At 48.8% G+C, this 71593-nt stretch overlaps 2 protein-coding genes and 1 long non-coding RNA gene across 5 annotated transcripts; all 3 read right to left on the minus strand.

Annotated features, from left to right (window-relative positions):
• Positions 1-27619: 27619 nt before the first annotated feature.
• On the minus strand, positions 27620-29095 carry LOC136527117 (uncharacterized). The gene is made up of 2 exons (XM_066519735.1): positions 28620-29095; positions 27620-27877 (listed from the first exon to the last, which is right to left on the minus strand). The coding sequence occupies exons 1-2, from the start codon at positions 29093-29095 to the stop codon at positions 27856-27858; spliced, it is 498 nt and encodes a 165-aa protein (XP_066375832.1). The 3' UTR covers positions 27620-27855.
• A 1599-nt stretch (positions 29096-30694) lies between these two features.
• LOC136529475 (uncharacterized) lies at positions 30695-34643 on the minus strand. 3 transcript variants are annotated; one of them, XR_010777332.1, is made up of 4 exons: positions 34333-34643; positions 34050-34169; positions 33704-33759; positions 30695-30956 (listed from the first exon to the last, which is right to left on the minus strand). It is a non-coding gene; the product is annotated as an uncharacterized lncRNA (long non-coding RNA). The 3 variants fall into 3 exon arrangements; XR_010777331.1 differs by having other exon boundaries at positions 30697-30956; positions 34336-34641; XR_010777333.1 differs by lacking the exon at positions 30695-30956 and adding an exon at positions 30964-31770 and having other exon boundaries at positions 34336-34643.
• Positions 34644-41242: 6599 nt separating this feature from the next.
• Positions 41243-43707, minus strand: LOC136525203 (uncharacterized). The gene is made up of 3 exons (XM_066518194.1): positions 43616-43707; positions 42226-43520; positions 41243-41483 (listed from the first exon to the last, which is right to left on the minus strand). Exons 2-3 carry the CDS (start codon positions 43512-43514, stop codon positions 41462-41464), a joined length of 1311 nt encoding a protein of 436 aa, XP_066374291.1. The 5' UTR covers positions 43515-43520; positions 43616-43707; the 3' UTR covers positions 41243-41461.
• Positions 43708-71593: the final 27886 nt, after the last annotated feature.

Genomic DNA, 71593 nt, shown 5'->3' on the forward strand with positions numbered 1-71593 from the left:
ATATACCCCCTGCCGAGGCCTTCCCTGGAGAGCCTCGGGCGAGACGGAGACGGCGCCCCCTGCCGAGGCCTTCCCTGGGGAGCCTCGCGTGAGGCGGAGTTTGTTCCAGGATGCCGAGACCTCCGGCTCGAGGCTCGAGGCGAGGTGGAGGAGGGCCCAGTGGGCTCGGTCGTGGCAGGTAAGGGGCCCACGGCTTACCTTCTAGCTTTATTTTTTAGATGGGATTTCAGCGACCCATTTGATGTTTGCTTGGGGTACCCCGTTCTAAGGTACCCGACAGTAGCCCCCGAGCCTCGGGGTGAGTGCGTGCACTTTCCCTGAGGGTTTGTCGAGGCTGGGTTTATGCCTGCTCCGTAGGAATTGGTTTGTTTTTTGAGGTTCCGGTGGGTGCGCGCGAGCGCACCCGCCAGGGTGTAGCCCTCGAGCCCCTGGAGGAGTGAAGTTACTCCTCCAGGGGCTTTCTCCATTTTCGCGTTTGAGCGAGTAGTTCTTACTGCATTTGCCGAGCCCATAAGCGCAAGTTCGGGTTGCGGGGGTCCCGGCGAGGCTGCAGGAAAACACCCTCTAGCCTCCGCACGAAGCGAGAGGTTCGTTAGGGGCCCCCCTGACTTTGGGTACGACCCTCACGCTTCCTTTCGCTCAGAAGGAGGGGTGGAATGTGCCAGGCTACCCTCGATGGGCGCGAGCGTGGACACTTCCGGTGAGCTGTTATCGGGTAGTCCGAGTGGAGGCCCGAGCCCCATTCGCTAAGGGGACGGCTAGCGGTCCAGAGACGCACTCCAAAAGTACCAGAGGATTTCTCTAGTGGGTGCCGAGGCCGTTCGCTGGGCCTCGGTGGCTCGGTGCCTCCCTACGGTGGGATCCCATTCGGATACTTTCCTGCCGGTCTCGGACACGACTTAGGGCGCCCCGAGCGACTGTTCGCTCGGGCCTAGGCCATTCGTAGGCTCGCCCCGAAGTCGTCCCTGACCTCTGTTGCCCTGGGGCAGGCTGTCGAAACCTCTTGGAGGCCCAGCCTTCGAACCCCTGGACCGTAACGGGCTCGGTGCCCTTTATCGTGTTTTGTAATGAAATCTCTTAGCCTTTTTCATCCTGCCCCTCACACATCCTTTTCGTTCGGACGGAGGGTTTGTTTGCCGAGCTCATTCTGGTCTCGGCAAGGTTGCAGGAAGAGCCCCTAGCCTCTGCGCAGAGCGAGAGGGCCGTCGGGAGTTCCCCTGACTTTTTATACGCCCCTCGCGCGTGAGGGTTTGTTTGCCGAGGCCCCTTTTGGGCATGGGCCCGAGTTATGGGGTCTCGGCGTATTTGCAGGAAGAGCCCCCTAGCCTCTGCACAGGGTGAGAGGGCCGTCAGGGACTCCCCTGTCTTTTTGTACGACCCTCACGCTTCCTTTTCGCTCGGAAGGAGGGTTTGTTTTGCCGAGCCCCTTTGAGTGCGAGCTGGGGTCGCTGGGTCTCGGCAAGGTTGCAGGAAAGAGCCCCCTAGCCTCTGCATAAAGCGAGAAGGCCGTCGGGGGTTCCCCTGACTTTTTGTGCGACCCTCGCGCTTCCTTTTCACTCGGAAGGAGGGGTGGAATGTGCCTCGCTACCCTCGATGGGCACGAGCGGTGTCACTTCCGGTGAGCTGTTATCGGGTAGTCCGAGTGGAGGCCCGTACCCCGTTCGCTAGGGGACGGCTAGCGGTCTAGAGACACACTCCAAGAGTACCAGAGGATGTCTCTAGTGGGTGCCGAGGCCGTTCGCTAGGCCTCGGTGGCTCGGTGCCTCCCTACGGTGGGATCCCATTCGGAGACTTTCCTCCGGTCTTGGACACAACTTTGGGCGTCCCAAGCGTTTCGCTTGCTTGGGCCTCGGCCCCGTATGGGCTCACCCATAGTCGTCCCTGACTCTGTTATCCTGGGGTGGCTGTCGAAACCCTTTGAGGGCCCAGCCTTCGAACCCCTGGATCGTAATAGGTTCAGAGCCCGGTTCCTTCATACGAAAGGAATAGGCCGCAGGGAATATCTTCCCTATTGGCTCGGTACGGGCGGCGCGCCTTTTGAGGCAGTTTCATTGGGAGTCGAAACGACACCTGCTGCCGTAGTGGCCGAGCGTGGCGTGGTGGATGGGACGTAACCGTCCTCGCATTTAATGCGGGAGACGTGGGCGCGTGGGCCGGCGAAATCGGACTCGTGGTTAACCGCGCCGGATTGGGGGGAAACTTCCCCGATTTCATCGCCTGCTCGTTTCGCCTCCTCCCTGCATAAATACCCAGGGGATTTTTGCCCCCTCGTCTTACCTTGCCTGCATTAGCGCCGTCCCCCGTCGAGCCAGTCGCTAGAGCAGCGAGTGCCGAGAAGAAGAAGAGGAAGAGCGAGCCTAAGGAGAAAGCGAGAAAAAAGCGAGAGCGTGGGAGGGAGAGAAAAGACTCACCGCCGCACCTGATTCCTCCATCGCACCCATGGCCGGTGACATCGTTGTTGTCGAGGCGGACCCCTGGGATCCGTCGGACGTCACCGAGGAGATGCTCCAGTCGCTTGTCGACGGTGGGCTCCTCCGCCCGGTGACCGACTCCACTAGGCCGGAGTGGATTGCTCCGTACGGCGAGCCGGAGCCGAGGCCTCACGACGGCTACGTCGTAAGCTTCGTCTCCTTCCACGAGCGCGGCCTCGGCAGTCCCGGCGGACCGGTTCATGCGGGCGCTCACGCACTACTACGGCGTGGAGCTCCACAATTTTAATCCCAACTCCATCGCTCAGGCGGCTATCTTTGTTGCCGTCTGCGAGGGGTATTTAGGGATCGCTCCCCATTGGGAGTTGTGGCTCCATCTGTTCTGGGCGGGGCATACTACAAAGCCGACGGGCACAGTCGGGTAAGAGGAAGGCGGCGAGGGCCGGAGGCTGCACTCTCCAAGTGCGTCAGGACCGCCTGCACCTCTACATCCCGGCCCAACTCGCGTCCTCCAACCGCCGGTGGTACACGAGTTGGTTTTACCTTCGTAACGACGACGGAGGGCTTCCCCCCTACACCGGGCGGATTGTGGGGAGTTGCCCGGAGAAGTGGAAGTGGGGCGTCCCGAAGGTCGACCAGCCCAAGCTGGAGCCGCTCCTAGAGGGGCTGGCGAGGCTGCGGGGCCATGGCCTCACCGTGGCTATGGTTGTGGCCGCGTTCCACCACCGGAGGGTGCTGCCGCTGATGGCTCGGCGGCGGCGGCTGTTCGAGATGAAGCCAGGGTGAGCCCATTGAGGGCACCCGGATGTCCTCCTCCGCCCTTTCCGAGGAGGAGATTCTTCGTCCGGTGGGGGAGACGGTAGAGGCGAAGCTGAGGGGCGGCAACTTGACCCCTATCGCGATGCGGCCGTCGCGGGGGATTCCTTTCGCTGGTAAGTCAGTGCGCCGCTGTAGCCTCTTGAACCTCCTCAGTCTCCCCTTACCCCTTGTTCCCTCATGTGCGTTTGTCGTTCCTTTAGGGGATGAGGGACGTGCGCTCCTCTCCACCGCCTGTTCCCGAGGACGCGGGGCGGCAGGGCGGTCAACCGCGCTCATGCCGATGCACAGAAGAGGCAAAAGGACGCCAAGGCGGCGAAGCGCACGAAGCACATCCTCGCGCGCGAGGAGCTGGATAAGCACCGCCGTCAACAACGGAAGGATGGTCTTCCGCTGGAGGAATCCCCATCGACGTCGTTGTCGACGGAGGCCTCGGACGGGGACGACAAGGTCGAGGGAGGGCGAGGTCCCCTGGACCACCTTCCTGATGTCATGGAGGTGGCACCCGGGGTGTCGGCAAGCAGCCCGGCACCCCCGGGAAGGGGAGGAGAAGCGGCCCCGGGGCCGGCGGTTGCCCGCTCCGGGGCCGAGGCCGACACGCCCGAGGCGCAGGCGTTAGGCAAACGCGCCGTCAGCCCGATAGGCTTGGCGGCCATGGTGGAGCGGGTGGCGGCGGAGGCGACGCCACCGCCCCTGCAAAGGACCGACGGGGCACCGGGGTCCGCTGAAGACCGACCGGCGTCGATGGATACGGAGGCGACGCCTCTGCCGCCGCCTCCGCCGCTGCGGATGAGGTTTGCCGTGGCGAAGCGGGGGCCGCCCCGATCAAGGCAAGTGTATTCTTGGCAGGGTCATGGTATTTTTCAGTCGCTTTTTTAGTTTTGCGCTGACCCTGTAGGTTAATTTTCCTTAGTCAGAAGCGGCCTGCGGACGACCTCCCCTTGGCGCCCCTTAAGGCGCTTAAGGCGAGCCCCGGCTCCTCCGCGCACTGGGTGGCAGAGGCACAAGCCGCTATCCAACGCGGCGCGGTGTCGGCGAGGGATCGACCCAAAGGGGCCAGCCGCCCAAGGAGGGGCTGCTGAGGCGGCCCCTACACAGACGAGGGAGGGAGCGCTTCCGCCTCGTGGGGGCGAGGCTCACGAGTCGGATGGGGCCGGCGTGCCCTTTGTTGCTGAGGCCCCCGGGGTCTCTGAGGCTGAGGCAACGGAGGCTACGGCGCCTACGACCGCCGAGACCATGGTGGCCACGGCCGATGTCTCTGCGTCTGCCGAGGCCACGATGGTGGAGGCCAGAGCCCCCGAGACCGCCGAGGCCGTAATTGCAGAGGCCGGAGCCCCCGAGGTCACCAAGACCGTCGTGATGGCGGCGAGGCCGTCTGTGCAGGAGGCAGAGATGCAGGCGGCGGAGGCCTCGGTGGTGCCCTTGGTTTAGGGCCCGCCGTTGTTGTGAGAGAGCGCCCGGGAGGCGGAGGTCTGTCCGATCTCCTCCAACGATACTTCCCGGGCGCGGGAGGTGGTCGACGCCGAGGAGACTGATGCCATGGAGCAGCCAGCGCCGCTCTTGGACGAGGGAAGCTTGGCCCTCGTGCGGGTCTGGCCCGAGCCTCGCGGGTGGGATCACCCGCGGGTACTGTGGCGGAGCCGGGACGACCCTGAGGGGGAGCCTCTGTTCACCCTTGAGGATGCGGCCGAGGGCGGGCGCTGGAACACCTTCGAGCAGTACCGCCAGCTGGCGGAGCGGTCGCTACGGACGGCGCTGTCCGTGGTGGCCGACGAACTGCCCGGAGTCGCCCTGGTTCGTGTTTTCCTTGCGCGACGTTTACTTTCCTGATTTTGTTGCGACCAATGACCCTCGCTCTGCTTCCCTAGGAGCTCGAGACCCGATCACTTGGGAAGTCGGTCTTTCTCCGGCGGGAGAGGGGCATCTGGGACCAGCTTCACCGGCAGAAGGGCCTTCTTGCCGACGCTAACGAGCTTCTGTCGGCGCGAAGCGCGGAGGTGGAGGACCTCCGCCTTCGCTGTGCCGACGCGAAGGTCAAGGCGGCCACGGTCCAGGCGCAGCTCGCCCCTTTGGCGGCGCGGGTCAAGGAGCTGGAGGAGGAGCTTACCCGCGCGGTCAGCGATCGGGATGCCTTCAGGTCCCGGGCCGAAGAAGCGACGGCCTCGGGCAAGGCCCTCGCCGGGTAGCTGGGGGCAGAGGAGAGTGCACACTGGCTGACCAAAGGCGCTCTGAACGAGGCCCTTGCTGCAGTTGAGGCCTCGCAAATCGAGGCTGTGGTTTTGAAGGGGACAGTCGAGGGTGAGTTCCAGTCCCCTTGTTTTGTTTCCTTTTCCTTATGTTTGCTCCCTGACTTCCTTATATGACGCAGAGCTGGGAAGTGAAGCTTCCAGGGCGGTCGAGGCCTCTAGGTTCGAGGCCCAACGGTTAAAGGAGAAGGCCGAGGCCTGTCAAGCCGAGACCCGTCGCTGGGAGCAGAAGGCCAAGGGTGAGTTCCGTGGGCTTCCGTCCCTAACTTAGGTTGTCCTTTCTCTCGCTCGACTTCATTCCATTTTCCACGGTGCAGAGTCGGAGGCTGAAGATCATTCGGGCCGCCGAGGCTTCCAGCGCGGTGCAGACGGTGCTCGAGACCGAGATCGGGGAGCACGAGGTGCTAAAGCGTGCTACCCTTTCCGCCTGCGAGGCCTTGGAGGTCGAGGGGGTTCAATCAGGTAGCTCCCTTGGGAGCCTCTTGATTGCGCTGAGCAGCCAGATGCGCGAGCGGCTCTGAGGGGCACTGCACACGGGTGTCAAGCGGGCGTTGGCCGTCATCTCCTCTCACTACCTTGGCGTCGACCTCCCGGCCATCAGTGATGGCTATGTTCTACCTGATGATGACGAGGAGGCCGACGTGGTGGTGGCGAAGCTGATGGAGGCGGCGGAAGGCCCTGGCACGGCGCTGGCGACGCTCTTCGAAGAGGAGGTGGTTCCTCCCCTACCATCTGCCGGTGCTGAAGGCCCTGAGCCTTGATCTGGGCCCCGGGGGCTATGTAAAAATAGAATAGGGGTTATTTTTTGTATCGTAACGCTTGTGGCCGTCGAGGCCTTTACTTTTGAAGTACTTGTGTTTCCTAGTTGTTTTTCTCATGTTTCCGAGCCTCTGCCCTCTGTCGCCCCTGATCGGATTTCGTTTGCAAAACACCCCCTTGGGGCCTAAGCCGTCCCTTGAGCGAGAGGTAGTGAGGGAGTGCCGTAGCCCGGAGGCGTAGGCCGTCTCGCGACTCTACCGGCCTCTTGCCTAGGAAACAGACCTTGGTCCGAGGGGTTTTTACAACTAATTCGTCAGAGCCTGCTAGGGACTTGGCGTAGGATTTTTTGTGAAAAACAACTGAAGAATGGTGCATGGGACCTAGGGGACGCCTAGGGAGGGGTCCCCTATCTAGCCCCCGAGGGAGGCTTGGTTCTGCCGAGGCAGAACCGAGTTTCCCTTGCCGTGTTACTAGTATTGCCGAGGCCTACGATGGGCTCGGGGGGTTTCTTCGAAAAGTTAGACGAACTAAAGAACGCTTTTTAATTGTACTTCGAGAAACGATATATACAATGCTTGGAAATTTAGGGATAAAAGCGACGTAGCTGTTCTATGTTCCAAGCGTTGGTGAAGACTTCGCCCTTCTCGTTGGCCAGTTTGTAGGTCCTGGGCTTCAGCACTCGGGCAATGATGTACGGTCCTTCCCACTGGCAGGGTCAGCTTGTGGCGACTCTTGTTGCTCTGTGCTAGCCTCAACACCAGGTCTCCTACCTTCAAGTCTCGACCTCGGACGCGTCGGGCCTGATAGCGCTGCAGGCTCTGCTGGTATTTGGCCGAGTGTAGTAGCGCGACGTCTCGGGCTTCCTCCAGTTGATCAAGGGCGTCCTCTCGGGTGGTGCGGTTACTTTGTTCGTTATAGGCTTGCAGCCTCGGGGAACCATATTCCAAGTCGGTGGGGAGGATGGCCTCGGCCCCATAGACTAGGAAGAAAGGCGTGAATCCCGTGGCTCGGCTTGGAGTGTTCCTCAGGCTCCAGATGACCGACGGGAGCTCGGCGAGCCATTTCTTGCCAAACTTTTTCAATCGGTCGTGAATCCTTGGCTTGAGGCCTTGTAGGATCATGCCGTTGGCACGCTCTACTTGGCCGATGGTCCTTGGGTGTCCTACGGCCGACCAGGCCACACGGATGTGGTGGTCGTCGCAAAACGTCAGGAACCTTTTGCCGGTGAACTACGTCCCGTTGTCGGTGATGATGGTGTTGGGGACCCCAAACCTGTGGATGATGTCAGTGAAGAACAGCACCGCCTGCTTGGATTTGATTCGATTGATCGGACGAGCCTCGATCCATTTCGAGAACTTGTCGATTGATACCAATAGATGGGTGAAGCCCCCGGGGGCCTTTTGCAGAGGCCCGACCATGTCGAGCCCCCACACGGCGAATGGCCACGTGATGGGGATGGTTTGCAGGGCCAGGGCCGGGAGATGTGTTTGCCGGGCATAGTACTGGCATCCTTCGTAGGAGCGTACCAGCTTGGTAGCGTCAGCGACTGTCGTCGGCCAGTAGAACCCTTGGCGAAAAGCTGTTCCCTACGAGCGCCGAGGCGCCGCATGGTGCCCGCAGGCGCCCGCGTGTAAGTCCCAAAGCAGGGCTTGGCCCGCTTCGGAACTGATACACAGTTGGAGGACACCTGAGGGACTTCACCTGTACAATTCGCCGTTGTAGAGGGCGTAGGTCTTGGCTCGCCGCGCAAGCCATCGTGCTTTGGTTCTGTCATCAGGAAGCTCCCCCCGATCGAGCCAATCGAGGAACGGGACTCGCCAGTCCACGTCCTAATCAATCCGTGGAGGCTCGGCATTGACTTCCATGACCTCAGGCTTGGTTGAGGGGGTCTCGGCAGCAGAGGGGGCGTCGAGCTTCGTCGCGGGTTCCATAGGTGGGCCCTCCTCTGTTGCTGAGGTGTATCCAATGGAAGGTTTGTGGAGGTCTCTGGCGAAGACGTTCGGGGGGACCGGGACCCGTGCTGAGGCCATCTTTGCTAGCTCGTCGGCGGCCTCGTTGTACTTCCGTGCGACGTGATTTAGCTCGAGACCGTCGAACTTGTCTTCTAGGCGTCATACTAGCTTGCAGTAAGCCTCCATTTTGGGGTCGAGGCAGTTTGACTCCTTCATCACTTGATCTATGACGAGCCACGAGTCGCCTCAGACGTTGAGGCGCCGTGCCCCAAGTTCGATGGCAACTTGTAGGCCGTTGACGAGGGCCTCGTATTTGGCCACGTTGTTGGAGGCGGCGAAGTGGAGCCGCACCATGTAGCGCATGTGTACTCCGAGGGGCGAAATGAAGAGCAGACCCACGCCTGCCCCGGTCTTCATCAGGGATCCGTCGAAGTACAGGGTCCAGCACTCTGTCTGAATTTGAGCGGGTGGCAGTTGGGTATCTGTCCATTCAGCCACGAAATCGGCCAAGACCTGAGACTTGATCGCTTTTCGAGGCGTAAAGGTCAAGGTTTCCCCCATAAGCTCGACGGCCCATTTGGCTATCCTGCCCGAGGCCTCCCGTTTATGAACTATTTCGCCCAGGGGGAAAGATGATACCACCGTCACTGGGTGCGATTCAAAGTAGTGGCGCAGTTTGCGCCGAGCCAGGACCACGACGTAGACTAGCTTCTAGATGTGGGGGTAGCGTGCTTTGGTCTCGGAGAGCACCTCGCTGATGAAATAAACAGGTCGTTGGGTGGGCAGGGCGTGCCCCTCTTCCTGCCTCTCTACCACTACGGCGGCGCTAACCACTTGGGTCATTGCGGCGACATAGAGCAAGAGGGTCTCATCCCTGGCCGGGGGTATTAGGACGGGAGGATTTGTAAGCAGTGCTTTGAGTCTATCGAGGGCTTCTTTGGCCTTGGGAGTCCAAGAAAAATGCTCGGATTTTCTCAAGAGTCGGTACAGAGGCAAACCTTTTTCGCCGTGGCGCGAGATGAAGCGGCTCAGGGCTGCAAGGCATCCCATGACCCTCTATACTCCCTTGAGGTCCCTGATTGGTCCCATGCCGATTATGGCCGAGACCTTCTCTGGGTTGGCTTCGATGCCACGTTCCGAGACTATGAATCCCAAGAGCATGCCTCGGGGAACCCCGAACACACACTTCTCGGGATTGAGCTTGATGCCCTTCTCTCTAAGGCATTTGAAGGTTATTGTCAAGTCATCGACGAGACCCTCGGCCTTTCTGGTCTTGACCATGATGTCATCTATGTAGGCCTCGACGGTCCGCCCAATGTTGTCGCCAAAGACCTGGGTCATGCACCGCTGGTACGTGGCACCGGCATTTCTGAGGCCGAAGGGCATCGTCACGTAGCAGTACATGCCGAATGGTGTGATGAAAGAAGTTGCGAGCTGGTCGGACTCTTTCATCTTGTTTTGATGGTAACCAGAATATGCATCAAGGACAGACAGGGTTTCGCATCCCGCAGTGGAGTCAATGATCTGATCGATTTGGGGAAATGGGAAGGGGACTTTTGGACAAGCTTTGTTCAAACCGGTATAGTCTACACACATCCTCCATTTCCCACTTTTCTTCCTAACTAACACGGGGTTAGCCAACCACTCCGGGTGGGATACTTCCTTGATGAACCCGGCCGCCAGTAGTTTCTGCACCTCCTCATCGATGGCCCTACGCTTTTCCTCGTCGAAGCGGCGCAGGCGTTGCCTCACCGGTCTAGAGCCAGCTCGGACGTCCAAGGCATGCTCGGCGACTTCCCTCGGTATGCCCAGCATGTCCGAGGGACTCCATGCAAATATGTCGGCATTCGCACGGAGGAAGTCGACGAGCATGGCTTCCTATTTGATGTCGAGGGTGGCGCTGATCCTCAGCGCCCGGTCGTCGGGGCAGGCGGGGTCGACCGGGATGAGTTTGATGGTTTCCGCAGGCTCGAATGCCCCCACGCGACGCTTGGAGTTAGGCACCTCGCCACTGAGTTGGTCGAGGTGGGCGATGAGGGTCTCGGCCTCCGCGAGAGCCTCGGCATACTTGATGCATTCAACGTCGCAGTCGTATGCATATTCGTACGTGGACTCAATCGTGATGACACCGCGAGGGCCTGGCATCTTGAGCTTGAGGTAGGTATAGTTGGGCACTGCCATGAACTTAGCGTAGCACGGCCGCCCCAGAATGGCATGGTAGGCTCCCCCAAACCCGACTACCTCGAAGGTGAGGACTTCCTTGCGGTAGTTGGAGGGGGTGCCGAAGCAGATAGGAAGGTCGATGCGCCCGAGGGGTCGCGTGCGCTTCCCTGGCACGATGCCGTGGAAGGGTGCGACGTTGCCTCGGAGCCTCGACCGGTCGATCTCCAAGAGCTCCAGGGTGTTGGCATAGAGGATGTTGAGGCCGCTGCCTCCGTCCATCAACACCTTGGAGAGTCGGGTGTTGCCGATGATTGGGTCGACAACCAGTGGGTACTGCCCGGGATTCGGAACATGGTCAGGGTGGTCATCTCGATTGAAGGTGATCGCCTCTCGAGACTAGTCGAGGTACTGGGGGGTGGCCACCTTGACCGAGAAGACTTCTCGGCGTTCCCTCTTGCGCTGCCGCACCGTAAGGCATGCCGAGGGCCCACTGAAGATCATGAAGGCATTGCGTACCTCGGGGAACCCGTCGCCCTTGTCCTCGTCCCGGTCGCCGACGCCCTTTTGCTTGGCATCGTCGTCGGGGAGCCCGAGCCTGGCGTAGTAATGTCGCAGCATGGAGCAATCCTCGAGGGCGTGCTTGACCGGGCCTTGGTGATAAGGGCATGGTTTCTTGAGCATGTCATCGAAAGGCCTAGGGCCTTTGGGGCCTCGGGGATTCTTGCGTTCTACGGCCCCGACCAGATCAGCCTCCATGACCTCCTGCTTCCCTAGACGCCCCTTTTTCTTTCTCTTAGGGAGGTGGGAGGCCGAGGCATCGGGGGCCTCGTCCCTCCGTTTTCCCTTGGCATCGCTGTCGGGGAAGATGGCACCGACGGCCTCCTCGCCCGAGGCGAAGTTGGTGGCGATGTCGAGGAGCGCAACAGCGGTGCGTGGCACGTTCCAACCTAGCTCCCGCACCAGGTCTCGGCAGGTGGTGCCGGAGAGGAAAGCCTAGACGATCTCCGAGTCGCCGACACTGGGCAACTCGGTGCACTGCTTGGAGAAGCGCCGGATGAAATCTCAGAGAGACTCGCCTGGTTTCTGGCGGCAACTCTTAAGGTCCCAGGAGTTTTTGGGACATACGTATGTGCCCTGGAAATTCCCAACAAAGACCCTAACCAAGTCGCGCCAGTCGTGGATTTGTGAGGGAGGGAGGTGCTCGAGCCAGGCTCGCGCCGAGTCTGACAAGAGCAAGGGGAGGTTACGGATGATGAGCAGGTCATCATCCACGCCACCTAGCTAGCAGGCCAGGCGGTAGTCGGCAAGCCAGAGTTCGGGGTTGGTCTCACCGCTGTATTTCGCGAGGTTGGCTGGTTGCCAAAAATGGGCCGGGAACTGGGTGACACGGATGGCTCTGCTAAAGACTCGAGGGCCAGGTGGCTCAGGAGAAGGACTGCGGTCTTCCTCGCTGTCGTAGCGGCCACCTCGGTGCACATGGTAGCCTTGGGCGGGCCCCTCACCGTCGTGGCGTCGTCGTCGGCCGACCACCTCATGGTCTCCCTGCACCTCGTGTCGATTGTCGAGGCGATCAAGAAGCACGGGGACCCGGTGGGCTATCGGTGCTCGAGCAGGTTCGGGATGAGCCGAGGCTTCCCTGTCCTGCCGAGGCGGTGCCGTGGGCAGGTTCGAGACGCCCCCATGCCGTCGGGAGGCGGAACTCTCGGCCTGCTGAACCGCGGCGGTCTCTAGGAGATCTCGGAGCTCGCCGCGGACCCGCCGCCCCTCCATGGTAGAAGGCTCGGGCATTGCGCGAACCAGCATTGCCGCAGCCGTGACGTTCTGGCTAGCGCGATTGAAGACCGGGGGTTGCTCACTCCCCTTGTCGTTATGGATGCGGTGATGCACGTCGAGGGCCCTCCGTCGGGCTCCCCCGCCTTCGCCGCGACCTCGCTGTTCCTGTTCGAGAGAGTCTCGAAGTTGCTGCAGAAGGAGTTGGTCTTGCTCGACCTTGGCCTGGAGCTCACGGAGCTGTTCTAGGTCTGGGCGCTAAGGTCGCGCAAGAGCGACGTTCTTATTTCGTGCGGCCGGCAGGACGGCGCGTGGAGGTGTAGCGACGCTCGCACCGGGGCAGAGCGGGGAACGGCTACCTGCCCCCTCGTCCTCTTCGCCCGCCCTCGGCATCCCGAGCCCGACGTGAAAACACTCGTGAGTGGGGTCGTAGGTGCCCTCGTCGTCGGAGTCGGAGTAGCCGAAACAGTAGTCGCTTGCGGCCAAGAAATGGCGCAAAGCCCTAGGGTTGTGGAGTCCGGAGAAATCCACCCCGGGCCATGCCTCGTCCTCGTCCGAGGAGTCAGAGTGGGTGCTCAGGTCGAGAATGAAGCGCTGGTGGCGTTCCGAGGGATGCTTGTGAGCGGCAGTGTAAGCGTAGGCGTAAGAGGCGGCGGCATTTCTCAACCCAAAGGGGTATGGGGACGGTGCCATCGCCAGATTCTGCCCTGCCGGGGTCGGCTCTTTAGGGAGTGGTGGAGCGGAGCTTGACGACTGGGCATCGCCGTGTGCCACAGGCAACTTTCCTTTGTCCAAGCTCAGGCTAGACAGGTCCCCAGCCAGGGACCCTGTGCCAACAGCTGGTCGTAGGATTTCGGCGGGGGGTGGCGTGTCGCCCCGGATTCGCGTAGCGTCGGGGTGGCCTTGTTCGTGCCTTGCTTGGCGAGCGCGGCGAGAGCGGCCGCCCAGACGCCGCCTGCGCCTGGGCTGCCGGGGCGTAACTTCATCGTCGGACGGTGGGGCTCGAGGGGTGAGGAGCACCATGTCGTACTCATGCCCTAGAGACATGAACTCTAGGCTCCCGAACCAAACCACGGTGCCGAGACGCAATGGTCGTATGGGGTCTGCCATCCAGAACCTGCTGGGATGACGAAACCGACACGCAGCAGCTGTAACACCCCTGGTGTTACGAGCTTATTTAGCACCACGATTTAGGCCTAAGTAAAATTTTCATAACGAGTTTCTCGGAATTTTTAATTTAAAACGTATTCGACGCGATAAGCGAATCCTGTGCGACTTAGTTTCGTGGGCTCAAATCAACGCTCAAGTTAAATCATGCCGGGCGTAGAAATATTTAGGAATGTCAAACGGCAATTCGGGCCAATCGATAGCAAACGGGTCGTTCTATTAGATTAAGCATGAAAAGCAACGTTTATAAATAAAATAAAATCCATTAATAAATAGCACGATATATATATATATATATATATATATATATATATATATATATATATATATATATATATATATATCTTTTGAATCAAATTTAAATTCGAGGTTGCTAAAATTCCCCTGTGCCTAGACGTTGCAAATTGCCTAAAGTAGTAAACCGTTATATATATATATATATATATGTATATATGTATATATATATGTATGTATATATGTATATATATGTATGTATATATATATGTATGTATGTGTATATATAAATATAGATACACGTGACGACAAGCAACTCAGAGCCCCATACTCTAAGTAAACGCACGTAGCATCGGCAGCGGGCAGAGTACACGTACAGGCACCGCATACCACCAGAGCAAAGCTCCAGTTCGCGAGTTCCAACGTCCGTGTCTCCTGCTGCCCCGGTCCGTGTCTCTGTCTGCCGTGTCTCTATCTCGCTGTGTCACTGCTCCCTCTGCCAGGCATGCAGGCTGGGCATCCAAGCTTGCTGCTGCTGCCTTTAATTGTATGTCTCCTTATTATCTCTACACTGCCATTCGTATTGGAAGCTGGCCGAACGCGTGCTGCTTTCCTCTTGTTACTTTAGAACACCAGTAGCCAAGCTTCGCAGCGGCAATAGGCCCTTTTTCTTCCTCGCCTCCGACCGCTCGGCACCCCGGTGTCCATGCCACCGGTGCTTCCGGTTCCAGCTCGTCCTCCCAGCTCGCTATCACGATCTCTGCCTCTGTTTGCCCGAGCCACGCTGCGCCCTCGCTGCCTCTACGCGCCACAGCTCAACGGTGCCGCGCGCGTCTCCATCTCCATGCCGTGCTCCGAACTCCGAAGCGCCCGTGCCGCGGCGCTCGGCCGGACGTGCCCCGTCCACTATCTGCTGCACCGCCGTCTGCTCGGTGCCGGCCCTCCCCGCGCTAGACCGCTCCACCTCCGGCTCGCGCTCGCCGTCGGCCGAGCCCCGCAGCCGCAGTGCCTCGCCCCGCCCGCGCCGAGTGCGCTGCTCCTCCCTGGCGCCTTCGTCGTCGTCGTCGTGCCGCACCACCGCGTGGCCAGCCTCGCCGACGAGCCGCACCTTCCGCGCCTGGTGCGCCTTCCCCGCGCCTTCTTCCACCGATCCACTGACGACGGCCGCCTCGTCATCGACAATCTCTGTGAGTCACCCGTGTCCGTGCCTGCTAGCTAGCTACACCGGCCACCCGTGCTGTTGCTACTTGCTATATCTCCTTCCACATATACCTATCATCTAGATCTGAGAGCGATGCGGCCGTACGTGCTATATGCTTGCTGTTGGCGCATTGATGATCAAATTTTCATCAGGGCTAAGACGGAATCAGCTTTGATCTTGTTGGTGGCAACTGATGGTGACGTACGCTTAATAGTCGCAGGCAAGCAGAGCAAGCAGCCGGCCGTACTGGCTTGTGAGCTTTGGCTTGTTAGCTTGATGGTGTCACTCCGACATCATGCGTGATTTATGGCCGTTTTCCTTTAGAAAAAGAATTCTAGAAATACAATAGAAATACACCAATACTAACCTATTCACTCATGACTGGGTTTCACCGATGGACTGGGCCGGTTTGGTGGCGATCCCTTTTAATTTTCGAAAAGTACGTGTTAATTTAGTCTCGGAAGTAAACTTATAAAATTCGTAGAAAATCACAGAAAAATCATAAAAATGCCAAACTAGTTTTGTTAGTCTCCTAAAATCATGATCTACCTACTATTATGATTTGTTCACTTAGTGGATAATATTCTTAGGAAGCTATATAATTAATTAGAGATAATTAATATTACGAAAAGGTAAACTTGTAGGAATTGGTATGGTAAATTGGTAATATTGTTGAATCTGAAATTTATATAGTAGACTCCTAGCAGTAGTAGTTACTCACCGTAAATTTTGTAGCTCCAGAATAGTTGATTGCTAGATAGTTGACGATGCCCTATTTCGAATAATGGTTAAATCGATAGGATAAAATAAAGAAACACATTGGTTTATATAACTAAAAGAATTGTTGAGAAATAGTGCCTTGTTCGACAACATGAATACGTAGCTAAGTACGGTCGTCGTTAGAACTAGCCCGTTAACTTGAGAGGCGTAAAGCGTATTTATACGAGTTACGATTATAGTCAATTAATTATATCTTTGCATGGCATTACATTGCATATCATAATAGGGACGTCGGTGGATCACGGAGTTGTTGGGAGTTGCTGGAGGAATGGTGCTTTTGGAGATCATGTTGCCATGATGGAAAGCTAACTTCTGATTATATTTTTCCCAGGCAAGCCCCGGTGCATAACCCCTACTTTCTGCAGTTTAAATTATATTTGTGCATTAAGTTTCAAGGAGTTGAATGAAACCACTTGCATATATATCTTCATCCCATGAGTCTTACTAGTATGACAGGATCGTGTAGATTGCTATGCTATAGGACTCCGGTAGAAGTCGAGTGATTGCCTGTCACTCGCGAGAGATAGGAAATATATTATTGGATTACTATCATTTGGAAAATATAAAATGGTGGACAGGAAAATGGTGATCGGGCAGGGATATGGTTTGGGTATTGGTGGGTGTAAGAAGTTGTGTCGCCGCGGAGGCAGGTCATAGCTTGGTTACACCGTTTTTCCCTGTCTGGTCGGTTAAGGACCGATCGTTGCATATGACTCTAGGCAGGTCACAGACTTATTATCTCGAGCACATACTTGTGTATGGGCGCTTGGAAGACTTGTTGCTCTCTTGTCGCGGATCCAGCTCTTTCCAGACCGACTGTCAGGGTTTTATTTTGGTGGAGGAGGTCCTTGCACCGCACTGAGTCCGGGACTCAGGGGCGGGGGCTTGGAGTCCCAGTTTGGACGGGGACCTGGACACCCGGGACAGGAGAGTGATGGGTTGGTCCTGCTCGTGCCTGGGGTACAAGCGGGGCGTGTGTTTTCGGGGTACCCAGCTGGGGGCATTGATTCGCGAATCGCCGGGCTATCCGGTACGGCTTGTCTACGGTTTAGCATCGTAGTAAGAACTGAAAGATGAAAGATGGAAGATGGACAAAGGAAATCTGATTGCTTACCACTTGCTTGAAAGTAGCACAGGTGCTTACATAGAATGGTTAGTTAATGAACCAATGCGGCTATTAATAAAAATCAAATATAAGGACGCTCGCTTAGTAATGCTTTCTGCAAATGCAACCCACAAACCAGATAGCCTTGCATATCCTTGGAGTCTTTTCTTTTCTCCTATCGGGTAAGTCTTGCTGAGTACCATTGAGTACTCAGGGTTTTATTCCCCCTGTTGCAGGTGACAGGTGGACGCTTGAGCTGACCTTTGTGTGTGGATTCCTCCTGGTGGGCTCAGAGAGGATTTCCTTTACGCTACGATCGTAGTTTTTATTTACAACTCTCACCGAATGCTTTTATAAATGAAAGTTTCATAATCTGCTGTCGTAGTCTATATATCAATATTTCATCATGTCATTAATAGATGTTTATTTCCGCTGTAACTCTGTTCACATGTTTCTATTCCGCTGTTCAATCAAATTGTTTATAACTCTGATAATATGATTTTATTCCGCTGTTATATTAATAAATCTTATACTCTGATGATGTATTAAAAGTGATGTAAGAAATGGTTCAGAATGATGTAAGCTTTATTCTCTCATTTGTGATTCTGATGGCAAAAATGTGGATTTTCGGGTTCTCCCTTGGGGTGTGTCCGACGGAACCGAGTAATTTAGTGTTCTCCCTTGAGTGCTTAGTGTCTAATGGAAGACAAGCACTCCTATGAGGCATTAGATTAGGCGGTTCTGCCACAGCAGCCCCTACCTGGCGCGCCAACTGTTGGTGTTTCGGACCGCGGGGTCCTCAACCAACCAGTGAATTTGTTCTGCGTGCTCCCGATTCCGGATGGTGATGCAAAGAGACACAAGGTTTATACTGGTTCAGGCAATCGAGGCCCTATGTCCAGTCTGAGAGATCGATCTTGTATTCCTTGCACCGGGGTGCTCGTAGTAGGGGGTTACAAGCTAAAGGAGAGAGGGAGCTAGTCCCAGGTCTCGGCAGGGTGTCGTGCGGGCCGCTTGAGACGTTGCTCTCAGGCGGCAGGGATGTGCGTGTGTGTGTGTTCCCCCGATCTCCCCCTAAAACAGCCCAAGTCCTCTCCTTTTATAGCCTAAGGGAGGACTAGGACGGTACATGAGCTAACTATATGGCGCCGTGTGAACAGAGGCGGCGTGTCCGAGCCCTGTAGCCTGTTCCTGTGGCGGTGTGGCCGTCGGAGTGGCCCATCCTTGGAGCACTGGGGCGGCGTGGCTGTCCTATCAGATCCTGTGCATCGTGGGAGCCCCGGGACTGCCTCGGAGTGGGTGCGGCGGTGGACGTGCAAGCCACTGTGGACGGGCTACGCGCGAGGCCGAGACTTTGTCGGTGTCGAGGCTGCACCGTGGTGGAGGGGTCTCGGTAGGCACGAACCCCAAGATAGCCGAGACCTTGGTGTACAGTGCCAAGGCCTCAAGTGGGCGGCTGATCGTGGGTACAGTGTTAGGACACAGTGGCCGGTAATCCCCGCCGTACCCTGTCCCAGCCGGTATGGCGCCGATCGTGGACACAGCGTTAGGACATAGTGGTCGGTAGTCCCCGCCGTACCCTGTCCCAGCCGGTATGGCGCTGATCGTGGATACAGCGTTAGGACACAGTGCCCGATAATCCCCGCCGTGCCCTGTCCTGGCTGGTATGGCGCTGATGCGACCTCGGGTCGCGTCGGCCATTCTGTGGTGTTGAGCCGTCATCCGGCTGAGATTGCGGGAGTGGTTGAAGCATTAATGGGACATGACATGTTGTCTGGAGGGTTGGTCGAGGCGGGGGGTGATGGGCTGCGGGCGACCCAGCCTCGAGCGACACGGAGACGGAGGCCTCGCGCGAGACAGAGATCGGGGTCCTTGCCGAGGCCTTGCGCGAGACGCCTCGCGCGATACGGAGAATGTACCCCCTGCCGAGGCCTTCCCTGGAGAGCCTTGGGCGAGACGGAGACGGCGCCCCCTGCCGAGGCCTTCCCTGGGGAGCCTCGCGCGAGGCAGAGTTTGTTCCAGGATGCTGAGACCTCCTGCTCGAGGCTCGAGGCGAGGTGGAGGAGGGCCCAGTGGGCTCGGTCGTGGCAGGTAAGGGGCCCACGGCTTACCTTCTAGCTTTATTTTTTAGATGGGATTTTAGCGACCCATTTGATGTTTGCTTGGGGTACCCCGTTCTAAGGTACCCGACATTAGTTGTACCAAACACACCTCTGAATTGTAGCATTGTTATTAATCGATAACGCACCCATGTAATTCTTGATTGGTGGACTAAAGCGGTGGTGGACACCATGTCATTCTTCCAAACTGTCTGCAGACCCGGATGGGCAAGTGAATCTCGACCACATGGAAGAAAATAAGAGGGACGTCGCAGCGATACTCATGTGACTCGTCCCTAGTGATAGGACTTAGATAGTCCTGGAGCTCCGAAGAATCCCAAGGACACCAAAACACCTGAAATTTCGTAAATATGTTAGGTTGTGATATAGTGTACATCGAAGAAGACACTGCTACGATAGTATAAAGAGCGTAACCTGGTGCTGTGTCAGGATGTCAAGACCGTCCGTATACTCCCTGTACTTGCGCCATGCATTCCCTCTAACTAACTGTGCTTCCGTCCAGATATACAGAGCTGTAGGGAGTGTATCATGCCTGTTCCATTGCTGCATTGAATACGATAATGAATTAGGAACAAATAATCTCATCATATCTAACTGCCTGGAAGAATATAATGAACCAAAGTACTTATCGGTAAACCATTATTAAGGGGCCTCCCAACGGGCAATCGTTCCCAACACCAAACCTGGAGTAGGTAGGAGCAATCGCCAAGGTTCGCATGTCCCGAGGTGCGACAGCAGGCAACGCATAGCTGTCGATACGTCCATGCCAGGACTGCGCTGCCTCAGCTGTACCCTGCTATGTTCTCCCACGGCTAGCGAAGTATGTCAAGGAAGATCCAGCTGATGGTGTTGCCTGAGGCGTCTGGGAAGAGGAAAGCACTAAAAAAGTGCCAGAGCCATACTCGAGCGAACCTATCGATCTGTGCCTCCTCAGCTTGTGGGTCCAAGTACTCAAAGCGCTCTGTGATCCAGGACGACAAAACACCGGAACTTTTCCTGTAATTGATCAAAGAAAATGAGACCCGATGCCAGCTGTAAAGCAATGCAAGTATTAAATAGACTTGAATTTCTCACTTATTTTTCTTAGAGGCCTCGTCGTCCGGTGGAAGAAAACTAGTAAACTGAGCCACCAGCTCTCTCTAGTGATCGTTGTCAACTATCCCTGTCACTGGAAGTCCCCCAACCGAAGGCCTAAAATAGCCTTCACGTCCTGCAACGTCAAGGTCATCTCGCCACAAGGTAGGTGGAATGTGTGTGTCTCAGGCCTCCACCTGTCATAAGAATAGAACGACTGTTAGTAGTCCCAAATTTGTTAGAAGAAAGTTTATGTACAAAGAATACACTCGCACCTGTCTACAGCTGCAGTAAGTAGTGCTGGGTCAAGGGGCGGAAGACCGTGGTCGACAATACGGACAAGCTCGAGGAAGCTGGCACGCCGTATGTACGGCACGTAACGTTCGTCCCACTGATGCGCCCTGGTGTGCGTGCGGGGCCTCAAAGGAGGCAAGGACACCTCTGCGTCGTTGTCGCTCAAGATGTGTGCTCGGTGCTGGTCGTCGTACTCCACCTCAAGAATGGGGTACAACGGGTGCTGCGTTGGAGGGGCCATCCTGTTACAAATTGATAAACAAAACGTTAGAATATTCAAATTTACAAAATTTAAATTAACATTATGTAGCATTGTAAAATTTGAACTACTTGTAATGCAATATACAAGCACATGTACATATCGACACAAGGCTAGGATAAACAAGCGAGCAAAAGAGGTAAACCCCGATGGTCATGTGCTATGGACGTGAATAGGAGCTAGAGATCGTAAAATAAACACCAACCAAGAAGCGAGGGAGTGAGTTACGCTCAGCGTTACGGCCACGGTAGGATTAACCCACGATCGAAACGTTCGAATGAATTACGATCCCTCGACCGGCTCGCTACAATCCCTAACTAAATAACTAACTACAAACTAAATAATAAATACATAATCAATCACAAACTAAATATCCTAAAACAATAATAATCACAAACTAAATAATACTCCCTCCGTTTCTTAATATAAGCCATATAGATTTCTAAAGAAAATTCCAAAATATAGGTACGTATCAGCTCCCACGCCGATTAGTTTGGAAACCTTCCCACCGTACATAGCACATACCCCAACCAATCCCTTAGATTTAGAAAGCAATTTGATTGGGAGAGAGAAGATGGTCTGATTTTCCTTTTTTCCTCGGTCTCACATCCTTCCCCAAGCCGTGCGTTAATATTGGTGCTAAAAACTATATGGCTTATATTAAGGAACGGAGGGAGTAAATACCTAAAATCTAAAAACTATCTAAGTAAATCATAAACTAATTATCCTAATACAATAATAATCAAAATAACTTTAAATCAAGAGAGAGGTACCTTAGGAGCGGGCGGCCTTGACGCGCCGGCGTTCGTGGCGCGGCCGGCGAGGGTACTGCGAGGCGCGGGTGGCCGCGGCTGGCGGGAGTGGCCGGCGAGGGGCGCGGGCGGGCACGGCCGCGTGCGGGCGCTGGAGGCGTGCGCTGGGCAGCGGTAGGGCACGGCGACTGGCTGGCGGCGTGCGCGGGCGGGCAGAGTTGCGTGCGGGCGGAGGGCTCGCGCGCTATATTTATTTGGCCTGCCGCGCCATGTATCAGGGCGCGGCAGTGCCGCGCCAAGATCGGTGGCGTGGCAGAGCCCTGCCCCGTCAGCGGTCAGCGGACCGGGTCGCCGCCACGTCAGCCCTCTATCGCACCACCATACATGGCGCGACACAGGTTTTTGGCCGCGCCACGAAAATAGACGCGGCCAAAAGTGTTAGTTTAAAAAAAAATCCGACAGTGTTGGATTTAAAATTATATTAAAAAAACGGTTAAAATGAAAAAAAAATCCTCCCCGACGGCCCGACCCGCCCCACGTCGATTTGACGGGGTGTTTGTGTTTATCTCTCCCGCACCACTGCACCAGTACCACCACAGCACACACAAACAGTTGATGATGATGTGTGGCACGTAGCATCAGAATGGTGATATAGTGACCTCTACAGCAGTGCACCTGCGTGTACATGCACGGCTCCATGCTCCATGCATCATAGCACTGTAACATACATACTACTGTTGTAAGTAAAGCATTTCTCATTCTCATTCATCTGTGCTGTGCATATGTGCTCGTCGCAGTACAGCAAAATTAAAGTAATTAGCATGCATATAGCTAGTGTCATTAAGAGAGCCCTCCTGTTGATTTCTATGAATATTTTCTCGGCACACAAGTAACACAAGCTCCTTATTAAGCATCTTGGTGGGGTTAAATTTCCACGGTTTCTTTCTTTCTTTTTATACATAAAAAACTTCACTCAGATGACAGTTATACGATGATTTTGTTTTTATTTTTCTGGGAGTAGACTTGTAATACTGGTTCAAAGTGGCCGGTGGTAAATTAGCAATTGCCACCATAAAAAAGATCGTAATGCCTTATGTGCTCCTAGAAAAGTTCAGCGGTCTTCAGGGCCACTGCTCAAACTTTTTTGTGCCCTCCATGCCACTGCCGTTAGTTTGGGCTCTAACGCCGTCAAACTGCAGGTGTGAAAAGTCAAAAATACCCTTATGTCTAAATATGTCATTAATTTTTTTGAGCATCTTAACGACTTCAAATGAAAAAACTCAAAACTAGAAAGTTGTAGATCTCGTCGAGATCTATAATTTTCATATAAAAATTATTTTCATTTACTTACGAAAAAAAAGATATAATTTTCATATAAAAATTATTTTCATTTACTTACGCCAGATCTGAGACGCTCGGCAAAGAATTTTTTTTTAAAAAAAAAATTAAATCTTTGCCGAGTGCCAGATCTGGCGCACTCGGCAAAGAATTTTTTTTTAAAAAAAACAAATCTTTGCCGAGTGCCTAACAGCAGGCGCTCGGCAAAGAAGGCCGTGATCGAACGCTGTTTTGCGGGCAGCCTATGCCGAGTGTAGAAATTTTGCCGAGAGTCTGGCACTCGGCAAAGAAGTCCTTTGCCGAGTGTCCGTGTTTGCCGAGTGCCCGGCACTCGGCAAAGAACTCTTTGCCGAGTGCAATTCTTTGCCGAGTGCAGCACTCGGCAAAGAAGGTCTTTGCCGAATGCCCGATTTTTAACACTCGGCAAAGAATTTTGCACTCGGCAAAGTTTCAGCACTACTTTGCATCAAACACCTAACAAGCGATCGATCTGCATGAGGCCTTTAATATTATGTGGGATGCCTAAAGTTTCAGCAATATTTTGCGCTAACAACCTGACAATGACCATTGATATCCACCTCCTCCTCTGTAGATCATACTTAAATTGTTGTACTAATTAGCTTGCCTACCTACATAGTGTCACCAGGCTTTTACTATTACTACCACCATAAATCCATGAAACCTCTATTCTTAGTCAAAGTGCCGATCATCTCACATACAAAATGATACATTCTTGCTTTACACTGACCCCTTTTATTTTCTTCTATTAAAATCACAAGTTTGGCTTTGTGCTGTATGACAATGATGTGTATGACAGGTGATTTGTGGCAAACAGCTTATGTTTTCTACTTTGTATTTCGGTTAATTTACTGCATGAAACGATTTGTCATTAGTTTCCTTAATCATGTTACCTCTTTTCCATCTGGAGTCCTAACACTTACATGCAATTGAAGTGATATTTTAGAATATAATTTACCAAAGCCATAAAAGAGTGCAAAGTTGCATGATGTTATATTCCATATGAAAATGTCCACAATAACTCTTTGATGGCTTCCCGCTGCTTCATACTTCACTGTGATTTTTATGAATTTATTTACATATTTGGTTGCTGCAACCATCACATGTTGTTTAGCCTATGAAACATTTTATCACAGAATGATTTTTTCGCTGCACCTGAAATAGGTACAAAATAAATCTAGCGTGCTACGTGGTGATGGTATCCCATATGTATATACATAAATAAATGTCTTAACCATCGTTTGGCCATGCGTGTGTGCTATTCTTTTGCCTCATAGGAAGGCAAGGCACACGCTGTCTACTTCATGGTCTGCAAATAGAGACCACTCCAAAAAAAAAAAAGATTCGTTCTGTTTTCCTTTTGTCTGTTAGTCTGACCTATTCTAAATCTATCCTTTACATGAATGTTCTTTTTTTTTCTAACTATCACACTTCCCATTTGAATTCATGGTTGTCCTGCCGGTAGTCTCAATTTCTAATTACTCACCGAGTATAGAGCAACAAGGTTATATGGGGTGCCCTCCCTTTGTTACTTTTGCCTGTTCATCATCAGTATGCACCTCATTATTTATTTATGCAGATTTAGGTTCCACAGCGATTGGCAGTAGATCGTAGAAAAAATTGAGCAATGATATGGCAATATGAACGCTATACAAAGGGTGATATATTCTCCATGTCCATTTCGTGTTTCTTGCTCATTATGGTCAACATATTCATGTGTTGGCCTTTGCATGGCAACTGGCCAGTTCTGCAAAATATGGAACTGCATTCAGCAGCCTAATCCATCACCCTGCTCAATTTGCTTAGTTTTGGTAAATATAATCTTCATTTAGTGTGCTATGTCACATCATCGTGCAATTTTGTTGTTCAACCAACAGGCCCTGTTCGCTTCTCTTATAATCCGTCTTTTTCAGCTTGTTTTTTCAGTCGAAACAGTGTTTTTCTCTCACAACAAATCAGCCGAAACAGTGTTTCAGCTTGTTTTTTCAGCGAAGCGAACGGGGCCACGTAGCATTTGCCAGTAATAATTGTTTGCTCACGCTCAATACATCCTGGGCCACATTCCTTGCCGTGCTGTGCAGGAACCTAACACTTCACTTTTCACTCATTTATCTATACGTGACCTGAGAATATATTATTGTTTTGCGCACTTAAATCTGCTCTTTTTTCTTTACATAACAGGACTTTGCGTGATGGTGGCTGACCATGCCTTCAATATGTGTTCACATCTACTGTGTTCCCTCGGCTCATGCACCAAGATTGTTTCGCTTTTGATTTGTAAATCGTTGGCATCAGGCCGAGGCACAAGCTAAGCAATGAGCTAACAGATTATTTAGTTCTGTTTTCCTTAATACACAATTATATTCTTCATCAAACGATTTCAGCTTTTCAAGACTACTTGCTCCTCTTATATTTGTGCCGAAACGTTGAGTTTTGTATATTCTCTAACTTTCATTATTTCTCCGGTATATTTGTGTTTACATAGAATATACATTTAACATGAACCTTTTAATCTCTTTTCATCCTAATCGAGAACTAATGTACATAAGCATGTACTGATATACTACTCTTGCTCATGCCCGTGCAACCAAACAAGGATGACTAAAGTTTAGTCATTGGTTTTAGTAGCTAAATTTTAGACATGGAAAACCAAACAAGACCTTAGTTTGGTTAAACTACAGCTTGCTCGGCTGCAAATCCAAAATGTAAGTCGTTAAAAGCACCTAGGCGTGGTTAATAAGGTCACACCTTAACATACATATGGTACTACAATAACCAACAGTTCTAATAATTATAGAAAAGTAAATTTCACTGGCGGTCAAACTTGTCCATGGTTCTCATCTGCTAGGTTCTGGAATTTACAAATTGCACATTTAGGTTTCTAAACTTGTCCAAGTTTCCAATTTATCCCGATCTCTGTACGTTTAAGTTGTGCATCCAGAACTTGTCTCGAGTTCTTTTTCCGGTCCCGAGTAGCAGCTACTGTATATACCACACGCAAATACAATCGCCTCAAGGAAAAGAAAAAGAAAAACACTACATATGGAATAAATAAAAGTTGTTAGACAGAGAAAGTTTTTATTTATATTTATACCTCATGCATATTGGCAGGCAAATAAAAAATATCCATGGGGATGCTTGCATGCATATGTGCTTTGTTTTCCAGAAAAAACACATAGGAAGCTCAAGGTTTGGCAAGAGCTGCTTCAGGGCTACAAGAAAGCCAGCAAGGCAACCGTGTTAACCAGAAAGTGGTGTGACCGTTAACAAGTCGCGGGGGCAGACTATCCCTAACTTCAGGGTATACTTGCTGGAACCAGTGTTCTCGCATGATCAATTGTATATGGCGCTATCAAGAGCTACGGTAAGATCGAACATTAGAATCCTAGCCGTGCTGGCTGCTGAGAAGGACGTGAACAAGGGAAAAGAGAAAGGAAAAGGGAATGGGAAGAAGAAAACGACAAATGATATATTCACAAAGAATATTCTATATAAAGAGATTCTAACTCTATAAAAGAGGTAATGCATCGCACGTCCATACATATTTTTTTAGATATCAAATGGTACTTTAACTTTAAAAATTAACAAACAACTTATATGCAGGATACTTCTAACTACAGCTTCAGCCATCTGCATGCTTCAGCTGCAAGAAGTCAGACGCCGCATCTTGAACTAGAAAATCTTCTGGATCATCATTGATTGGTGACCAACTGCAGCTTGGTATTCGTGCAAAGCACGTTCTCTTAGTTGAACTATTTAGATCTTAGATTCTTAATTGTAGAATAGATTATAAAACATGTATTGTGAAACACAAACTTGTTATGATTATCTTTTCGTAGCACTTATTCCTAAAGAAGTGCAAGCTTATCTTTCGCGTATCGTAGGCATGAAGTGATGCGACAATTGAAGTTGATGTTTTAGTTTTGCATTCAAATTTAGAGTTATATTTTAACTATTTATCTTTCATGAAGACTTATGTAATATTGATTGGAACATTATGATTGCGGTATCTATTTTAGATAATAGTATAACACACGCTCATACATATATTATCGTGGTATTATGTGTTTCCGTTACAACACATGAGTATTTACCTAGTATATGAAAAGTATAGTAACCAGTAATGCTTTTCTAACACATGATGGCATGTAAAAGCACAAAGGGCATTAGTACCGCAATAATGAGAAAATGAAAACTTTGATTGTGCAGAAGGAAGGAAACCAATCTGCACCTGGTTTCTAGCCATTTGTACGATAAACTAAACTGGTGAAGGGACATTTAGCTCTATGATCTAACTAAATAGCTAAGCTGTTTACTTATCGGTTAATGCAAATGCAGATCGAGGAACTCAAAAAGTTTGGGAAAGTAGATTATTGCAGGACTCTTGCAGTAGAGAAGTGCAGCTGTCTCGTGACGAAGATCGGTCGCGGCAGTGAACGCAGGTGAGAACTCGTTGCCATCTCCTGCAACGCCAGGGTCGCGGTCCATGTCTTTGCGCCGCTCTCCTCCAGTACCGCGGCCAGCTCAGGCGGCAGAATCGAGCCCCTCGACTTCGCGCCACGGCCGCGGCCGAGCGGGGGAGGCGCGGCCCTCATCTTCGCAGCGCTCTCTAGCGCTCGTGGCAAGTAGCGGCGGTGGCTCGGCTTCGGCGGGGGAGCGGGCGGCAAACGGTGGCGTCGCTTCGGCGGGGGCGGGGGTGGCGCCCGGCAGCGTGGCCTGGGCCGGGGCTGGGACAGGGGCAGCGCTCGGCGGGGACGGGAGCGGCGGCGGCAGCCGAGGCGTGGCGCGGGTCTGCGGGAGGAGGAGCTTCGGACGTCAGGATCAGTCAACGCCCTGAAGGTTCGGAGGTTTCGGGTCCGCAACGAAAATGAATGGAGACCCGAATCGACCCGTAATCGGACGGTCCACATCGCTCCGTCGCTCAATCCAACGGTGTATGGGTTAGCGGGCGATGTGGACATATCCACCGTCCGAACCTTGGCTCCGGATTAGAGTTATATAGAGATATTGTTACTTGGAGATCAAATTTAACGTGGAAACAGGCAAGTTCAAGGACAAGTGACACCTCCGCACAATGACACAATTTAATGATTTTGCTTCGATGATGACACTACAGACTATTTTTAACGAACCAACGGAACACACCACAAACCTGATATCTTAGTGGTCCAGACAATACATAAAAATAGTCAATGAGATCCTTCCTATGCCACATGAAATAGGTCCTTCAATTTTGTCAGACAAACACAAGAGAAGCCTTTCATGTGGAACCACCGGACATAACAGAAGAAAGCAAAATGGTTAGGAAGGGCGACATGTCTACGAAGTACGATGAGTCGGCAGCATTGGCACGAACACGTGATGCATGCAGAATCGACTCAATCCATATTCTTCCTCTTCCTGCAATACATAAATACTATGACAAAAATGGTCTAGATGGATGATGCTCAAATTAAACCTGCTTCAGTTAGCAAGAGAAGGCTAGCTACCATGTAAAGATGATTTGTAAAGTAGTAGTGCTATATTTACAAGAAACAATTGCCAAGAACAGACAGTGGAGGTAATAATTAGTATACTTCACTTCCATAATAATAATTTCCAACATATGAAATAAGGTAATAACAACTCTTATTAAAGTAGATGTTCTATAGTTACAGGAAACTATTGCCAAGAACATATACTTCGCTTCCATACTAATAATTTTCAACATATAGTTATGAAAGAAGGTAATGACAACTCATCATTCATAAGCCTAATGAATATATTTCACTTAAACTTGAAAGCTAATGTTTAGACCTCTTTGGAATGCGGGATTCCTATATGACTAATGTGAAATTCCTACGTTCCAAAAGGGGCCTTAGTAGACTGCAGGCCATATTGCTTTTTTTGTTACAAAAAAATACTGGTCTTCCAGTAAGTGAAAAGCCAGCGGGATGGGACCCTTCGGAATGCAGGAATCTAATAGGTTTAGTTTCACTAGAAAAATACATTATTCATGAAAAAGAAATCACATATTCCAAACAAGGCCTAAACTGATGAACAGATGTATATATAAAAGACACCTGAAGTAACAATATATCCAATCTAGGAAATACATATTAACAAGGTGATATAGATAAAACCAGCAGCAATATAATATTACCTTGAGAGATGGAGGAACTTGGGGAACTCGCAGGTGAGGAAGGGCAGGGGACAATATGACTTTTCTTCGGCCAAGTCAGCATCCTCAGTTCCATGGTCCTCTCTCCCCTTGATATACTGACGAAATGACTCCACTCTCTTGGTTTTCATGTCAATGGTGACCACCCACATCTTCTTCATCAGGTACTTGGACTCGCCGATGATAAGGAAGTGAACTACATGTGGCCTGTCGATGTTCACTTGAGGAAACATGAGAATGTCGTGTGGGAGGACCTCAGGAGAGTTGGCAGACCAGAGCTCCTCGGAGGTGACTGTGTAGTCCTCTTCCCACACCTTGTCCTTTACCGAGAGGGTGTGGCAGGTGATGGTGAAGCCAGCATCTTCTTTGAGTGGCCCATACCAAATGCAATCATCACGGTCGACTTTGATGAACTTGAGACGACTGTCGGCGTCGATGGCGGACACACTACGGTACATCCAGCAGGACCCAACGATGCGAAGGTCAGTTGGAGGGGATTCAAAGGGAACTACTGGATTCAGGTTCTTTGTAAGTGCCTGAGGCACTCGGCAAAGGTTAGATTGCACTCGACGAAACCTTTGCCGAGTGCGGCACTTGGCAAAGAACACATGGCAAAAATTGATCGGCAAAGCCCTCTTTGCCGAGTGTATTTTATCGGGCACTCGGCAAAGAAAAGCTACCATCACGGCGCCGGTCCCGTTGACGGTCACTTTGCCGAGTGCCAACCCTGTAGGCACTCGGCAAAGATTTTTTATTTTTTTAAAAAAAATTTCTTTGCCGAGTGCCAACCAGTGAGGCGCTCGGCAACGATTTTTATTTTTTTTTAAAAAAAATCTTTGCCGAGTGCCAACCCGTGAGGCACTCGGCAAAGAGCTTTTATTTTTTTTTGAAAATTTTCTTTGCCGAGTGCCAACCCGCCAGGCGCTCGGCAAAGATTTTTTATTTTTTTTTAAAAAAATTCTTTGCCGAGTGCCAACCCGGAAGGCACTCGGCAAAGAGCTTTTATTTTTTTTTTTTGAAAATTTTCTTTGCCGAGTGCCAACCCGTGAGGCACTCGGCAAAGATTTTTTATTTTTTTTTAAAAAAAAATCTTTGCCGAGTGCCAACCAGTGAGGCGCTCGGCAAAGATTTTTTATTTTTTATTTTTAAAAAATCTTTGCCGAGTGCCAACCCGTGAGGCACTCGGCAAAGAGCTTTTATTTTTTTTTTAATTTTCTTTGCCGAGTGCCAACCCGCCAGGCGCTCGGCAAAGATTTTTTATTTTTTTTAAAAAAAATTCTTTGCCGAGTGCCGACCCGGAAGGCACTCGGCAAAGAGCTTTTTTTTTTTTGAAAATTTTCTTTGGCACTTCTTCGCCGAGTGCCAACCCTCCAGGCACTCGGCAAAGATTTTTTATTTTTTTTAAAAAAAATTCTTTGCCGAGTGCAAACCCGAAGGCACTCGGCAAAGAGCTTTTATTTTTTTGAAAATTTTCTTTGCCGAGTGCCAACCGCCAGGCACTCGGCAAAGTTTAAATTTTTTTTTAATTTCTTTGCCGAGTGTTATAGCAACAGCACTCGGCAAAACTGGAAAATCTGCTCTCTGGTGACCCATTTTGCTAGCTTTGCCGAGTGTTGTGACCATGGCACTCGGCAAAGGGGTCCTTTGCCGAGTGCAACACTCGGCAAAGTGACCCAAAACGTCAAATTTTATTTTTTTTACATTACATCATGACAAATAAATTCATACAATCATATATATCACATATATATCTCATCCATCACATATATATCTCATCCATCCACACATCCATCCGCACATATCACATCCATCATAATATATATCACATATATAATAATAAGTGCTCAAGTCCATCCAAATAAATCCACAAGCTGACATATATATGCATATACGTGGCAAACCAACCACTAGCTGACATATAGCACTGTAAATTGTATTTTTGATATATTAGTGCTCACGAAAAAAGAATACATGCGATAAACATATAAGATACATATGCAAGAGACCAGGTCCACTTAATTCGAAAGGGTAATAAATGGTAGCAAAATGTACCAATAACAACATGATCACCCCATGAGTCCAATGGCTGATTAGATACACACATGACTTGAAGCTCAAACGAAATAAAATGTTTTGAAAAACCAGTTACAACCAGTAGACTGAACTAGCTACATTATATATTGCCAATTCTACACTTGAAATGATCCTAGAATAAAATCGCACATACAAAAGAAACCATACTTGATGCGCCACAAAGAGACAATGGATCCATTAATCGATAGCCATATATAGGGCCCAACATCACTCAGTAATCAATACCTGAAAAAGTTTGATCGCACAAAATAAGCTTAGATAAACGTTACATGAGGAGAAACAAAAAGTTTCAGGTACTCTACATGGAAACTTCAAATAAAATAATAGGATTCTAAGGATGGGCAATTGATGACCAGCAGCATGAAGTTATAATCTGAAAAAGTTCTACAAAAATGGAGTCAATTGGATATTATGATTAGTAGTTTGGGAGAGTTTTCTAGTTATGTCAATTAGCAATTTCTAATGCATCTGCAGAAATTTGATTATTCTTTAAAGCCAAACAATCAGTTAAACGTGTCTGTGCAAAATCACGATCTTAACAAAATAAAGTAAAATCACAATGGACAAAAAATTGTCCCTAAGTTAAACTTTCAGCTTTTTATGCAAAAAATTCAAGGTAAATCTGATAATTTTTGTGGAGTTCAGTACCATGGATGCTTCAGCAGAACTGCGAAAGTTTAACATGGTTGGGACGTTGGGTGTCAACAGTAACTCAGTTTTCTGTTGTTAATCATATTTGTGTGATAACTAGTTTGATGCTTTGATGTTCTATAAAACCAAGGAAAGGTTTGTGATCTTTGTTTTCTCAATAAACATGAGCAGCGTTAATTAGGATAGGTTCTTCTGCATCAAACGTGGGTGAATAACAGAAGTACATGGTTAGAAAGGATGCATGGTACCTTATAGTTGAATGTGTAATCTTAATGTTCTATATGTTGTGACGCCGACTGCAAATCGCAGGAGGTCAGGTTTGGTACAACCGTGCAATTGCCAAACTATTGCCCTTCTTTTCAACAATAAATTGCTTATCACTCTGAACCTTTAATATGCAAAACAAATGATAAGGTGGGTAGCTAGTGAATGATCAGCTGAAAGTGGCACTGAAAGAAGGAAGGCCTTATGACTTTCCTGTACAATCAGCAGGTGAGCCGCGATTTATTGGACTACTGCCAGCACAACCGTCAATTGAAATGGCAAATTAGAAAGTTAGAAAACAAACATTCAGATATTGGATAGATGGAAAGGAGGTAAATGTAAGGAAACAAAGAAAAACAGAAACAACAACAACAACAACAACAAAGCCTTTAAGTCCCAAACAAGTTGGGGTAGGCTAGAGTTGAAACCCATCACAAGCAATCAAGGTTCAGGCACGTGAATAGCTGTCTTCCAAGCACTCCTATCTAAGGCTAAGTCTTTGGGTATATTCCATCCTTTCAAGTCTCCTTTTATTGCCTCTACCCAAGTCAACTTCGGTCTTCCTCTGCCTCTCTTCACGTTACTGTCCTGGCTTAGGATTCCGCTACGCACCGGTGCATCTGGAGGTCTCCGTTGCACATGTCCAAACCATCTCAACCGGTGTTGGACAAGCTTTTCTTCAATTGGCGCTACCCCTAATCTCTCACGTATATCATCATTCCGAACTCGATCCTTTCTTATATGACCGCAAATCCAACGCAACATACGCATTTCCGCGACACTTAGCTGTTGAACATGTCGTCTTTTCGTAGGCCAACATTCTGCACCATACAACATAGCAGGTCTAATCGCCGTCCTATAAAACTTGCCTTTTAGCTTCTGTGGTACCCTTTTGTCGCATAGGACACCAGACGCTTGCCGCCACTTCATCCACCCTGCTTTGATTCTATGGCTAACATCTTCATCAATATCCCCGTCCCTCTGTAGCATTGATCCTAAATATCGAAAGGTATCCTTCCTAGGCACTACTTGACCTTCCAAACTAACATCTTCCTCCTCCCGAGTAGTAGTGCCGAAATCACATCTCATATACTCAGTTTTAGTTCTACTGAGTCTAAAACCTTTGGACTCCAAAGTCTCCCGCCATAACTCCAGTTTCTGGTTCACTCCTGTCCGGCTTTCATCAACTAGCACTACATCGTCCGCGAAAAGCATACACCAAGGAATGTCCCCTTGTATGTCCCTTGTGACCTCGTCCATCACTAAAGCAAACAAATAAGGGCTCAAAGCTGACCCTTGATGTAGTCCTATCCTAATCGGGAAGTCATCCGTGTCTCCATCACTTGTTCGAACTCTAGTCACAACATTGTTGTACATGTCCTTAATGAGCCCGACGTACTTCGTTGGGACTTTATGTTTGTCCAAAGCCCACCACATAACATTCCTTGGTATTTTATCATAAGCCTTCTCCAAGTCAATAAAAACCATGTGTAGGTCCTTCTTCTTCTCCCTATACCGCTCCATAACTTGTCTTACTAAGAAAATGGCTTCCATGGTTGACCTTCTGGGCATGAAACCAAATTGGTTCATAGAGACCCGCGTTATTGCTCTCAAGCGATGCTCGATAATGATTTTGTTTGCAGACCCTATACGTCACTATTCTGGCATCATAATCTAGAAGTATGGGTTAAGTGTAGAAAAATACTGAACCTAGACTTACGTACAGGATTGACATCCCTGCAAGATAGGTGGCTTTTCCCTATTTTTTGCATGGTACAACTGGAACTGACACTAACATGTACTCAGTTCCAGTATATACACGAAGGCAATGCCATGAAAATGTAAAGTAATACTTAGAGCAATCAGATTTCAGAGTCAATTAGCCCAGCTGAATGCATCAAGCATATACATAGGAAGGGCATACCCTGAATTAATAAACAGGTAATAGTGCAATAGTATATAAACGTCGAATAGGCACATGGGTACGTGCTTTGAAGAAAAAATAGTACACTGCAAAAGAGATTGTGTAGCAAAAAAAAAAAAGAATGGATTTGTACCTTCATCTTAGCATCGTGATTGGGGAACGTCGCTTGAGCAGACCTGATTAATGGATCTGTAGAAAAATCATGATGAGATAAACGGATAAGGACAATAACATGGATGCTTGTTATCTCTGCATTATTAATTCTGTGCGGCCACACGAAGGTCAGCAAAGACCTGTAGAAACACATCTGTGACCAACTCAGGATCCCTCCAGCACTGGTCATAACGAAATGCATCAAAATAGATATGCATGACAATAGTAAGGATCATTCAGCAGGATTACTACTGAACTCCATTCGTGATGATAGGTAAGACAACAGGGCATAGATGCATAATTTGGAAATACATAGGAGCCCTGACCTGACTTTGCATAGATGTCGTGCGATAAAAAATAGGGTCTCCATCGGTAAGACAGGCCTATAATGTTGATCTGAATCCATTCATATTTGATCATTCCCAATCCGCTTCAACGTTCGAATCCTGGAAAGTAGGTGCGGATTAGCAACCAATCCGTCCATACTTCATATAAGCTGAAGCAAAACAAATACTAATCGGACGTAGTTCATATAAGTTGAAGCAAAACAAACGGTGCCGGCGACGCTGGTTCACCGTGAACAGAGCGGGTGTGGGGACAGGGCAGTACCACCTGCGAGCGACGCAGAGGCATGGGCGGGGCCGGGTTTGAGGCCGGCATCGCATCTCACGGCCGCAGCTGCCGCTATTGTGGTCGTCGTGGCTGCGGCGATTGGAGGCGAGGAAGCAGAAGGAGACGGCGTGCTTCAGACGCAGATCGGGTAGGGGTCGCTGACCTCGACTCGTCGGCTGGGGAAGACGAAGGTAGCGATGGGGTGGCGCTCTGCGGCGCGCGGCGCGCGGCGCGGGGAAGGGCGGCGGCGCGCGGCGTCGGCGGCGGCCCGGTGGCTGGCGGGCGCGGGGGCGGCCGCGGGCGCGGCGCACGGGGAGGGGAGGGCGGCGCGCGGCGCGGGGGCGGGCCAGCGTTGGCGGGCGGCGGCGCGGGGGCTGTCTGTCTGTGGCTTGACTGTCCGGCCGAATTCGGTTAAGTGTCCCCACCTGCCCCTTTGTCGAGCGCCGGATCAGAAGGCACTCGGCAGAGAGACAATTTTGTCGAGTGCACAGATCTAGCATTCGGCAAAGATTTTTTTTTAAATGTCTTTGTCAAGTGTTCCTGTGGAGGCACTCGGTAAAGAGGAAATTTTTTTTAAAAAATCAGAATCCTCTTTGTCGAGTGCCTTGTTTTTGGCACTCGGCAAAGACCCCAAGTTTTTTTATTTTTTTTGTATTTTGCCTCCAAATTTTTTGTGCAGCCCTTTTAAAGTAACATGAACTCCTAATTAGAATTTTAGGATTTTTTGTGGCTTTTTGATATATTTAGTTACTTTATTTTGTTTACTTGAATTTTTTCGAAAAATATAAATTTGAGCTGCACGTAGTACGAATAATGGAATTTAATGATTCAAAAAATGATAGTCATGTTACTGAGTGTAGTGTGAGGCCGTATCCAGGAACGGACCCGAAATTTCGGACATCTTGTTCACAAAACATGACCACGAACTTGCGTGCGCAGTGTTTTTAAGTTCTATAAAAAACAAACGAAGTCCGAAAATCATAAAACTTATTGAGATGTCGTGATATCGTATGTGGAGGCTATGATAAAAATTTGAGAAGGTTTGGTGTACGTTGTCACGTACGATGCATAGACATCTCCACATGTGATATCAGATATTACATGTAGAGATGTCCTGGTTTGTAAGCATCGTACATGACAACGTGCACGAAATCTTCTGAAATTTTTATCATAGCCTCCACATATGATATCACGTCATCTCAACAAGTTTCATGATTTTTGGACTTCGTTTGCTTTTTATAGAATTTAAAAACACTTCACACGCAATTTCGCGGACATGTTTCGTGAACAAGATATCCAAAATTTTGGATCCGTTCCTGGATACGGCCTCTCACAACACTCACTAACATGACTATCAATTTTTAAATCATTAAACTCCATTATTCGTACCACGTGCAGTTCAAATTTCTAATTTTCGGAAAAATTCAAGTAAACGAAATAAAGTAACTAAATATAACAAAAAGCCACAAAAAATCCCCAAATTGTAACTAGGAGTTCCTGGTGCTTTGAAAGGGCTGGACAAAAAAATTGGAGGCCAAAAACAAAAAAACAAAAAAAACTTTGCCGAGTGCCGGCGTATGGCACTCGGCAAAGGGTGTCTTTGCCGAGTGCCAAACATCAGCCACTCGGCAAAGAGTGTTTTAATTTTTTTAAAAAAAATTACTCTTTGCCGAGTGCATCCACCGGAACACTCGGCAAAGAAATTATAAAAAAAATTAAATCTTTGCCGAGTGCCGTGCCAGGGGCACTCGGCAAAGTAATTTTTTTTTAAAAAAAATTTCTTCGCCGAGCGCCAGATCTGAGACGCTCGGCAAAGAATTTTTTTTTAAAAAAAAATTAAATCTTTGCCGAGTGCCAGATCTGGCGCACTCGGCAAAGAATTTTTTTTTAAAAAAAACAAATCTTTGCCGAGTGCCTAACAGCAGGCGCTCGGCAAAGAAGGCCGTGATCGAACGCTGTTTTGCGGGCAGCCTATGCCGAGTGTAGAAATTTTGCCGAGAGTCTGGCACTCGGCAAAGAAGTCCTTTGCCGAGTGTCCGTGTTTGCCGAGTGCCCGGCACTCGGCAAAGAACTCTTTGCCGAGTGCAATTCTTTGCCGAGTGCAGCACTCGGCAAAGAAGGTCTTTGCCGAATGCCCGATTTTTAACACTCGGCAAAGAATTTTGCACTCGGCAAAGTTTCAGCACTACTTTGCATCAAACACCTAACAAGCGATCGATCTGCATGAGGCCTTTAATATTATGTGGGATGCCTAAAGTTTCAGCAATATTTTGCGCTAACAACCTGACAATGACCATTGATATCCACCTCCTCCTCTGTAGATCATACTTAAATTGTTGTACTAATTAGCTTGCCTACCTACATAGTGTCACCAGGCTTTTACTATTACTACCACCATAAATCCATGAAACCTCTATTCTTAGTCAAAGTGCCGATCATCTCACATACAAAATGATACATTCTTGCTTTACACTGACCCCTTTTATTTTCTTCTATTAAAATCACAAGTTTGGCTTTGTGCTGTATGACAATGATGTGTATGACAGGTGATTTGTGGCAAACAGCTTATGTTTTCTACTTTGTATTTCGGTTAATTTACTGCATGAAACGATTTGTCATTAGTTTCCTTAATCATGTTACCTCTTTTCCATCTGGAGTCCTAACACTTACATGCAATTGAAGTGATATTTTAGAATATAATTTACCAAAGCCATAAAAGAGTGCAAAGTTGCATGATGTTATATTCCATATGAAAATGTCCACAATAACTCTTTGATGGCTTCCCGCTGCTTCATACTTCACTGTGATTTTTATGAATTTATTTACATATTTGGTTGCTGCAACCATCACATGTTGTTTAGCCTATGAAACATTTTATCACAGAATGATTTTTTCGCTGCACCTGAAATAGGTACAAAATAAATCTAGCGTGCTACGTGGTGATGGTATCCCATATGTATATACATAAATAAATGTCTTAACCATCGTTTGGCCATGCGTGTGTGCTATTCTTTTGCCTCATAGGAAGGCAAGGCACACGCTGTCTACTTCATGGTCTGCAAATAGAGACCACTCCAAAAAAAAAAAAAGATTCGTTCTGTTTTCCTTTTGTCTGTTAGTCTGACCTATTCTAAATCTATCCTTTACATGAATGTTCTTTTTTTTTCTAACTATCACACTTCCCATTTGAATTCATGGTTGTCCTGCCGGTAGTCTCAATTTCTAATTACTCACCGAGTATAGAGCAACAAGGTTATATGGGGTGCCCTCCCTTTGTTACTTTTGCCTGTTCATCATCAGTATGCACCTCATTATTTATTTATGCAGATTTAGGTTCCACAGCGATTGGCAGTAGATCGTAGAAAAAATTGAGCAATGATATGGCAATATGAACGCTATACAAAGGGTGATATATTCTCCATGTCCATTTCGTGTTTCTTGCTCATTATGGTCAACATATTCATGTGTTGGCCTTTGCATGGCAACTGGCCAGTTCTGCAAAATATGGAACTGCATTCAGCAGCCTAATCCATCACCCTGCTCAATTTGCTTAGTTTTGGTAAATATAATCTTCATTTAGTGTGCTATGTCACATCATCGTGCAATTTTGTTGTTCAACCAACAGGCCCTGTTCGCTTCTCTTATAATCCGTCTTTTTCAGCTTGTTTTTTCAGTCGAAACAGTGTTTTTCTCTCACAACAAATCAGCCGAAACAGTGTTTCAGCTTGTTTTTTCAGCGAAGCGAACGGGGCCACGTAGCATTTGCCAGTAATAATTGTTTGCTCACGCTCAATACATCCTGGGCCACATTCCTTGCCGTGCTGTGCAGGAACCTAACACTTCACTTTTCACTCATTTATCTATACGTGACCTGAGAATATATTATTGTTTTGCGCACTTAAATCTGCTCTTTTTTCTTTACATAACAGGACTTTGCGTGATGGTGGCTGACCATGCCTTCAATATGTGTTCACATCTACTGTGTTCCCTCGGCTCATGCACCAAGATTGTTTCGCTTTTGATTTGTAAATCGTTGGCATCAGGCCGAGGCACAAGCTAAGCAATGAGCTAACAGATTATTTAGTTCTGTTTTCCTTAATACACAATTATATTCTTCATCAAACGATTTCAGCTTTTCAAGACTACTTGCTCCTCTTATATTTGTGCCGAAACGTTGAGTTTTGTATATTCTCTAACTTTCATTATTTCTCCGGTATATTTGTGTTTACATAGAATATACATTTAACATGAACCTTTTAATCTCTTTTCATCCTAATCGAGAACTAATGTACATAAGCATGTACTGATATACTACTCTTGCTCATGCCCGTGCAACCAAACAAGGATGACTAAAGTTTAGTCATTGGTTTTAGTAGCTAAATTTTAGACATGGAAAACCAAACAGGACCTTAGTTTGGTTAAACTACAGCTTGCTCGGCTGCAAATCCAAAATGTAAGTCGTTAAAAGCACCTAGGCGTGGTTAATAAGGTCACACCTTAACATACATATGGTACTACAATAACCAACAGTTCTAATAATTATAGAAAAGTAAATTTCACTGGCGGTCAAACTTGTCCATGGTTCTCATCTGCTAGGTTCTGGAATTTACAAATTGCACATTTAGGTTTCTAAACTTGTCCAAGTTTCCAATTTATCCCGATCTCTGTACGTTTAAGTTGTGCATCCAGAACTTGTCTCGAGTTCTTTTTCCGGTCCCGAGTAGCAGCTACTGTATATACCACACGCAAATACAATCTCCTCAAGGAAAAGAAAAAGAAAAACACTACATATGGAATAAATAAAAGTTGTTAGACAGAGGAAGTTTTTATTTATATTTATACCTCATGCATATTGGCAGGCAAATAAAAAATATCCATGGGGATGCTTGCATGCATATGTGCTTTGTTTTCCAGAAAAAACACATAGGAAGCTCAAGGTTTGGCAAGAGCTGCTTCAGGGCTACAAGAAAGCCAGCAAGGCAACCGTGTTAACCAGAAAGTGGTGTGACCGTTAACAAGTCGCGGGGGCAGACTATCCCTAACGTCAGGGTATACTTGCTGGAACCAGTGTTCTCGCACGATCAATTGTATATGGCGCTATCAAGAGCTACGGTAAGATCGAACATTAGAATCCTAGCCGTGCTGGCTGCTGAGAAGGACGTGAACAAGGGAAAAGAGAAAGGAAAAGGGAATGGGAAGAAGAAAGCGACAAATGATATATTCACAAAGAATATTCTATATAAAGAGATTCTAACTCTATAAAAGAGGTAATGCATCGCACGTCCATACATATTTTTTTAGATATCAAATGGTACTTTAACTTTAAAAATTAACAAACAACTTATATGCAGGATACTTCTAACTACAGCTTCAGCCATCTGCATGCTTCAGCTGCAAGAAGTCAGACGCCGCATCTTGGACTAGAAAATCTTCTGGATCATCATTGATTGGTGACCAACTGCAGCTTGGTATTCGTGCAAAGCACGTTCTCTTAGTTGAACTATTTAGATATTAGATTCTTAATTGTAGAATAGATTATAAAACATGTATTGTGAAACACAAATTTGTTATGATTATCTTTTCGTAGCACTTATTCCTAAAGAAGTGCAAGCTTATCTTTCGCGTATCGTAGGCATGACGTGATGCGACAATTGAAGTTGATGTTTTAGTTTTGCATTCAAATTTAGAGTTATATTTTAACTATTTATCTTTCATGAAGACTTATGTAATATTGATTGGAACATTATGATTGCGGTATCTATTTTAGATAATAGTATAACACACGCTCATACATATATTATCGTGGTATTATGTGTTTCCGTTACAACACATGAGTATTTACCTAGTATATGAAAAGTATAGTAACCAGTAATGCTTTTCTAACACATGATGGCATGTAAAAGCACAAAGGGCATTAGTACCGCAATAATGAGAAAATGAAAACTTTGATTCTGCAGAAGGAAGGAAACCAATCTGCACCTGGTTTCTAGCCATTTGTACGATAAACTAAACTGGTGAAGGGACATTTAGCTCTATGATCTAACTAAATAGCTAAGCTGTTTACTTATCGGTTAATGCAAATGCAGATCGAGGAACTCAAAAAGTTTGGGAAAGTAGATTATTGCAGGACTCTTGCAGTAGAGAAGTGCAGCTGTCTCATGACGAAGATCGGTCGCGGCAGTGAACGCAGGTGAGAACTCGTTGCCATCTCCTGCAACGCCAGGGCCGCGGTCCATGTCTTTGCGCCGCTCTCCTCCAGTACCGCGGCCAGCTCAGGCGGCAGAATCGAGCCCCTCGACTTCGCGCCACGGCCGCGGCCGAGCGGGGGAGGCGCGGCCCTCATCTTCGCAGCGCTCTCTAGCGCTCGTGGCAAGTAGCGGCGGTGGCTCGGCTTCGGCGGGGGAGCGGGCGGCAAACGGTGGCGTCGCTTCGGCGGGGGCGGGGGTGGCGCCCGGCAGCGTGGCCTGGGCCGGGGCTGGGACAGGGGCAGCGCTCGGCGGGGACGGGAGCGGCGGCGGCAGCCGAGGCGTGGCGCGGGTCTGCGGGAGGAGGAGCTTCGGACGTCAGGATCAGTCAACGCCCTGAAGGTTCGGAGGTTTCGGGTCCGCAACGAAAATGAATGGAGACCCGAATCGACCCGTAATCGGACGGTCCACATCGCTCCGTCGCTCAATCCAACGGTGTATGGGTTAGCGGGCGATGTGGACATATCCACCGTCCGAACCTTGGCTCCGGATTAGAGTTATATAGAGATATTGTTACTTGGAGATCAAATTTAACGTGGAAACAGGCAAGTTCAAGGACAAGTGACACCTCCGCACAATGACACAATTTAATGATTTTGCTTCGATGATGACACTACAGACTATTTTTAACGAACCAACGGAACACACCACAAACCTGATATCTTAGTGGTCCAGACAATACATAAAAATAGTCAATGAGATCCTTCCTATGCCACATGAAATAGGTCCTTCAATTTTGTCAGACAAACACAAGAGAAGCCTTTCATGTGGAACCACCGGACATAACAGAAGAAAGCAAAATGGTTAGGAAGGGCGACATGTCTACGAAGTACGATGAGTCGGCAGCATTGGCACGAACACGTGATGCATGCAGAATCGACTCAATCCATATTCTTCCTCTTCCTGCAATACATAAATACTATGACAAAAATGGTCTAGATGGATGATGCTCAAATTAAACCTGCTTCAGTTAGCAAGAGAAGGCTAGCTACCATGTAAAGATGATTTGTAAAGTAGTAGTGCTATATTTACAAGAAACAATTGCCAAGAACAGACAGTGGAGGTAATAATTAGTATACTTCACTTCCATAATAATAATTTCCAACATATGAAATAAGGTAATAACAACTCTTATTAAAGTAGATGTTCTATAGTTACAGGAAACTATTGCCAAGAACATATACTTCGCTTCCATACTAATAATTTTCAACATATAGTTATGAAAGAAGGTAATGACAACTCATCATTCATAAGCCTAATGAATATATTTCACTTAAACTTGAAAGCTAATGTTTAGACCTCTTTGGAATGCGGGATTCCTATATGACTAATGTGAAATTCCTACGTTCCAAAAGGGGCCTTAGTAGACTGCAGGCCATATTGCTTTTTTTGTTACAAAAAAATACTGGTCTTCCAGTAAGTGAAAAGCCAGCGGGATGGGACCCTTCGGAATGCAGGAATCTAATAGGTTTAGTTTCACTAGAAAAATACATTATTCATGAAAAAGAAATCACATATTCCAAACAAGGCCTAAACTGATGAACAGATGTATATATAAAAGACACCTGAAGTAACAATATATCCAATCTAGGAAATACATATTAACAAGGTGATATAGATAAAACCAGCAGCAATATAATATTACCTTGAGAGATGGAGGAACTTGGGGAACTCGCAGGTGAGGAAGGGCAGGGGACAATATGACTTTTCTTCGGCCAAGTCAGCATCCTCAGTTCCATGGTCCTCTCTCCCCTTGATATACTGACGAAATGACTCCACTCTCTTGGTTTTCATGTCAATGGTGACCACCCACATCTTCTTCATCAGGTACTTGGACTCGCCGATGATAAGGAAGTGAACTACATGTGGCCTGTCGATGTTCACTTGAGGAAACATGAGAATGTCGTGTGGGAGGACCTCAGGAGAGTTGGCAGACCAGAGCTCCTCGGAGGTGACTGTGTAGTCCTCTTCCCACACCTTGTCCTTTACCGAGAGGGTGTGGCAGGTGATGGTGAAGCCAGCATCTTCTTTGAGTGGCCCATACCAAATGCAATCATCACGGTCGACTTTGATGAACTTGAGACGACTGTCGGCGTCGATGGCGGACACACTACGGTACATCCAGCAGGACCCAACGATGCGAAGGTCAGTTGGAGGGGATTCCAAAGGGAGGCGGACCAAGGTGAGGGTAGGGGTGGACTCATGGAAGTCACCGAAGAGGATGCCATTGTAGTAGTCTATCCAGCACAGCCAGTTGCCGACAGGAATGACGGTGTAGGTCTGCCAGCGGAAATCCTTGGTGCTATCACGGCTGACAATTGGTGTGCGGACAGACTTCCATTTGCAATCAGATGATCGCAGCCAAAAGATGTCAGCATGGACCTCAGAGCGGTTACGCCCGCTAACCAAAAGTTTTGCTTCTGCTACCACAAACTTCTCGCCTTCGCACAAGAGGCCCATGCATGCGACGGACATCACACGCTTCTCAGGAAGAGGAAGAGTAGGACGATGGCGAGATTGGCGACCATCGCAGCGGGTATGAACATCCAAGATGGGCAAGGTACAATGGGGGAGTAGTTTGATTGAGCAAGGGTCGGAGGCGCTGAAGATGAACAAGTCCTGCACGGGAAGTTCTCCATCGACGCTGATCTTACCGACACGAAAAAGGGCGAGATGCTGGTGGGTCGACAGGATGGAAAGCAGCTGTCTCCGGGGATCCCCACCAAATCCCGGCAGCTGCGCGTACAGGCGGGAGATCTCCGGGGGCTCCGCAAGCTTGAAGGCGAACCTGAAGGGGGCGTTCCACGAGGTGGCGCCGGACGTTCTGATGGGGGCCTTGCTCTCGTCCGGGAAGGACTCATCGTCGTCCCTGCGGGAGACGAAGCGCTCCAGCATCATCCACTTGGGTGGGATGTTATTAGCGGCGGCGGACATGGCGACCTTGAGACAGATTCGGAAATATAACTAGGGGAATCACTTCACTGTGAGGACACTGTGAGGATGAATCGGAAGATCGGCAAGATGAAGTGCCTTACCCACGGAAGTAAGCCGCTGCCGGCCGTCAAGAAGAGAGGAGGCGGAGGCAGCAGGAAAGGCGTGCGGCAGCGGGGCGATCCGGCGGCTTCAGGGTTTGGAGAGACCGAAACAGATGTAAATAGGTAGGTGTAAATAGGTAGGAGTAATATAGGTACGTGTTTAGATTAATTAATAAAGAGTAAATAAACTACGTTTTTAATTCTTTCCACGTGAGAATCGTGAATTTTAAATTGCATCTTGGGTCAGCTGCCCAACATAAATGTTGTTTTATTATATTTGTTTTGCCCTGTTTGCTTAGTTTATAAGTCATACTTTTTCAGTCAATAAACAATATTTTTCTATCACAACAAATTAGCCAACAGTACTTTTAGTCATGGTTTATCAGCCAAGCGAACAGGGCAGAGCCTTTTAGCTGTGTGCCATTATAAAAGATCCAAATGACCTATGTACCATTAAAATTTTAAAAAGTTCATCGGTACCCTTGTCCAAAGTTTTTTTACCCCTTGCCACTTCCGTCAATTTTATCTGTAACGGCGGTTAACGTCCAACAGAAAAGACGTTTTTGCCCTCAGTTATAAAATGCATAAAAAGTTTCATCATTTCCTCTGGTGCCACTGTACCTTTCTGTGATTCAAAAACATCACTTTTTTCTCTATACCATTATGAAAAAATCATGTGTGTGCACGTGAAATTTTTTAATAATTATAATAAATTTGAAATGCATCCAGAACATTCAACAATTGTGACGATCAAAATAAGTATTTAAGTTAATACATTCAGACATAAAAAGAGGTCCAAATTTATCTTGACGTGCATAGACAGCTTGATTAAAAAATCAAGTTTGCACACAAAATATGGTCACATTGATCTCATTACTAGTTTAAACATTGTTTGGTCATGTAGACCTAAAATACTACAAAAACATGCCATAGAGATGCAAACTCATCAAAGATTAAGTTTTTTCTTGCTTCTAGTTCCCATGGCCGAACTAAAAGGAGAACTAGGGACCTTGCTGCGGGTTGACATGACTGGACTAGCCTTGTTTGGAGTCAATTTTTTCGGAATGTCCCTCTTCTTCTTGTGCTGCTGCTGACTTGCGCTCTTGTCAGCTGTGATCTGCTCACTTGATCCAGAAGGGTACGTAATCGCCAAAGGATCTAGCTGATTCGATCCTGTTCCAGATCCTCTGAAAAAAGAAGACATGAGTAAAAAACAGTTAACCTATTAAAATGGTGAAAAGACAATTACAGAAAATTAGCTTACCTCACTAAGGGGTCACTAGCCTCAGCAGTTCCAGCCCGCGCCTGCAGCCTCCCCAGCAGCGCCTGAAGGCTCCCCGTGCGGGGCCCCGCGGCCTCCCCGCACGAGGCCCCGCGGCCTCTACGGCGCCTGCCCGCCCCACTTGCGAGAGCCCGGCGCTCGCCCGCAAACCGGCCACGAGCGCCCCGCCCCCGCCCGTGCGAAGGCGCGCCCAGACCCTCCCTTGCGTGCACGAGACATAGGGGACGCGCCGCCCTCCTTCCTCCGCGCGAGATGCAGCGGCCGCCTGCTCCTCCACGCCCACCCGCCTCCTCCCTCAGAGCCTCTTTAGGGTTTGTCTTAAGGTGGAGAGAGAACTCGAGAACGAAGCAGAGAAAGAGTGGGGAATGACTAGAGAGAGTGATGGGCAATAGAGTAATTTCAGGTCTAGTTAGGAGCCAGCTCTATTAGAATCAAACGGTAAGGTGATGGAAGTGGCACCTAGGGAAAGAAAATTTCATGCATGGGTACTGAGAAACTTTTCAAAATTTCAATGGTACATAAGTCATTTCAATGGTACTGAGAAACTTTTATAATGACACATAGGTAAAAGGCTCAAACAGATTTAGGGTTTCGAATTGCTGGCCAATGCGCTTTGGGCCATTTGGGCTTTTAGGGCGCGTTTTATTTCTGGCCTGAGGTCTGGCTGAGCCGTTTTTTTAAGGACAGCTTTTAAGAAAGCATAGTAGTATTTTTTTCCTAAAAAAAGAGAAAGCAGAGTAACCCGTGCTCATACTAATTAGAATAACTCTTATCTAGCGCGATACGGAGTCCGATTATAAAATAGACACCAGTTCTTAAGGTGGTCTGGATATTTAGGAATCCTAATCCAAATAGATTCCTCGGTCCCAAGTAAACTAAATAGGAATCATATATAACCCAAATAAAGAAGCTTGCACATAAAAAACCCAAATAAAGAAGATGTTATTAATATTCTTCGGCCTATTTATTTGGGCATGGTAGGATCGGCGTGCTACAACAATGTATTGAAGTCGAATTGCTTAATATCACGTGAAGAAGTAAATGATCTATTATTGGCTGGGCATTGGATTTGGAAGATTCCAGGTCCTGGTACATCACGTATCACTTATTTTGCTTGACGGCTGATCGTGTTCATACATACGTGATTAAAAGGAAACAAGCGGGCAACAGAAAATCAACTAGCGCCAGCAGCGCTTGTGTGGACTAGAGTCCGTCAAGAACACGTAGTTAGATAGGTCCAGGGTCCATGAAGGAAGTTTGAAAAGCAAAATACAATTTGGACTTGCGTACGGCTTTGAGCTAGCACGTAGTACGTATTAAATGCTACGTGCTACGTGCTACGTAGTGAGATTGTGCATATGTTGCAATGTCCTAAAGCTTTTAAGATATGAAATCTATATTTACATTTATATCTATATAATAATGTTAAATAATATTGAAGAGTAAATATTTCTTTATTTTCTTTCATTTCTCACTTAGACCTCACTCACTTCAACTCAGTTTCGCTTTGAGTATGGAGCCGAACTTTTGCTGACACCACCCACTATGGTCTGGCTGTCTGAGCCTATTCGTGTTGCGACACGTGCAAGATATTTGTAGCTTACTTTACACATTTCTTAGACTCATAACAAGAGTGCACACAATAACAACATATTCAAGATGAGGCAATCTCCTCCTAATTTCCCATGCATGATTAGTTTTTTATCGCTCTAACATTTGTTACGAACCTTGAAATTATTTGATCTCAGTCAAGGCACAACTAAATCCAACAAAAAATAGCTACCCTATTATTATTGATAGAGTTAAATGCACCCGCGGCCCTCGAACTTGTAAGCGTGTGCCACTTAGATCTATGAACTTTGAAAATACATTTCTAGGTCCTTAATAAACTTGTTAGGTGATGCACCGCAGGCCCATGTCAGCAATGTGGACACCTTTTTTTATTGTTGATGTTGCATGCTAGCTTGACATGTATTTTTTCATCTAAACCCTCGCTTTCATTTTTCTCAAAAAAATAGACCCTTTTCTACTCTCTCATCCCCACGGCAGTGGCATGTCGATGCACACCAGCAGCTGCCGAGCCGTCTCGCCGGCCTCTACGTCCTCCAGCATACACGCCGCATCAACGAGGCCACATGCCGCACGGGCGCACTATGAGAGACGCAGCCAGCGGAGCTGAACACCGTACCACTGCGACTGCGCCGTCGAGGGCGCATGCCTTGACAATACTGACTCTAGATCGTTAACTGGTGCTAATGAGGCCAGACGGCAGTGGAAGAGGCTAGTAGCTAGGAGGAAGGAGTCGCGCCACGACCACACACCGTATCCTCGTGAGCTCCATCGCTCTCGGCGCCACTGCTAGTGGCCGCATGCATGCATGCCGCGGAGCGCGGCGTGACTCGAGTGAACCCCGGCGGCCTGGCGGTGTATGTGCCGGCCAGCCGGGCGGGCGGCCGGGCGCCTGCAGTGTGCAGTGCAGTGTGCAGTGCAGGCACAGAGAGTACCGTATGCGTTGCGTGCCGCAGCAAGCTAAGCAGCCAGACGGGAACGACGTTCTCGCGGCCCGGCCCTTCTCATTCTCGTCCCCTGGTTTTGTTTTGCCGACGATTATGGCCATGTTGCTTGTATTATGAATCGTACTATTTCAGCGAACGAATAATGTTTTTCTCTTATAATAAATTAGTGAACAATACTTTCAGCCATAGCTTTTCAGCAAAACGAACAGAGCCTACTGGTAAGTACGTTGCAGTTCCAACTTCCAACCTACAGCGACGGAGGCGGCGGTGGGGCTTGACGGGCTCTAGCCCCCCCCCCCCCCCCCCCCCCCCCACACACCGACCCTGGGCACGTGGAGCCCCCCTAAACCCTCTCTTGAAATTTTATGCATAAATGTATTAGGTAGAAGGGGCTAAGATTAAGAGAAGATAAAAAAACCTCTATTCTTTTGTTCAGCCCCTCCTAAATTTTTTTCTGGCTTCGTCCCTGCCAACCTGGAACTAGAAGGATTGACTGCATGCAGGCGTTCCCGCACATGGAGCGGCTCGTCGTCAAGGCCGACGCAGTGGTGGTGGTGTTTAGTCCGGCTGGCTACGTCTCTAGGCCGTCAGCGGCATTTGGAGCGGCTCCGTGTGCTGCCCACGACGGTGGCGATGCTGCCAACCACACGCGGTGTGTATGACTGGTGGACGTAGGGGCCGGCGAGAGGGTGCGGCCGTTGCCGGCGTGTGGGCACCTGTTCCCCGCGGAGCGCACAGACATGGCACTGCCGTGGGAGATGAGAGAGAGGAGGTAGGGTCTATTTTTTACGAGAAAAATAAAAACGAGGGGCTAAATGAAAAAATACATAACACGTTAGCATGTCACGTCAGCAAAAAGTGTCAACATGGCTGATATGAGCCTGTGGTGCATCGCCTAATAAGTTTAGATACTCAGAAATACATTTTCAAAGTTTATGAACTTATCTGGCACACGCTTACAAGTTCGAGGGCCATCGGTGCTTACAAGTTCAAGTTCGGCTGCCGTACAGTGCTCTTGTCTCTAAAACAGGCAGCAGTCGCCGTTTGGGCTAGCTTCAAGTCCAGCCGAATACGATTGTTTTTTAGCCCGCCGGCTCTCAAAGCCCCCAAATGGGTGGCTTCCAGGAAACAAAAGAGAGGCCCGTTTCGTACCGACCCGACTGGTTTAAACGCTCACACGCAAGATTGAGTTACCTCTCGATTCCTGTGTCTCTCGTCCACCGCCCCCTTTCTTCTCCGTGGCTCCCTTCGTCCTCGTGATGCGCCTCGTGGTGGTGACGCGGCATGAGCGCGACGACCAGCCGGTGAGGTCGGCGTCGAGGGCGTATGTGTCGCGACCACAGCTGAGCTCCGTGCGCGCGCATGTGCGGCCACCACTGCCGCCGCCGCTTAGGCTGCATCGAGCCAGCCGCGTGCACGTGGTGCCCCCATCGCCGTGCCTAGCCGGCATCCAGAACGGCGAGCTTCCGCTCCTGCTCCTCCTTGGTCCAAACGTAGGTCACGCACACCAGTGCCGACGTAGGCCGCTTCTACGCCGTGGGGCGACGCACCAGATAGAGGGGGGCATGGGAGGCTCGCTGCGGCAGAAGCACCTAATCTAATACCTCTCAAGAGATACTCGTCTTCTATTAGACACTAAATACTCAAGGGAGAACATCAAATTACGCGGTCCCATCGGGCATATCTCAAGGGAGAACCCGAAAATCCATATTTTTCCATCAGGATCACAAATGAGAGAATAAAGCTTACATCATTCTTAACTATTTCTTACATCACTTTTAATACAATATCAGAGTATAATATTTATTGTTATAACAGCGGAATGTAATCATATTATCAGAATTATGAATAATTTAATTGAACAACGAAATATAAACATGTGAACAGAGTTACAGCGGAATCAAACATCTATTTATGACATGATGAAATATTGATATATAAACTACGACAACAGATTATAAAACTTCTATTTAATAAAACATTTGATGAGAGTTATAAATAAAAACTATGATAGCAGCGTAAAGGAAATCCTCTCTGAGCCCACCAGGAGAAATCCACACACAAGGTCAGCTCTAGCCTCCACCTGTCACCTGCAACAGGGGAAAATAAAATCCTAAGTACTCAATTGTACTCAGCAAGACTTATCCAACAGAAGAAAAGAAAAGACTCTAAAGATATGCGAGGCTATCTAGTTTGTGGGTTTATTGCATCTGTAGGAGCATTACTAAAAGTGCGTCATTATATTTTATTTTTATTAGCAGTGCATTAGTTCATTAACTAACCATTCTATGTAAGCGTCTGTGCTACTTTCGAGCATGTGGTAAGCAATCAGATTTTCTTTTATCATCTTTAATCTTCTAGTTCTTACTACGATGCTAGAGTTTGGACAAGCCGTACCGGATCGCCCAGCGATTCGCGAATCAATGCCTCCAGCTGGGTACCCTAAAAACATAAGCCCCGCTTATACCCCAGGCACAAGCAGGACCAATCCACTACCCTCTTGTCACGGGATCCAGGTCCCTGTCTAAACTGGGACTCCAAGCCTCTGCCCCTGAGTCCCGGACTCAGTGCGGTACAAGGACCTACTACCCAAAAACCACCCTGACAGTCGGTCCAAAAAGAGCTAGAACCCATAACAAGAGAGGAGCAAGTCTTTCCTACGCCCATACCTAAGTATGTGTTCAGGATAATAAGTCTGTGACTTGCCTATCGTCTAATGCAACGACCGGTCCTTAACCGACACAGACAGAGAAAACAGTGTAACCAAGCTATCCCGTTGACCGCAGGACACAACCTCTAACACCCCAATACCCAAACAATATCCCTACCTGGTCACCATTTATCGTTTCCACTATTTATATTTTTCAAGTGATAATAATACAATAATAAATTTTCTATCTCTCGCGAGTGACAGACAATCACTCGACTTCTATCGAAGTCCTGTAGCATAGCACTCTACACGATCCTGTCATACTAGTAAGACTTATATATATATATATATATATATATATATATATATATATATATATATATATATATATATATATATATATATATATATATATATATATATATCGTGGGGCTTGCCTGGGTAAAATATAATCAGAAGTTAGCTTTCCATCATGGCGACACGATCTCTAAAAGTATCATTTCTCCAGCAAATCCCGATGACTCCACGATCCATCGACGTCCCTATTATGATATGCACTATGATGCAATGTAAAGACATAATTAATCAACTGCAACTGTGACTCGTAAAATACGATTTACGTCTTTCAAGTTAACGAGCTAGTTCTAACGACGACCGTAATTAGGCTACGTATCCATGTTGTCGAATAAGACGTTATTCCCCAACAATTGTTTTAGCCATACAATTCCAAGGTGTTTCTTTATTCCATTCTATTGATTTAATCATTATTTGAAATAGGGCATCATTATCTATCTAGCAAACTAATTATTCTGGAGCTACAAAAATTATAGTGAGCAGCTAATAATATTAGTAATTTACTGTAAAAAATTTAGAGTTAATACTATCATCGATTTATCACGGAAATTCCTACAAGTTCACATTTTAATAATATTAAACACTTCAAAATAATTAGAGAACCCTGGAAACATTTTAAAACTAGATGAACCAAATACCCTAATAGATAGATCATGATTTTAGGAACTTAACAAAATTAGTTTCTTAATTTTTGGACAACTACACAAATTTATATTGATTTTACAAGTTCATTTCCGAGACTAATTTAACAATTACTAAAAGGGCCAGCGGCTTGGCTCAGCCCGTAGGCCCACGCGCGGCCTGCTGGCCAGACGTGGCCCAGCGGCGTGGAACGGCGCGGACGACCCACGTGGATGCGTGGCCCAGGAGTGGGGGCGGGGCGCGAGTGGCCCAGCAAGCCGGCCCACGCGGACGCGCGGGAGTAGGCCGGCCCAGGAGGGAAAACCCAAGGCGCGCCATCCATTTTGCAAAAAGGACCCCAGCTTTTTAACAAATAAACCTATGATCTAGCTCACTATTCAAATGAGTCATATGTTTTTCACCTAGCACCCTATATTTGTTTATATTTACAAACCACGGTCCCTGAGTGACTCCAGAGCAGAGCAGCGTACCCGATCACGGCCGGTCGACACTGGTTCTGGCTAGGGAGGGGGGCTCGCCAGTGACGCGGGGTGAGCGACGAGGCACACGGGCCCCCACGTGGATACAACATGGCTGTGGAGAGCGACCCGAGGGGCTAGGGCACCCGACGGTGGGCAGGGCGCGACTGCCCGCATTAGCATGGTTCACTAGCGGTGGCAGGAAGCAATGGGGTCTCACCTAGGTACTACTTGAGGCGCTGGTTCGGTCGGATACACTGTGAGGAGAGCTGCCCGCGTGTGCCGGCGTGGTGGTGGCGGCGAACCGGAGCAGCGCCACCATTCCTGGCGATACAAAGCTCCGTCGGAGAGCCTGTTGCAGCAGAAGTGGCAAGGTAACAAGGTGGCTCCGGGACGAGGTAAAAATAAGGAGATGGACATGGAGAACATGCCCATGGTGGAGCCAAGCTTCGGCGCCGATGGCAACCATGACGATGGCGAGGCCACGCACGGTAGCACTAGTGGAGGTATATCGTCGAGGCTTCATCCGAAGGCTAGCTAAGGACCTAGTGCAGTCATGGATGCGAGCAATTGAAGGGGGATGAATTGAGTGTGGCCAATTTGGATAAGGGAGAGCACGAGGGCAGCAATGGTGGACTGGTGCTCTGCTCGACTGTGGCATTAGCAGGGGAAAGCGGTGATGGTGACGACTGCTTGTCGGCGATGAGCGAGACCAAGAGGTGATGGAGGGATAGTGGCATGGCTGCGGCCTCGCTGCGCTGGAGGTGGCACATGGCGGCCCGATGCGGACGATGGCGGGGAAGGCCATAGCCTACAGTGCGAGGGCATGGTGGCTGGTGAGGCGACTCGGGTGCACTATGGAGCTGCGAAGGAGCAGGGAGGGCAGTGTTGTGTGCTTGCGCGTGCTTGCGGTGTGCCTTGGTGGCGGCGGGGGCACCGGCGCGCCAGCACGGGAGGAGCGGTGCTGAGAGCTGCGGTTCAGTGCGGGGCCGAGGGCGCGCGCGCATGCGGTCGCCAGGCGCTGTGGGTGCTCGCCATGGCAGGTGTTGGCACGACAGTGAAAGCAGAAGCAAGACAGAGGCAGAGACTGGGAGAGTGGGTGAGCACGGCGAGAGCAGCAGCTCGACGTCCTCAAAATGCAGAGGGCAGGGCCGGCAGTAGCACGGACGGCACATGGCCAGGCGCTGGACAACAGTAGTATGGACGAGACGACTCAACTTGGCGGGACGCGAAGACATACCATAGCGCTACGACCAAGACAATAGTGCGATGGCACAACGAAGGCAGACTGTGGTTGAGCGACAGTGGTGGCACACGTTCAGAAAGCCTGATGAGTGGTAAGCGCTGCATGCACGCATGTGTGTGGTGAGGCCTCGACGCATGCATCACACTAAAAGCTTCACGTGAGCCACTATGCTTTGTATGGCGGACGACATGTCAATCGCCAGCGGTCGCTACTCGACATGCTGATGATGCTAATATAATAATAGTGAAGGCAGGGGCAATGCGGCCAGACACAAATAAATCAAATGACTGATTCAGAGCAGGGGGAAGGCACCAACGTCGCACCGGCTTGGCAGATGGGACGAGTGGCCAGGGGCACTCTCGTTTTCATTTCTATTTCATTCATATTAATTTTAAAACTAACAAACATCACATTGACACTCGAACAAGCATACCCACATATTCACGATGTTCATATCTTGCTGATGATATGATGTTTCCTATTTATATTTTTGTATTATTTTAACTTCCAAAAATTCATTTTCTAAAACAACTTTATGCATGTACAAGCGTAACTAAAGCTCTAAGGTTTTATTATTTAGCAAATTTTACTTTCAACATTTTTTGTTTATAAAAATTGTTTTTCATGCTTAATCAAATAAACAAGACATTCGCTATTTATTTGCTATCAGGCATTTTTAAGCACTAGTCCATACATCACACTAACTTGTAGAAACAAAACATCTAGCAACTAATTAACCTGTTGTTCATTATAATTCACCAAAAGTGACACTTTTAAATATAAGTTAAATTTTAAATCCAAGAAAATCGATCCGGTAAATTTTTCTTAGGCCCAAATCTCGGTGCTAAACGAGCTTGTAACACCAGAGGTGTTGCACTCGCGATGTGCTACGCCAAGGATGTCATCCTCTCTCGTTGTTTGGTGCCACTTCATCGGTGTGTTGGAGCTAGGAAGAAATGGGGATGGTGCCCTGCCTCATCCTCCACATCCGAGTCCCATCCCGTGTCTAGGCGAGCTTCTAGAATGGTAGCCACCCCAAAACCGCACACTCCACCTCACCATGCCCCCCCCCCCGAACGTAGCCTGTGTCGTCGGTCACCTGCCCCCTGCGCCTCTGCAAGGCTTCTCCTATCGGGTTCATAAACCCGGGGTCCCCAATGGACCCGCTTCCCTACAAAACTTGGCCCAATAGGCTATGTAGTGACAGCAAGCGCCTGGACCGGCCTAGATACATAATGATAGGCTAAGACAGCAATTCGGTCCACGACCAGAAGGCATGGCTGAGGTGGGACCGCAGTCCGACTGTGACCCCCTTTCTTCGATCGAGGATACGCTGGACCTCTACTCGCTGCTCTTTCTCGACCGACACGGTCAGGAATGACTGGTAACGACTGACCGGGGACGCTCGCTCGATGTGGGCTAGGGAGCAGGCGGAGCAGATAAGGTAAGGCATTCAAGTCAACCACAATACCGAGGACTTAACCCTGCCATGCCCAGCGCACTTGTAGGATGGTGCCATCGGGGAATGTCAGGCGAACACGGTAGAGCCTGCCAGACACGTTAGAGCATAAATAGTATTGTGGTCGCCATCGTTTGTCGTACCAGGCAAACATGGTAGAGCCTGCCAGATGTGTCAGAACATAAACAGTATTATGGGTGCCGATGGCCATCCCGTACCCGATGGCGTAGGCAACAAGACTAGGCAGCGCACATATACACACACTCTCTCTCTTTCTTTTTCTACGACTTGTAAGGCCATCCCTTTTAGCTATAAAAGGGTATGAGCTCTCTCCTAAAAGACCCCCCTCGAAGACTGGACGACTCGACAACTCAACAGCTCTAAAACTCAACAGCTACACAGTCTACACTCTCTCAACAGCTGATAAGCTCAGACACACAGAGCATACGCTTCAATACTTAGCGCACGTTTGAGCATCCACCACTCTTGGCCACTCGGTTCAGAGTCCAACCGGGCCTCTAACACCCCTTCTCATTCCTTACTTGTTTGTAACCCCACAACAAACTTTGAGCACCTAGGCTCAGGAATAAAGTCACCAACCGACTAAAACTGGATGTAGGGCACGTTGCCTGAACCAGTATAAATCCTGTGTCATCGCATGCCAGGCCACATCCGATCACAACGCACGACAAAACTACAAATATTTACTTGTCAGCCACATTTCGCACTGATAGTTGGTGCCGTCCATGGGGAGGACGCCGTGCGTTCACGCTTTTGGTCATCGGATGGCCCACCTTTCCACCATCTTCGGCATGGTGGGCTCGAGCGATACGATTCGCTTTGGCTCACTAGAGTTTCCCACGCTCCCACTTGCTGGGATGTGGGCTCCTCCCATCTTCGTGCCATTATAGACCTTCCTCTTTAGGAGTCTAGACTTTGTTGCTGACCAGCTCGACGTACTCTGCCTCCGCGAGGAGGTGCTTGTCCCAGCGCCCACTGGAGGATGAGCACCCTCCATCAGCCCTGGGCCACTCAACAACCTCAATATCGAGACATTCACGCTTCGTCTCGAGCCATGTTGGGCTCAAACCCCATGATGAGTGATGTACATTTTGTTCCTTACTCATTATTTAACACATTCTGCCAACTCTCCAGAGGGACCCAGTTGTCCCCACCATGACTGCCATGCGACCGGTTCCCCTACGACTTCACGTCCCCTGTGGACACATGCATGCGGGGACTTCAAAGGATGCTGATGCCACCCTCTCTCATGTCTGAGTTCATGGGGATGTTGGGCTACATTCCTGCCTCCTTCCATGACCTCATCGATGACAAGGTCGAAAGCGATGGCTCCAGCATCGGCGACGTCATGGCACTTGGCCACCCTCTATCCTAGGAGTGCGCTATGGCAGATACCCTAGGACAGCCACTAGAGGTAGTGGATTCTCTGCATACTCACACCCCTCTAGACCCCCATGCATAGGCCCTGGCGCATGCGCAGCAGCATGGTGAGGAGTTATGGCAAAGGCGGCAGAGCCATCTGTCGCCTGCGCCGAAGCGCCTGGCGCATCATGTTGTGCCAGATGCACATAACCTAGTGAGCAGTGCTCGGGGCAGTGCCCATTAGGTCTAGTGTAACATACTGGATGGAGGGGACGACCCCCCTCAGTTTGCTTAGGCTAACCAGAACATCGTTGCTGTAGCGATGCTTCTACGCGGCCTCCCCGAGCCTACCAACCCCTAGGCACAGGCAATCCATCGGAACCTTCGAGCGCTGGTGGAGACTGCCACCATTTAGCAGGCGGAGAGCTCCGCATTGCGACACCAGCCTGTGGCCTCTTGCCCAACAAGGGGACTGGGGCCGCACCAGTCGAATCGCTCTGTCCACTCACCACAGTAGTTGTCGGGTGTGGAATAGGGAGCCGTGGCTGCACCACAGCTGGACTTGATGCCCGCTCCACACCGACCACATGTGCATGAACGCCTTAGGCCGAATCATGACGCTTGCAGCGTCATCAACAATCGACACCATGCCCAACAAGATGATGACGCCCATCAAATGGCGACGAGAGCAGGCGGCGTGGGCCCTAGCCTAACCATCGAGGAGTGGGGGGACATGCACCCCAAGCATGGTGGCTGACCAAACGACTGGAGCCCTAGCCCGGATGGCCTAGGGCCATGGGCCTTTGGTTGTCGCATCCAGAAAGCGCTGTTCCCACAGCGCTTCTAACCTCCCACCAACATCGCCAGGTACACCGAGGAGACGAACCCCGATATATGGCTCAAAGACTTTTGGCTCACCTGCTGAGCTAGAGGAGTGGATGATGACTTCTTCATCATCCAGTACCTCCCCATCTACGTGGGGGAGCATGTTTGGGCATGGCTCGAATTCCTTCCACCCGACAACATCCGTGACTGGGAAAATCTCAAGGGGGTCTTCGTCAGAAATTTCTAGGGGACGTATATTCGTCCTGGGAATTCCTGGGACCTCAAGAGCTGCTAGTAGGAGCCCAACGAGTCCCTACAGGATTACATCTGTAGGTTCTCAAAGTAGTGCAACTCCCTTCTTGATGTTGTTGACATGGACGTCGTCAGCGCGTTCCTCTCTAGGACAACATGCAAGTCCTTGATCCACAAGCTCAGCTGTGTGAAGCCCCGTACCACCCATGACCTGCTCAACATCACCATGAACCATGCCTCTAATGAGGAGGTAGTTGGGGCGGTCTTCAGCGGCGATCATGACAGGGGCAAGGCCAAGCGCGAGGACCAAGACGAGTGCCCCTTCACACAAAAGGGCAAGAAGAACAAGAAGGATCAGCGCCGACCGACCAACCTAGCTTTGGTTGCTACAGACTGAGCGAGCAAGCAACCCCTGCAGGGCTAGCCCGACTACTTCGATGAGCTCATGGAGAGTCCATGCACCAACCATGCCTATCCCGTCAAACACCTCTACAAGGACTGCGAGCTCCTCAAATGCTTCCTACAGCAAGCCGCCAGGCTAAAGGAAAAGAAAGGCAAGGAAGAGGCGGCCAAGAAAGGAGGCACGACAGGAAAGGATGAAGACGGCTTCCCCAACTCCAAGGAATGCCTCATGATCTTTGGGGGATCTGATGGTATCCACTCCAAGCGCCAGCACAAGGTACGCTACAAAGAGGCATGCGCTGCCGAGTCGACCATCCCCTCTTTCCTTAGCTAGTCAAACTCCCCGATCACTTTTGATCAAAGAGACCATCCTTTCCATGTCGCCCGATCGGGTCACTACCCGCTCGTCGTCGATCCCATCATCCATAAGAAGCGCCTTACCAAGGTGTTGATGTATGGAGGTAGCGGCCTCAACATTCTCTATGTCGACACCCTCGATGCCATGCGCATCCTCCGGTCGAAGCTCTGGCCAGTAAGCTCTCCCTTCCACGGCGTGATCCCAGGGATGCAGGCATATCCACTTGGGCAAATCGACCTGTCCATCATGTTTGGCGACCGCGCCAACTTCTGCTCGGATGTCCTAACCTTCGAGGTAGTGGACTTTCTAGGGTCCTACCATACCATCTTGGGGCAGCCATGCTACGCAAAGTTTATGGCGATCCCCAACTACACCTACCTCAAGCTAAAGATGTCGGGGCCGAATGACATCATCACCATAGGTATCACCTTCTTGCACGCCTACATGTGCGACCACGAGCATTACGAGCTCGCTACTGTCGTCATCAACTCCACTGAGCTCCTAGAGCTTGGGAATTCGGCAACTCTAGCAGTTCCCAATTGCAACAGGCTGACCTCCTTGAGTGCCTTCGATCTAACTAAGGAAACCAAGGTGGTGGAGATCGACCCCATCGACCCAACCAAGATGATTTGGGTCAGGACCAAGCTCCTAGCCAAATAGAAAAGCGAGCTCACCCACTTCGTATGCACAAATCACGATGCCTTCACGTGTAAGCCTCCCGACATGCCAGGCATACCGAGGGATATCATTGAGCATGCACTATGAGTCATCCTGGGCTCAAAGCCTGCCAAGCAACGCCTGCGTCGTTTTAACGATGAGAGGCGTAGGGCAAAGGCGAGGAGATTGCCAAACTTCTGGCAACCGGATTCGTCAAAGAGGTATACCACTCTAACTGGCTAGCTAACCCTATTCTTGTGAAAAAGAAGAAAGGGAAGTGGAGAATGTGTGTTGACTATACTGGCCTCAACAAGGCATGACCAAAGGATCACTTCCCTTTACCAGGCATAGATCAGATAGTCGACTCTACCTTAGGATGCGAAATCCTCTCCTTCCTAGATGCCTATGAAAGCATCTAGGCCCCTAGTTGGATTTCGGTGATTAATGTCAATACAAAGTTACTATGACTAACATGTGTTTTGCAGAGGCAATTAAGTTAGGTCATGGTAATGGAGATCGATTGGGAAATCGAGGTTATCATGCCCCTACGATGGAAATTGTTTCGGTTTTCAAAGGATGGACGACAAGGTTAAGGATAACTAGTTCTAAGTGTCAATTGGAGTTGGAGAGACACTTAGAGTAGTTTAGGACTTTGTTTTTTTCCTTTGGCCGTACTATGAAGGGGGGTATGAACGGGTAGCTTGACCTAGTTGAGTCTAGTGAGTTAGGTGTGGTGCACACTTGTTAAAACTAGCTCTAGGTAGCTCCTATGAATGCCTAAGATCCTTTGGAGCAAACTTCATTCACATATGTTCGAAAGTTGGAAGTGAATGGAGGGTCAAACACTGACCGGACGCTGGCTCCGGTGCAACCGGACGCTGGCCGCAGGGTCCGGTCAGTTCATTTGACTGAAGTGAACAAGTCTGGTGTGACCGGACGCTGGAAGGTCATGTGACCGGACGCTGAGGGCCAGCGTCCGGTCGACTCCAGTAAGGGTCCAGACTTGGGAAAGAGTGACCGGACGCGTCCGGTCAGTGCTGACCGGACCCTGAGGGTTCAGCGTCCGGTCGAGTCCAGTAAGGTTCCAGTAAGGGTTTTATGCGACCGGACGCGTCCGGTCAGTGCTGACCGGACCCTGCCAGCGTCCGGTCGACTCTTTAATACTGGTTCGCGGGTTGAACTGACCGGAGCGTCCGGTCATCACGATCGGAGCGTCCGGTCGTCCCGCAGAAGCTCATAACGGTTCGTTTTTCAGGCTGGCTTATAAATAGAAGGTCCACTCGTGAGTGGAGTATCTTTTGCTCATTCCAACAGCTGAGAAACACGTTTGTGAGTGCCAAGAAGAGCAAGGTCCTAGTGAGGTGTTTGTGATTTGAGAATCCAAGAGAGTAGCCTCACTAGCAAATCAAGAGTAGCAAAGTGTGCATCCATCTTCTCATTAGGCTTCGCGTGGTCAAGTGAGAGTTCGTGCTTGTTACTCTTGGTGATCGCCATCACCTAGACGGCTTGGTGGTGATTGGGAGTTTGGTGTTCACCCGGCGGAGCTTGTGGGTGACCCAACTCAAGTTGTGAGCGGTTTTGGGTGATTCGCCGCGACGGAGTGTCGAAGAATCAACCCGTAGAGAGCACTTGATCCTTGCGCGGATCAAGGGGGAGCTACACCCTTGCGCGGGTGCTCCAACGAGGACTAGTGGGGAGTGGCGACTCTCCGATACCTCGGCAAAACATCGCCGCGTTCCTTTCTCTCTCTATTTACTTTGAGCACTTACTTTGAGCATTTACTTTGAGCAATTCAATACTTGTTTTTACATCCATAGAATTGCTTGCTAGAGTAAGTTTGGAACTTAGGTTGCGAGGTTGTTGTGCATTAGTTTGATATAAACACTTTTCTAGGCACAAGGGGTTAATTGGGCTATCCGTAGGATTTGATTATTGCAAGAAAATTTAGAATTAGCCCAATTCACCCCCCCCTCTTGGGCATCTTGATCCTTTCAATTGGTATCAGAGCCTCGTGCTCACGTTTTTAAGCTTAATCGCTTAGAGCAAGATGTCTCACGGGGATGGACCTCCTCCTATCTTTGAGGGAGATGATTTTCCATATTGGAAAATCCGCATGGAGGCATACTTAGAAGCTCTAGATGTTGGAATTCTTAGAGCCGCCTCTCAAGGGTTCCCCGCACCTAGGAATGCCGCACAACTTCAAGGCGATGAAGTGAATTATGAGAAATGGAATGCAAAGGCTCGCAACACCATTTTTAGAGGCCTTTGCAAAGAGGTGTTCAATCGTGTAAGGAACCACAAAGACGCCCATGCTCTATGGTCGGACGTTTGTGCGCTCCATGAGGGAACCAAGAGTGAGCGTGAGGAACGCTATCATCTTGTGATTAAAAAGCTAAATTCTTTTGAGATGTTTCCCAAAGAAAGTGCTAATGAGATGTATTCTCGATTAAATGTTCTTGTAGAGGAAGTCAATGGGCTTGGACTTACTCAAATGTCACCATCCGATGTTGTGAGAAAAATCTTGAGTGTCCTCCCCATTGATAAATATGGGCACATTGTGACCGTGCTACATCAAGGTGATCTTTCCGCCGCTACACCGACACAAATCTTGGGAAAGATAAATGCTCATGAGATGTACATGCACATCACACCACAAGATGGCTCATCCTCTACAAAGAAGAAAGAGAAGGACCTAGCATTCAAAGCTAGCCAAGACAAGGGCAAAGCAAGACTTGAGTATGAGAGCTCAAGTGATGAAGATGATGAAGAAAGCCTTGCCCTCATGGTGAAGAAGACCACCAAGATGCTAAAAAAGGCTAAACAAGAGTGGCATCAAGTTCGACTGGCAAGAAGAAGAAGTTCTTCACTAGCTCAAGAAGAAAGCCAATCTCCGAGATGGATTGCTACAATTGTGGCGAACTTGGTCATCTAGCTCATCAATGCACAAAGCCCAAGAAAGACAAGTTCAAGAACAAGGGCAAGAAAGATGATTCAAGTGATGAAGATGAAAAGAAGAAGAACAAGCCATACAAGAAGAGAGATGGCAAAAAGAGGGAGTTCTACAAGAAGAAGAAGAGTGGCAAGGCCTATATTGTCGGTGATTGGCTCACGGACATTGATTCATCAAGTGGATCATCCGATGATGATAGTGACGATGAAAAGGTGGCCGCCATTGCTATTGATCTTGCATCTTCACCACCACCTATCGCCATCATCCTCTACACACCTATGCCTTATGGCCAAAGGTGAACGCAAGGTAACTAAGAGTGATGATAGTAGTGATGATGAACATGCTAGTGATGATGATAGTGATAGCGATGATGATGACTCACCTACTTATGATGATCTTGTCAAAATACTAAGAAAATATACTAAGATCATTAGAAAGAGTAGAGCTACAAATGAAAAACTTGATGCTAAAAATGATTCACTCTTAGCTAAGTGTGATACATTAGAAAAGGCTAATGATGAGCTCAAAGAAACAAATGATTCTATATCATCCAAACTCAAGGAGCTCAAATCTTCTAAGAAAGAGCTTAAAGATAAAAATGATAAACTTGAGTGGGTGCACAATGAGCTTATCACTAGTCACAATAAGCTAAAAGATGAATATGCAACTCTAAAGATCAATTATGATACCCTTATTATTGCACAAGAATTCTTACCAAATGAGCCACATGATGCTACTAACCATGTTGTTAAGATTGATATAGCTACCTCATGTGATGATTTAATTGATGAAAGCATTGAGCATGGATCTAGTAGCAAGGGCAAGCAAGTGGTTGAGTGCAATGACTATGATGAGTATGTCAAGCTCAAGAGTAACAATGAGAAGCTCATGAAAGATCTTGAAGAGATGAAAAGTCACAACACCATTGTGCTAGAAACTCTTGATCATGACAAAGAGGTGATCCTTGAGAATGAGAAGTTAAAAGAAGAAATCAAGAAACTCAAGGAGGAGAAGAACAATGATCTTCTCAAGGAAGAGAACAAGAAGCTCAAGATGGAGAAAGAGCATCTCAAGGTGGGATTGAGCAAGTTTGCTAGAGGCAAGCATCTCCAAAGTGAGCTACTCATGAATACCGTCATGAAGATGGATAGAAGTGGCATTGGATATATGGCAAGTGTAGAGAAGAAGAAGGCTCAAGCTCAACACCAACAATCAAAGCCAAAGCCAAAGCCAAAGAGATGTTTTGAATGTGGACAAGAAGGCCACTTTGCTCATGAGTGTCAAACTCCACCACCACAACCCTTGCCCAAGCATGCTAGACCCTTTGCCTTCAATGCTCACTACATGCTTAGAAAAGATTCGAGTGGAAAGATGAAAGTCATATTCTTAGGTCCCCCCAACAAGAGTAGGCCTAAGAAAATTTGGGTGGCTAAGTCACTTGTTGAGAAGGTGAAGGGCCCTCAACAAGCTTGGATCCCTAAAGCTTGAATCTCTTGTGTGTAGGTGAACTACAAGACCGGTGGAAGTCATTGGGTTATTGATAGTGGTTGCACTCAACATATGACCGGTGATCCTCGTATGTTCACCTCACTAGATGAAGAGGTAGATGGACAAGAGAAAATAACATTTGGAGATAATTCAAAGGGCAAGGTTAAAGGATTGGGCAAAGTGGCAATATCAAATGATCATTCTATCTCCAATGTGCTCTATGTTGCTTCATTGAGCTTCAACTTGCTATCCGTTGGGCAATTGTGTGATCTTGGCTTTCAATGCTTATTCACCGAGAAGGAGGTTGTTGTATCCAAGGTAGATGACAATCAAGTGATATTCAATGGATTTAGATACAACAACTTATATCTAGTTGACTTCACCTCTGAAGATGCAAACTTGAAGACTTGCCTATTCACCAAAACAACACTTGGGTGGCTATGGCATAGAAGACTTGCTCATGTTGGGATGAGCTCACTCAAGAAGCTTATGAAGAATGATTTGGTGAGAGGATTGAAGGATGTGAAGTTTGAGAAGGACAAGCTTTGTAGTGCATGTCAAGCCGGCAAGCAAGTTGCAAACACTCATCCAACCAAAGCTTTCATGTCAACCACAAGAGTGCTAGAACTCCTACACATGGATTTATTTGGACCAACAACATACAAGAGTTTGGGAGGAAATCTCTATTGTCTTGTGATTGTGGATGACTATTCAAGATATACATGGGTGTTCTTCCTTCATGACAAATCCGAAGTTGCATCTTGTTTCAAGAAGTTTGCCAAGAGAGCTCAAAATGAATTTGAAGTGAAGCTCAAGAAGATAAGAAGTGACAATGGCAAAGAGTTTGACAACACAAACATAGAAGCTTATTGTGATGAAGTTGGAATCAAACATGAAGTCTCCGCAACCTATACTCCTCAACAAAATGGTGTAGTTGAGAGGAAGAACCGGACTTTGATCACTCTTGCAAGGACAATGCTAGATGAGTACAACACTCCCGAAGCTCTATGGGCGGAAGCAATCAACACCGCATGTTATGCATCCAACCGCCTATTTCTTCAAAAGTTCCTTGTCAAGACACCATATGAGTTGCTCAATGGGAAGAAGCCGGACGTCTCCTTCTTTAGGGTGTTTGGTTGCAAGTGCTACATCTACAAGAAGCGGCAACACCTAGGGAAGTTTCAAAGGCGTTGTGATATAGGTTTTCTTGTTGGTTACTCATTGAAGTCCAAAGCATATAGAGTATTTAATCATGCCACCGGCTTGGTTGAAGAAACATATGATGTGGAATTTGATGAATCTAACGGCTCCCAAGGAGCACATGAGAATCTTGATGATGTAGGTGATGAACCATTGAGGGAGGCTATGAAGAATATTCCGGTGGGAGACATCAAGCCAAAAGATGATGAAGATGATGTACAAGTCATTAACCAACCTTCTTCATCAAATGTACCACAAGATGGTGAAAAAGTTGGGAGAATAGAAAATGAAGATACTCATATCTCCCATGAGCAAATGGTGGTACAAGCACAAGATGTTGATGCTCCACAACCTCCTCCTCAAGTGGTCAATAGAAGAAATACACCTCTCCTACAAGATCATCCACAAGATCTCATCATAGGGAGTCCAACAAAGGGGGTGATGACTCGATCTCAAAAACTTACCTCATTTATTGCTCATCACTCTTTTGTCTCTTGCTATGAGCCTACCAAGGTAGAAGAAGCTCTCAAAGATCCGGATTGGATCAATGCCATGCATGAAGAATTGAACAACTTCACTCGCAATGAAGTTTGGAATCTTGAAGAGCGACCAAAAGGTGCAAGAGTCATTGGAACGAAGTGGGTGTTCCGCAACAAGCAAGATGATCAAGGTGTTGTTGTGAGGAACAAGGCAAGACTAGTAGCAAAGGGGTTCTCTCAAGTTGAAGGTTTAGACTTTGGAGAAACCTTTGCACCGGTTGCAAGATTAGAAGCCATCCGTATCCTTCTTGCATATGCATCACATCATGAAATGAAACTATATCAAATGGATGTGAAAAGTGCATTCTTAAATGGCTTTATTAATGAACTAGTCTATGTTGATCAACCTCCCGGGTTTGAAGACCCTAGATATCCTAATCATGTTTATAGGTTGTCCAAGGCACTATATGGGCTTAAGCAAGCCCCAAGAGCTTGGTATGAGCGCCTTCGGGATTTCCTTATTGAGAAGGGCTTCACCATTGGGAAGGTCGACACCACACTATTCACCAAGAAGCTTGATGGGCATATCTTCATTTGTCAAGTATATGTTGATGATATCATCTTTGGATCATCAAATGAAGACTCATGCAAAGAATTTGGTGAATTGATGTCTAAGGAGTTCGAGATGTCAATGATTGGTGAGCTTACATTCTTTCTTGGTTTTCAAGTCAAGCAAATGAAGAAGGCATCTTCATCTCTCAAGAGAAATACACAAAAGATCTTCTCAAGAGATTCAAGATGGATGAATGTAAGCCAATCAAGACCCCAATGCCTACCAATGGACATCTCGACCTAGATGAGGGAGGTAACTCGGTTGATCAAACTCTCTACCGTTCTATGATTGGTAGCTTGTTATATTTAACCGCATCTAGGCCCGACATCATGTTTAGTGTGTGTATGTGTGCTAGATTTCAAGCTAGTCCTAAGGAAACACATTTAATTGCCGTAAAAAGAATCCTTAGGTATCTTAAGCACTCACCAAGCATTGGCCTTTGGTATCCCAAAGGAGCTTTATTTGAATTAATTGGCTATTCCGATTCGGACTACGCCGGATGCAAAGTTGATAGAAAGAGCACATCCGGAGGGTGCCATTTGCTTGGTAGATCACTTGTGTCTTGGTCCTCCAAGAAACAAAATAGTGTGGCTTTGTCCACCGCCGAAGCGGAATACATTGCCGCGGGTGCTTGTTGTGCACAAATATTATACATGAAACAAACTTTACTAGACTATGGAGTAGTTCTAGAGAAAGTACCTCTTCTGTGCGACAATGAAAGTGCGGTAAAACTTGCAAATAATCCGGTTCAACACTCTCGCACCAAGCATATAGATATCCGCCATCACTTTCTAAGAGATCATGTAGCTAAAAATGATATATCACTAGAAGGTGTAAGATCCGAAGATCAATTAGCGGATATCTTCACTAAACCGCTAGATGAGGCTACATTTTGTAGATTGCGGAACGAGCTCAATGTACTTGATTTTAGTAACTTCACTAAAAATTGAGCTTGTGTTGTCCCTTGCATTCATTGTAATATACAACATGTTTAATTTGTGGCAATGCATTTAGGGCTTGTCTAACATGGTTAAGATAACCGCCGAAAAGCGTGTGAAGAAGCTTAACCTTGGATCAAACTTGACAAGCAACTAGATTTACTTACAAGTATTACATATGCATGAATGTTGTTTTGTCGTTTTGTTCCATTTGCCCTCTTGTTGCCTATTTTCTTAAAAAGAATTATAGCCTAAGGCAAAAATATTTTGAAAAATATGAGGGTTTGAGAGAGGTCACTCACATCAGTCCCAATTGGTGTTTATTTGGATCTTATTCAAGTTGGGACTTGATTGGGAACAGGTAGCGCGAAGGAATGTTGAAGGATTGCTGTAAAAGGTGCACCGGACGCTGCACCGGACGCTGCTGTCCAGCGTCCGGTCAGTTCACAGGAGGTGAACTGCTAATGAAGGAGTGACCGGACGCTGCGTCTGTGCGTCCGGTCAGGAAGGGTTCTGCGTCCGGTCGATCGAAAGAAGGACAAGCTAGTACTGACCGGACCCTGCATGCGTCCGGTCATGGACCACCGGACGCGTCCGGTCGCGATTCCAGAGGATTTGGACCTCTCTGGAATCGACCGGACGCTGGGTGGTAGCGTCCGGTCGCTACCACCGGAGCGTCCGGTCAGTGGATCTCGCGCGGCTTTAAGACTCTTTTCCGTTTCCTTTTCTGTCGCGTTTTGGGGGCTATTTATCCGAACCGTGTTTTTTCTTCTTCCTTGATCTAAGCCTGAACCGCAGCCGTGCCCTAGCCCACGCGCCACCAAGCCGCGCCGCCGCTGCCTTGCCGAGCCGCCGCTGCCGCTCGCCAACCCTAGCCCGAGCAGCCCACTGCCTAGCGCTCCAGCCAAGCCCGCAGCGAGCCACCCGCTGCTCCGCATCTCGCCGGCCTCCTCGCGCCCAAGCTCCGCCAGGTCGATCGTTGCCAAGGCTGCCGGTCTTCGCCAAGTGCTCTTGCCCTTTCCTCCCATTGATTGGTATGGCAAGCTTTGTGTTTCAATCTTGATCTCCAATTGTGACCTAGATCAAATTCTAATCGCACTGATTCCCCATTGCATTCAGGGCACTTGACCTAACCCTAGCCCGGTTCCGAGGATCCCCCAGCGTGATATCTTATCTCTTCTCGGATCGCTGATCGTCAGGTAGAAAGCCACTCGATTCAAATTCGCATCTACATTGCTTTCTCTATTAGGGTTTCGCATCTATTAGACATATGGTATTTATTTGTATATCCATCTATTCTATCGTGCAGCGGGTCGGTTCCGTTGTGTTTCGTCTGGCAGTTGGCAGTCAACTCGGAGCCAAGCTCGCGAGTAAGGATCGAGGCCAAGCCTCGAAAGCGGCAGTTTGACAGTTGATCTTCATCAGCGACAGTTCACCATCTTGTCAGTTCAGATGGCTCGCACCAAGAATGTTGGTGGTGGCCCAGGTGATGATGATCGGAGGCCCCCGCCTCGTCAGCCAGCCGGATCCGAAGGGCAAGTCAACCAAGCAGGTGACATCCAAGAAGCGGAAGTACCCCGACGCAGAGACAGCGAGAGCAGCAGCTGTTGCAGAGGCTGCAGAGCGTGCCGAGAGAGGTGGTGCCCGCAGCGGAGTTGTCATTGCAGATCAGCCAGTTTCACCAGCACTCAGAGCTGCGATTGAGGAGGTTGAGCGTCGTCACGGTAGTCCAGCTGGGACTGCCACGTTTGCAGGACGACGGGTCGCCATTGAGGAGGGTCCGTCAGCACAGCAGCAGCCCCCACCAGCAGAGCCTCAGCCAGCCCAGGAGACTCAGGAGAGTCAGGAGACCGAGCCGGCACCTCAGCTACGCCGCTCGAGTCGTACTAGTGCTGCAGTTCCACCGAGGCCAGTTACACAGCGCAGGGGTTCACGCCCTCCGCCCAGACCACAGGGTCCGCCTCCAGTGGTTCACCTCGACTTGAGGGCCGCTACAGCCAGGCAGGTTCAGCAGCTGCGGTTTGTTGAGTTTGAGGTTTGGTTTCCTCCGAGGAGGGATGAGAGAGCAGCTGAGGGGTTCTACACGCCACTGCATGAGGATTTCTACAATGCATATCTTAACAGTGGGGCAGTGTTCAGATCACAGAGGGTCTGTCAGATAGAGTCCATTGTGGCAGCAGCCGGAGAGGGCATTCGGCAATACTTGTCATATTTGCCAGGACTGACAGATTTGATTGGACGGACGGGCATATATGTACCTTCTTGGGTCCGTCAGTTTTATGCCTCGCTCTACATTGATCCTCATCACAGATTCATTCACTTTGCTTTCAAAGGCAAAGACTACAGAGTGACTAGTGGCAGAGTCAGGGAGATACTGAGACTACAGGAGCAGCCTGTAAAGATGCATGAGGTGTGCTATGGACATCAGGAGCCTCCCAGGCGTCCTCATGGAGGGCAGGTGCCCCCTACAGATTTAGTGCGGCATTGCTTCAAGGAGCCGTTTGGAGAGGGGTCGAGCAGGAACCCCAGTGACTTGACTCCTACAGCGAGGATACTAGAGGCCATCATCAGGAGGACACTGCTTCCCAGGTTGGGATACAGGGAGGGCCTGACTCGCTTACAGCTCTGGCTTCTCAATGCCATCATGCAGATGACAGTGTTTGACATCTGGGACCTCCTTCTTTCAGAGATGGAGGATACTATAGCTGAGGGATTCAAGGGTCGCAGGCAGCTTCCCTATGCTCACTGGATCACGTTCCTCATCCGCAGGGTTGTGCTTGATAAGCCCCCTGGCATGATGGATGAGTATACAGGTGCCACTACAGAGTTCCCAGCTTACAACCTGTCACAGAGGATCAGACACGCCACTCCTCAGGCACCCAGTCAGCCTAGTCGTCGCCCCGACGTGCCAGAGTCTGCAGCTCAGCAGGATGAGATCATCAGAGGGATTGCAGCCACTGAGGAGGAGGAGCTAGAGGCACAGCAGGAGGTGAGCGAGTACAGTGACAGCTCTGACGACGACTACCAGCCTATACCTCAGATGCCTCCACGCAGACATGATGCAGAGGCCGGTAGCTCCAGTTCTGCTCCACCTGCTCCACAGACAGACCCCGCTCTCATTGCCATTCTTGAGCGGATGCAGCAGGATCAGACACGACAGGCACAGGAGACAGCTGCCAACTTCGCACAGTTTCAGGCTCGTCAGGACGAGTTTCAGCGGCAGCAGCAGCTTCTTCAGCACCAGCAGTTACTTATGCAGCAGCAGCTCATGGGATTCATGCAGCATGTAGTGACAGCTATTGGGGTCCCACTGCCACAGCCTTCGCCCCAGCTTGCACAGCCTCCCACCACTTCGACGACTCCAGCAGTACAGCCCAGTGGGCTCCAGAGTCAGGGACAGCCTCCAGCTCAGTTTGCTTCACCGCCCATACAGGTGTCCCAGTGGTTAGCCTCACCCGTGGTAGCCCCGCAGTTCACTCCATTTCAGACGGGCTTCACACCAGAGCAGTCTTCCTCGCTATTCGTGCCTGAGACGTCAGTCTCCAGGAGTCTTGGAGCTTCCTTCAGCGAGTTGACCGGCATGCCTACTCCGCCTCATATGCATACCGCCGGTCCATCTACAGCAGATCCAGTCGCAGTGACTACTCAGAGGCTCCCCTCGTCTGTCGCCTCGTCCGATCCTACCACAGACATACTTACAGCTTCACAGGCAGCACCAGCCCCAGCTCAGACCCAGATCGCTTCAGCGACACTTCCTGCCACAGAGGGTCAGTCAGTTCAGAGCTCAGGGTCAGATGATGATGGTGCCCAGTTCCAACTTGCCCCACGTTCTTCAGCGCCCGGCACGTCCGCTGCAGCCCCGCCCTAGGTTTTGGTGTTTGACGCCAAAGGGGGAGAGGGTGTACGAGTATGTAGTCTCAGGGGGAGCTACATTTAGGGGGAGCTAGTTATATAGTATTAGCTTATTATATACATTTGGAGTTTTATTTGTGTGATACACTATTACTTATGCATTCGTGTGTTTACTTTCATGCATACTATTATATATATGTGATAGTGCTATCTACATGGTTGTGATATTTGATATGTGTGACTTCTACTTTGCTTTATCTATATGTCATATCACTTGGGTAATGCTCATTTGCTATTGCTTCCGCGCTTATATTTCGAAGCAAATGAGCTTTGTTATTTGTACTCATGCTTAATTCATATCCTTTGAGTACATTGTGTTGGCTTGGGTCATATAAGCTTGACTAACTCTTTTGTTCTTATTGACAAAAGCTTATATGAACCAAGCCCGTCAAAAACCTCACTCCATAACATACTCGAGGTGGTATTGTCATCAATCACCAAAAAGGGGGAGATTGAAAGCATCTAGGCCCCTAGTTGGATTTCGGTGATTAATGTCAATACAAAGTTACTATGACTAACGTGTGTTTTGCAGAGGCAATTAAGTTAGGTCATGGTAATGGAGATCGATTGGGAAATCGAGGTTATCATGCCCCTACGATGGAAATCGTTTCGGTTTTCAAAGGATGGACGACAAGGTTAAGGATAACTAGTTCTAAGTGTCAATTGGAGTTGGAGAGACACTTAGAGTAGTTTAGGACTTTGTTTTTTTCCTTTGGCCGTACTATGAAGGGGGGTATGAACGGGTAGCTTGACCTAGTTGAGTCTAGTGAGTTAGGTGTGGTGCACACTTGTTAAAACTAGCTCTAGGTAGCTCCTATGAATGCCTAAGATCCTTTGGAGCAAACTTCATTCACATATGTTCGAAAGTTGGAAGTGAATGGAGGGTCAAACACTGACCGGACGCTGGCTCCGGTGCAACCGGACGCTGGCCGCAGGGTCCGGTCAGTTCATTTGACTGAAGTGAACAAGTCTGGTGTGACCGGACGCTGGAAGGTCATGTGACCGGACGCTGAGGGCCAGCGTCCGGTCGACTTCCAGTAAGGGTCCAGACTTGGGAAAGAGTGACCGGACGCGTCCGGTCAGTGCTGACCGGACCCTGAGGGTTCAGCGTCCGGTCGAGTCCAGTAAGGTTCCAGTAAGGGTTTTATGCGACCGGACGCGTCCGGTCAGTGCTGACCGGACCCTGCCAGCGTCCGGTCGACTCTTTAATACTGGTTCGCGGGTTGAACTGACCGGAGCGTCCGGTCATCACGATCGGAGCGTCCGGTCGTCCCGCAGAAGCTCATAACGGTTCGTTTTTCAGGCTGGCTTATAAATAGAAGGTCCACTCGTGAGTGGAGTATCTTTTGCTCATTCCAACAGCTGAGAAACACGTTTGTGAGTGCCAAGAAGAGCAAGGTCCTAGTGAGGTGTTTGTGATTTGAGAATCCAAGAGAGTAGCCTCACTAGCAAATCAAGAGTAGCAAAGTGTGCATCCATCTTCTCATTAGGCTTCGCGTGGTCAAGTGAGAGTTCGTGCTTGTTACTCTTGGTGATCGCCATCACCTAGACGGCTTGGTGGTGATTGGGAGTTTGGTGTTCACCCGGCGGAGCTTGTGGGTGACCCAACTCAAGTTGTGAGCGGTTTTGGGTGATTCGCCGCGACGGAGTGTCGAAGAATCAACCCGTAGAGAGCACTTGATCCTTGCGCGGATCAAGGGGGAGCTACACCCTTGCGCGGGTGCTCCAACGAGGACTAGTGGGGAGTGGCGACTCTCCGATACCTCGGCAAAACATCGCCGCGTTCCTTTCTCTCTCTATTTACTTTGAGCACTTACTTTGAGCATTTACTTTGAGCAATTCAATACTTGTTTTTACATCCATAGAATTGCTTGCTAGAGTAAGTTTGGAACTTAGGTTGCGAGGTTGTTGTGC

Source organism: Miscanthus floridulus, chromosome 19 (genome assembly GCF_019320115.1).
Source record: "Miscanthus floridulus cultivar M001 chromosome 19, ASM1932011v1, whole genome shotgun sequence".
NCBI classification, from domain to species: Eukaryota; Viridiplantae; Streptophyta; class Magnoliopsida; order Poales; family Poaceae; genus Miscanthus; species Miscanthus floridulus.

Bases quoted from the DNA above. Each gene is read 5' to 3' on its own strand.
- LOC136527117 (XM_066519735.1), bottom strand. From the start codon at position 29,095: ATGTACCGTAGTGTGTCCGCCATCGACGCCGACAGTCGTCTCAAGTTC. The intron at 27,878-28,619 runs GTAATATTATAT...TATGTATTGCAG, and splicing joins AAGTTCCTCCATCTCTCAAG to GAAGAGGAAGAATATGGATT.
- LOC136525203 (XM_066518194.1), bottom strand. From the start codon at position 43,514: ATGTCCGCCGCCGCTAATAACATCCCACCCAAGTGGATGATGCTGGAG. The intron at 41,484-42,225 runs GTAATATTATAT...TATGTATTGCAG, and splicing joins AAGTTCCTCCATCTCTCAAG to GAAGAGGAAGAATATGGATT.